The sequence below is a fragment of the Chenopodium album genome, chromosome 21, assembly GCF_948465745.1.
Source record: "Chenopodium album chromosome 21, dcCheAlbu1.1, whole genome shotgun sequence".
Classification (NCBI taxonomy): Eukaryota; Viridiplantae; Streptophyta; class Magnoliopsida; order Caryophyllales; family Amaranthaceae; genus Chenopodium; species Chenopodium album.
In genome coordinates this window covers 30,910,284-30,982,372 of record NC_137854.1, presented here as the reverse complement: position 1 = coordinate 30,982,372, position 72,089 = coordinate 30,910,284, and the positions used below count along the sequence as shown (strand labels likewise).

The window sequence follows — 72,089 nt, the reverse complement described above, 5'->3', positions numbered from 1 at the left end:
AATATTTAATGTCATTTGTATTATATTTTATTTTAAGGTAAAATATAATAGGCATCGTATAATATTCAATTTACTAAATGTGTATTAGTACTTAGCATTAATTAGTTTGTTAATTTGGGAATTATTACTTATCATGCAGATTATTCCATCTATATTCAGAGGCTTAATGTCTGACATCAGAGGCAATGCTCGTCTTTATCGGGGCCTGGACACTTCGCAACAATGGGATGTGTTTCTAACTGAAGTGGAAGAAAATGACAATATGGTAACCTACATTGAGAATGGATGGAGGGCATTTGTAACGGACAACGATATCCACGTTGATGATGATATAATAATTTACTATGGTTTTTTTGGTAAGTTTTATTGCCGTGTTATTAGGGATGGGGTTGATATCACAATCGTTGATGAGAACATGAACAATCAGAATGCAAACGAAGATGAGGTTGCCATTATTGATGACCTTTATTTAATTGAATTGGAGAATCGTAAACAACGAACCAAGCAAAGACTTGCAAGGATGATATTTCAATCTAGGAAGGTTGCCTTTGGTGTAACATTAACACCAGCCTACATACAACATGGCAATTTGGTAAATAATTTAAGTAATGAACTTGTTACATTTAACTAATATTTTATAATTTGGTATAACATGCTTCCTTGATTGTATTTGTAGAACGTGCCCTTAAAATTTGCTCGAGAAAATTTCGTAGGGCTTGCCGAAACCAACCGCGTTACTTTGATTTATAAAACTAAGCGTTGGGACGCCGACCTACATATTTTGAATGGAGATACAAGAGGAGAACTGAAGATCGTGCTAGCCACTCTTAAAAGGATTCTCCCTATGATGAGGCAAATGAGATTGAAACCATATCATGGAATTATTTTGGCTTATGATCTAAACACCCCTGACTTGTTCGAAGTTCAATTTGTTAAGGATGGTTGAATTTTACGTCATTATGCCAAATTATTATGTCATTTATTAAATATATTATGTCAGTTGTTGTTGTTTATGTTCTTCTCGAAGCAATATCGTAGGTGGTAAAGTTTGTGTCTACTAGTTATTTAATGCTGTCATTTTGGAATGTAATCTATGTCATAGGTGTACTTGTACTCCTTATTTATTGTGTGTACGGCTTTACTTTAATTGTGTGGTATTTATTGTGTGTATTACTAGTAACTTTGATCTGTAATGTCTATTTTTGTTCTATTAGGGGATTAACAATTATTTAAGTACAAGTTCAGTAATTGTTCAACATACTGATTGATATCTAAGTAATTGTTCAGTAATTTTTTTGATTATCTAAGTAAATGTTGCATAATTTCAGAAATTGTTAAATAATTTACATAATCACTTACTTAAAATTGATAGGTTATCAAATTTAATCTGGTCTTAATCTTTAATTCAATACAATAATTTCCTCTTCTAAGAAGAAAATATTCCCTCTTATTGTCCAGTTAATTTTAGGTTGATCGTCATTTACCAAAAAATGACTGTCACCCTATACACTTAATATGTCATTATATTAATTCAACTAGACTACCTTTACACCAAATTACTACTATACCAAATTCTTCCTTCCATACAATTGAAATAATATTCCCGCCTTTGACCCAAATATTCCCGCCTAACCAAATATTTTCGGGATCTTTATTGATGATTAAAATTTAGTAGTTTCCCGCCACTTTTCACCTATAAGACACGACTCTCCCCTCCTCTCCTCTCCTTAATTGAAGAACAACCAAATACTACATCCCATTTCACACAACTATGGCCAACCCACTCCATGAATGCACCTACCATTTTGTCTCACCACCATCGAGAAGGCCGAAACCCGCAAATGAAGTCTCTGAAATTTGTGATTGCATAAAAGATCTAGCACCGGTGCATCTTCAAGCTGATTTGGGAGTTCGCACACTGAGGGCTAGGAGCAGAATGAAGATGTTCAGCTATCAACTAGCAACGATCGGAAGGAGTGGGAACAACGTTGCAGAAATCCGATTCCATCCAGAGTATCCATTTCTTAGACCCTTCAAAATTAGAAATTCACTCAAATTTAGGAAGGAGGCATATTGCATGTTACATTATATGTTTGATCTTTATAATGTTTGCTTCTCTGTTCAATTATCTACGCTTCAATACTATGTTTATAAATGCACATATTATGAGCACACTTATAGGCATATATCGGCATTCATGCATATGTTTATGAATTTAGAGGAGTGGGAGGTGGTGTTGAAGTCGCTGCAGGAGAAACATGGTGATGATGCTTGGGCTTTGAAGTCACTAAGAAGGGAGTTCTCTACTCTTCACCTAGATGATTTGAAAGAAAGAGAAGAGGTTCAGGAGAATGCAAACGAAGAGGAGAAAAGAAATCCTAAGGGAATAGTTAATTGGCTTGAATTTGGTGATGAAGATTTTTGTGATGTGTTCAATGTTAATGAAACCAAATATAAAGAATTTGTTACCATCATGTGCGAATTGAATGGGATTGAAGCGTCATTGGCAAATAGAATAGTGAGCAACCTTCCTTATGATAATAACCATGACCCCCTCAGCATACATTGAGAACATCCAAGATGCCTACGAGAATTATGGACTAAATCTTGAATGTCGTGTTAGGGGTAGTTCCGATTCTGGTCGTGATTCGGACGAGTACAACAATTCTGATGAAGATGACGAGTGGTAGAATTTCTATATTTTAATCGGCTTAATTTAGACTTGAATGTAAACTTTTAATATAATTGTTGTTATTTAAATATGTAATGTTATGGTTCCTTAAAATATGGAATGTTATTATTAGTATATATGCATTATGGTTATTATTACGGTTATTATTAGTATTATTAATTTACATGTGTGACACTTGACATTTAAAAAATTAAAACTACATCAAAATATCTATCTATCATGTACGTAGCGTACTTGACGGCTTGTGATTGATAAGACTCATAACCATTAAAATTAAAAAAATGTACTTTGTTTTGCAATTAATACTATAAACTAATTTTATAATATAAACTACAACAAAAGATCTCTCCATACCTATGGCAGTATGACTATAATCACTCCCTATGTATAAGAGTCACTATGCAATGTCCAGGTAATACCGATCAACAAAATCACTGGATCTCATATACGATTAAGGAGATTATTTGCAACCTTTGATCAAAGTTTTTGTTGATGAGATCAAGAAAATGAATGACATGTGACGGTGTTAAGTTGAAAAATGCTATTATTGCACTAAACTTATTTTTTTGAAAAATACGATTATTTGCAACCATACACATAGTAGTAATTAAAAAATTGTACATAAAAAAACAAGAGTCAACTCCAATTCAGCACTAAGTAGTATAAATAGGAAGACATGAGCCCACAAAACCCACCAATCCATGCTCAAACAACGTAGTACCAAACTTCAACAAAATCACCTACTGTAATAAAATATTTATTAACCACCCTCCTTCAACCCCAAATAGTCACTATCTCCTTCATCCCCAAGTACTCACTTACTCTTACATCACGTATTGTTCACTCCATGGATGATCCATCTGACGACGAGTTGGAGGAGTCACTTGATCTCACAGACGAGGTAGACGATTGCGTGGTTATACCTGGGAAGCCACTTAGCACCAAAGTTAAATTGTTAGTAAAAGGAGGGGATGTTGATGACAATGGGCAACCAGTCGAGATGAGCGTTGATAGCCGTTTACATACGGTTTTCTATGAGTACGCAGCTAGGGTAGGCCTTCGACCTAAGGACCTACGATTGTGGTGGAGGGGTAACCTTCTTACACCAGAAGACACTCCATTTGAACTTGGTATGTACATGTCCGAGGTGATTCTTGCGTATGATAAGGTACGAAATTACTTCTTTCAACAAAATCTCTTCTTTCAACTAATCAGTTATAACCTATGATGTTCCTATTTTTTTTCCCTTTTGTACTACCATTGAACATGACACCTCAATCTTAACATTTATCATACGGCCTGATTCAGCTACATTGATATTACCAAATGTAAGTGTTGAAGTTAATGAACATAATTATGAGTTATGTGCCAGAAAATTACTCATGTATTAAATCTGCATTTTGTATGTGCAGGATGGCAGAGGAGTTCTTATTGATCCACCAACACAAGATCCAACAAACAATAAAATAGTCATCACAGTATGCACTGTAGCATCAGGCCCTGAGTCTCATCGATTTAGAATTAAAAAAACAACCCGTGTGCATGACCTTTACATGAAATGGGGCTTAAGTAACAACGTTGACGCTCAGCGTGTCAGTTTATGGTTCCATGGGGAGGATTTAAACGATGAGAAGACATTGGAAGAGGAGAATGTTCGAGATGGGGCTGTGGTGTGGGCTCACATTGAGCCTCGTGGTTTTAGAAGGATAGACAACATTAGGTTCAATTAGTCTTACTACATATAAGCCTAAGCTTTGAGAAAGCCGTAGTTGTACTTATATTAAAGTAAAAACTAGTATTCTGTGCTACTAATGTAGATGCTTTAGAAAAGCATTGAGTAAGTTAATCTAGTACCTAGTAATGTATTATGAAAGTACTAATGTAATGAAAAGTTCCGGTTACATTTAAGCATAATATATTAGCAACTATGAACATGTTAATTAATTCTTTACAAAAATCAAAATTTACCAAAAAGTGACTAAATGGATCTCCATATCCCTACTTTTTACTAGACCCAACTGACCCAACAATTAGTAGCCAAAACCAAGATAGTTCAAAACAAAACATACCCCAACTTCTTCAGAGTTGAAAAAATGATGGCCCATTTAGAATGGCCCTATACAACTGAAATCCATTAAGTTATTTTAACTAAACCCAAAAAAAGTCATTTTACCTGAATCAATAAAATGAGCACCACATCAGTTTACAGTTTACAGAACCCGGGGTGAAATTAGTTCCAGGACATCCTGTCTGGCTTCGTTAAATTCTGACAGGAGGTCTTCACCAAGTAGCCAGGACCTCTCTAACATCATATCCTCAACCTAGCAAATAAGAAGCTCTTTTTTAATACTTAATGAAGCACTTAAAAAATAAGCTTGTGGATATAGTGAAGGCACTTACAGGAGGCATTTCTTTCAGTATTTTAGAGGCATTTCGCTTGATTGCAATAATCATGTGAACTCCGCAGCTGTGTCTGTTAAACGTGCAACAAAGGTGGAAAATAGTGTTTAAAACTAAAGAAGTTCAACAGAATAAAAACAAATGTGTGAAAAGGCAGAAGTTCAGCAAATGGACTGCAACTCACATATCGCCTTGCTGAGCCATTTGAAGGGAGGTCCGAGGCCAATTAGAAATGGTTCCTGTTGGCCAAGAAGGATCCATGCTTTGGAATGCAACATCCATGGCAATGGCCTGCAAGGCAATCAAAATAATTTGCAATTACATGGACATATGGTTGAGGAGTTGGTTGAGGCTAATATTGAATAATTGTTGTACACCTTAACGACATACCAGCTAAGAGACTTCCACACTACTACTTTCAGCTGCCTTTTTGGTTTCAATAGAGTCAATCACAACAATCTCCTCCCTGTTCATTGAAAATGCCACGCACCACCAATGGCCATCGAGTACGAGCGGGACAAAAACCTGTCATTCAGAATAAAAAATCCTCTTACTAGAAAATTTTGTATAATTATCAGCCTAACCTTTCCAGCTTAAACTCAAAAGCAAAAAGTAATTAGATAAATAATCTTAAATATATGCCTTTGTTTGCTTTAATTTACAGACCAAATGGAATTGTTTGCTTCACCTTATATCTCCTAATGGATATATCCTTATGAATCCTAAGCAAGTAGAATGCAGCAAACAGGGTCCTTAATGATTCCTAAACCAGTACTATGCAGCAAACAAGGAATCCATGGTAAGCATGTAAGTAAACACAAACAGGTTGGGAATGAGTATCATGCATTTAGATGCAAAAACAACCCCTATTACATACTACTCTCATCTACAAACCAGCCCTACACATGAAATTCATACAAATATGCTAAAATATGCTAGCAAACAGCCCAAAGGTTGTTGTTGATAATAAGGATAATAAGAATGAATGAATTTACCACATTAACTCTGTTAGGGACCGTCTCCCGTAGTTGTTTGCAGTATGATTGCACTAACTTCTGGATTGCAAGCAAGCGTCCATTAGAATGCAATACCATCATCTACAACAAAAACATAAAATAAGTGAGGAATAACAGTTCAAAAATTAATATACATTTCATTACAAATGCTGTCACTTACTCCGAAGGCAGGATCAAACATGAAACACCTACTCTTTCCATCAAATTGCTTCTCCCAGACCTTCTCATATACTTTAGATGCAACCCTTACATACTGCATTGAATATTGATTCGTATATTATTAATTTCCTTAGAAAATTACGTAACATATCATAGACTGAGACTGACTTGAGACTGAGTTCATGAGAATTGAATACACAAATACCTACCTGACTGGAAATCTGGCCCATACAACTAGCAACCAAACCACATACACTGACGAGCGCACATTCCCCATCGTATTTCAGTAAGGCAATGTCAGTCCTAAAAATAAAATAAAAACTCAATGTGATCAACAAAATAAAAAATATTATTAGACAACAAGTTTAAGATGAGGACTCACTCCAAATTCCTAACTCGTCCATGACTAGACGAATGATCCATCACGTACTGGACCAATGGTTCTCGAAACCGACGAATATGCTTCGGTCGCCAGTGATTAACATAATCGACCGGCAATGTTGGAGGGCCACCAGCCTTCCTCAGCATCCTGCTGCGCTCGACTTTTCTCCTTAACATCTCCATCTGGATCATACTCCTCTGATTTATCGGGGTAGTCGGTTCTTCTTCCGATTCATAAGTCACCTCAATATTATTCTCTTCATCTTCATTTGACTCACCCATTGGACTTGCATTTCCAATAGTTCCATTTCTAGCATTAAGTGCAAGTGAATCAACAATGGACCCACCATTCTGTGCCCCATTCTGCTGTGCACCAGAAGCACCTTTTATCCCCTCACCAACCCCACCAGTATTTTTCCCCTGATCACCATCCACACCTCCATCATCAATGTTCCCATGATTGTCACCAAATCCTGCATTCCCATGACCATTATCCAACACTGATCTACCCTCACTAACATTATTATCAACAAAAATGTCATTTGCATCTGCAAACACATTCAAGCTTGCATCAGCATCGGTGAAGGTGTACTTGCAACCCCTGATCCGACAGCCTGAAGTGCCAACGTCCAATGGATGCTCAAGTTCCAGGATTGGTACACATGAAGTGACATTCCAAATCAAATTCTCAACTTGTTCATGAATACCCCTACTTGAGTTAACCTCCTCACTACGGGTGTCGTTCTGACTCGCATTATCCGGACCAGCTTCCTCAAAACCTCCCAATTCCTTTACATAGACCCTAACCACACTTCCCTCATCATCAACTGGTTGGTTATCAACTGGTACATCCTGATCTGCCTGATCATCAACAGGTATTTGCCTGATCAGATCTGCTTCATTAGCATGAAGAGGAGCAGCATCTGCTTCATTAGCAGGAACAGGAGCACCATCATCTGCTTCATTAGCAGGAACAGGAGCACCATTATCTGCTTCATTAGCAGGAGCACCAAATGCTTCATTTGCAATAAATTGATAACCACCTGAATCATTACCAGCTGATTGATGACCACCTCCTTCATCATTATCTTCACTCACATGCAGATCTTGCACATATAAACACACACAACATAAATATATGAAGAGAAACCTAATATTAAAACCTATTAATCAATGTGGACAAATAAATAGTTACCTTCCGGTACTTGATTCCGATCCTGTTGATCAAGTTCCTTTTGCCCTCCATTTTTCTTCCGACCAAACGGACGGTCAGTTGTTGCCTTTCTTCTCTTCTTCACATTTTTTTTCAACATCTCCAAATCAATATCATCTACATCCACAGGACCTTGTTGCACTTCATAACACTACTAAAATTCGGCCAATTTGCGACCGTTTTTCTACGACCGTCATGAAAACGGTCGCAAAATATGAAATTTGTGACCGTTTTTGAGGCAGTCGCAGATTTGCGACCGTTTTTTAAGCGGTCGCAGATTTGCGACTGTTTTTGGGTTATAAAACGGTCGTAAAGGTATTTAAATAATTTTTTAAAATAAAATACATGTCAAAAATAATTCAAAATAAAAATAATGATATTGCGACCGTTAGTAGCGGTCGCAAATTTATACAATTGCGACCGTTTGAGAGTCGGTCGCAAATTTCTACAATTGCGACCGTTTTAGAGTCGGTCGCAAATCACAAAAATTGCGACCGTTTATTGCCTGTCGCAAAAGATTTATTTTTTTTTCAAAAAAAAGGTAATATAAAAGAGGAACACACCCTAACCCTAATAAGTGTACAGCCGCTCCACTTCCCCTCTCTCATTTTTTTCATTTCTCTTTCTTCTTCTCACGCCTCTCTCCTCTTTCCTTTCTCTCTTTCTGTTTCATCCCCGTTTTTTTCCTCTTCTCTTTCCCCTCTCTCTTCTCTATCCTTCTCACGCCCCTCCTCTTTCACTCTCATCTCCTAATTCTCTGAATTTCACTGCCGAATTGAAAATGAAGCAAAGCACTTGAGAATTGAAGAATAAGAAGCCGAAAATCGCTGCTCATTCAAGCTTTGGCTCAAATCGGAAGCTTCGCTTGTGGTGTTGATGCCGGCGATTTCTCTCTCCTCCATGCTGCTTGCCACCGTCACGACCACACACTGTAATAACAAGACCTCACCGTCACAAGAACTAGCCTAAGAGAAGTCAAGGTTTTTTAGATCTGATTTTTTTTTTTATTTTTTTATTTTTGAAAACTTCTAGATCTGATATTTAATTTAGGTTATATTGTTGATCTCAATTTATTGTTTCGAATTTTTGATTATGTATAATTATTTAATTGTAATTTTAATTTTTAATTTTGAAAGATCTATATTATTGTTTTATTTCTGATTTGTGTTTTTTTTTTTTGTAATTTTAGTTTATAATTTTTGAAAGATCTATGTTATTGCATTATTTTTGATTTGTGGGTAATTTTCTGTAATTTGTATAATTATTGTATAACTTTATTTCTGATTTTGTGGGTAATTTTCTTAATTTTTTTAAATTTTGTGGGCGGCGGCGGTGGTGGTGGTGGGTTAGGTGGTTTCAGATGAGCGGCGATGGTGGTGGTGGGTTAGGTGGTTTCAGATGAGCGGCGGCGGGTTTTCGTGGTTAGGGTGGGCAGAAGTGGTGGGTAAAGGTGGTTTGGGTTGGCAGTGGTAGTGGGCAAAGGTGGTTTCGGTGGTGTGAAGCTGGATGTGAAGTACAGTAGTGCGATTTTTATTTTTTTTTTGTTTTTTTTTTAAATTTTAGCGACGGCTTATGGCGTTCGCTAATTCCAAAAATTGCGACCGCTGATATTACCTGTCGCAATTTTTAATTTTTGCGACCGTTTTCTAAACAGTCGTTGAAAATAACAAAAACGGTCGTAGAAAAATCTGCGACCGTCAAACGGTCGCAAAAATGATTTTTTGCGACCACGTGAATAACGACCACCACCTTACGACCGTTGACGATCGCAATTACTAATTGCGACCGTTTTTACTATAATCTGCGACCGTCAGAGACGGTCGCAATTTTGCCGAATTTTAGTAGTTATAATCCTTAGAATTCAAAACACTCCTCAGGACATTAAGCACCTAAATCAAATCATAACCAAAAATTTTTAGCAGAAGAAGATTAATACATATGCTTTCCAAAAGTATAAGTACTGAAATAAAACAAAAAACCCTTACATCTTCACAATCCTTTGAATTATTTCCAACACATGGAAGTAAATCGTCTGCTTTGAAGGGATGTGGGCGCCCGTAGCTCACTAACAGACACTAAGCACAATATTGCAATAATTAGCTTCCCAAAAATCAAATAAGTGAACTGAATATAGTGAGTAATCTCAGTCTTTAAAGCACTTTACCCCACGACGTCCGAAATCACCGGTGTCAAACTCATCATCTGATATTGCCTTGTTCATCTCCTGTCTGGACCACACTTTCATCCTTGGGAATACCTCCCAATTCAAGGGACTCCGATTAAGGCGATCAAGATAAAAAATCTACAAATTTAGGATAAAATATTATTAAATTATGATAAAGATAAATCATAAGCACGCAATACTACTTATTTCTTAATCTTAAATAAAAAACTGAAATGATTAAGAATCTTACGACAAGGAAAAGAGTACATCCCCCACTGCTTGTTGCTGAAGCATTGCCATAGAATCTTTTACTAAACTGACCTAGTGCTTTCATAAGCTGATCTAGGACAAACTCACACAAATTATATTCAGATGCATTGTCCGCAACACTAGCTCCATGTAGAAATGACTTCTTTAAACGGTAGCAAGTGGATGAGCATAACACATTCACAAGATACATTAGGAACACCTTCCTAAACTCACTTTCGTCAACCAAAGGACCCTCTAAATATTCAATCAAAGTCTTCCTGGTAATACCTCTTGTACCGCATTGATGTAAGGTGCTATATGTTTTGTTCAATCTATCCTCGACTTCTTTGTCCACTACCTTGTCCGGAACAGCCCGTGGACCATATGGAATTCCCAAAACCCAACGAACTTGCACTGGGTCCAGAGGCAAAATTTTACCATCCACAGTCAACAAACACTTTCGGCTAACATCGACTCTAGTACACAACCAGAAAGCTAGTGTCCGTGGAAGTCCCTTACCAACACAATAAAACAGGCCACCAAACCCCATTTCCTTGATTAAACGAACCTTCGTTTCTTCCAAGTTACCAAGCACCCTTCCCATCGTCTCCACCGGACAGTTCACATTCATTGCCTACAAAGTACAAGTACCCCAACTATTAATAAGCCTGTTAACTACGCCACACAAAATGCTATACTAATATCAAATCATAGGGATGAAGTGTCAATAATATTAAACCTTCTTATGAGACTTGAATGAAGCAATAACAGTTCCTGAATCCTTCACCCTCCCTCCTGCGGTTTTCGAATTATCCTGCAAAATAATATAAGGTAAAAACACGGAAATAACTTCTAATCATATAAGTGTCCAAAAAAATATTCATAAGCCATCATTATCAACATGAAATCAATCATAAATTAACAAAAAACAAGCAAATCAACTGCAAGAAAATATAACTGGAACTAAATATCAACTTCATCTCAGGCCATCGCAGAAAAATAAACATAATCAGCCGGGTCTGCCAATAGCTACACAACTTCTAATCCTAAATGTCCAATACAACCAAATAAGACATCAACAATCAATTATAAATTCACCAAAAACAACCAAATCATGTGCAACCCTAACAAATAAAAAAAAAATGAAGCAATCAACAACTCATAATTTTACATAAAGTATAAACAGCTATTATATAAACAAAAAGCAAAATACCACTCACCACATACACCTGCGGATCTATTTTACGTTTCCTAGCCTTTGCTTTGCGTTGACCCTTTTTTACCTACAATACTCAAAATTTACCAATATCATATCACAATCACACATTATCAGACAAACAACCTTAAATGAAAAACAAAACAAAGTATATTGCATTACCTCTTCATCACTATTGTAGCATTGACTAACATGTCCACTAGACACAGCACTATATGATTCTGTTGCAGTTTGAGAATCAGGAGAATAAGGATTATCCGATGGCGACAGTGATCCAGACGTTAAAGACTCAGAATCAGAATATGAACCGCCGGACTCATCATGAAATCTCTCAACTGGTATTTTGCCTTTGCATTTCCTTTTGCTTATGCTTCCTTTAACAGCCTTACCAGCAACTCCCTTTTTCACACTATTACCTACATTAGCATCAAATTGCTTGAGCATCAGCCACACATGCAAAAGCCACAATAAAAGTGCAACCAAAACATTCCATTCCAACTAATACCAAAATGTAACCGCAATCAGTGAACGCTATAGTGCAAGTTCAAAAATACAACTACCTCAAGGAATAAACTCAAGTTTTAGGAAAAAAACATGCATTTTAAGAGCCAAAAAATCCACAAATTAAAAAGTGCCAGAATTTAGAAGCACAACAAAAGAAGCAAATAAATATCACAAAAAAAAAATGTAACTATCAAAATCATGTAACTAACAAAGCACAACAAAAGAACCAAGTAAATATCATAACAGAGTGTAGAAGCTACATAATTCGGACCCTTAATTCACCTCAAGTATCCATGCCAAATCCTCAACACTCTGACATGGGTAGAACACTTAGATACTTCAACCAAAATTAAATACAATTTTCACAAAACAGTTGAGCCAACCACTTGGACACTTCCTATGCCGAACACAAGTACCCAAGCCCAAACAGCATAAGCATCATGCCATCACTAGTCACTAAGACAGGCACCTCGCTGTTTGTACATTATTCATCTAGTCATCTATTATGTCTAAACTATAAGTATGCCAGCCAAAAAGCAATAACAAATTCATTACTGAAACCAAAGTACAATAGCCAGGAACCATATACCCTACTTACATAATCTAATCCATATATATGGACCAAAAAGAGTTCCAAGGCTGACATTGAAACTTGAAAGGTAAAGCAAACCTGTGCTCAATCTTGGTGGATCTTGTTATGCAGTAAGATCTTGTGAGATTGAAGCTAAGATTTTTCAAAGTATATCTTTATTCTCTGTCAGTTATATCATAAACTTTGGTCTCTATACTAACATTTCTCAAATCTCACAATTATTCAAGGATTCCCTAAGAGTATCACCACATCCCTGTAACAGATCATAAACTTTGGTCTCCATACTAACATTTCTCAAATCTCACAATTATTCAAGGATTCCCTAGGAGTATCACCACATCCCTGTAACAGAAGACTCTTTAATTCAAATAAATACAGTTTATTATTTTAACTTGGTATAATGTACCTAGCAAATGTTCACCTGACCCAAAAACCCAATTAAAGCTAACTCTTGAGCACATTCTTCAACTCAAAATTAAAAAATAAAAACAAATTATATAAAAAAATTGATATATCTAAAAAATATTGAACCAAAATCAACCAAACAACTCAACATGTACAAACCAAAACTTGTTCAAACAAGTTTATTACCTTAACATCACCTTAGACTGGAAGACAGGCCTAGAGGACTCTAGACTATTGTGTCACAAACTTAGCAAGAAGAATGATAAAAGGCTGATTGGAGATTATAGAAGTAAGAACATTTAAAATGTTTGACTCCTATCATTAATCCACAAAATCCATTAACCCTTTTCAGTTGTACAACAAATGTTAATAGGTCATAACTATTTACATATAGCGCACACATATATTTGAATGAAAGAAAAAAATAAACAGTTGGTTTCTATTTACAAATATTTGAATCAAGGATATTTACATATAGCACACACATTTAACATAAAAATGAACCTGAATAGATGATAATAATCTCTACTATGCTAAACAATACAAAATACCATAGGCAACTATACAAAATACTATAGATAATAAAATTCATAATAAAACTCACAGCCAATCATCAGTATCCAAAAAAATCCAAAAACTCACATGCCCTTAGCTTAGGAAAGCTCCATTATTCATATCTCAAGTAATCTCAAATTCTATTATTTATTCTAAAGTAAGTAATCTCAACTAATAAGTAATCTCAAGTTCCATTATTCATATCTCAAGTTCTATATTCTAAAATAAGTAATCTCAAGTAATCTCACTGACAGGAAGGCTACCCATATTCAAGAATTTATCTAAAATAAAAATCCAAGACAGGTTAGAGTATCCATATTAAAAAATTACTCTAAATTAAGTACCTAGGCATCAACTTATAAACCAAAATTACATAAGACCACTTATAAATGATTTCCCCTACTTTCTCTGAAGCATTTTGCAGTTTGATGCTTTAAAATGAAGAAAATCACACCAATATTTGATTTACAGGATCGAGAATAAACATGCATTGGACAGACTACTCCAAATACTCCCAATTACTAAACATGCAATTGAAATATTACACTCAAAACATCCCCACTTCCCACAAATTCAAATCGAAAGTCATGAAAATATCAAACAAACCAATATTCAAGGCATATTTCAACAATAACCCAATAATCCATTTACCCAAACTAAAACCCTAAATTCAAGTAAATTGCTAAATTACATACAATAACAAATGATATTCTAATTAAAAACAAAATTGTAACAAATGATTTCACAATCCAAGCTTAATCAGCCACATTCATGTCGCAAAAGTCCTGACACATAAACCCTAATTCACGAATTCGATACTTCACTCACCTCTGTTCTTCATTGGAAAGGGTAAGACTTTCTCGTTAAACCACCACTCAAAAGTCGGCCAACAATCGACGAGTTCAAACACAATGAACTGCGGTGAAGTTTGAGTATGCTGAGGAGTACAGAGCGGGAAGAAGATTGAAGGGAAGCAAAGTTGAAACGGGTAAAGTATTTTGAGCAGGTATGACGCCTTTTATATGAGTATATACATACGTAGAATATACCAACATACAATCACTTAAATTTTTAAAACATGTGAAATACCGAGATTGCCCCCGTGCTTGGACAAAGCGGCCACAGCACCGTGCTGGGCTGAGACTTACTCTGTTTAAGGAGGATTGAATGAACGTGGAGTAAGAAAAATGGGAAAAGGGTTTGTGGGTCAATGAGTTGTCAGTAATTTTGGAAATTGAGTCCAACTAACCTCCCGTCAACTCTAGCTACATCCGGCACCGCACTTCCGCCGAAGTCAAGGCCCCGACCCCAGACCCACCTTCCCCGCGCCGGCCAACATCGCCGCCTTTCCCTTAGCCCTATTCGTCGTCCGCCACCCCAAAACTACCCCCATCTCCCCCGAAATCCCCGAGAAAAACCTCTCCCGCCGAAAAAAACCCCCGATTTCCACCTCGCCCATCCTCGGAACTCTAGCTATTAGGGGTTTTGAGGGTTGGCGGAGGGGCGTTGGGCAATTTAAGCGTTGGGGAAGGATAATGTTTTAAGGATTTTGGGGGGAAGGAAGGGGTTTCGTGGTGGGCTTATGGTGGTTTAGGGGGAAGGACAACGACGGGGGCGGGGCAGGGGAGTGGGTCTGGACGCGGCGAGGCCGTGGGGTCGTCTGGACTGGGCGGTGGATGGGGGCGGGGGAGGTGATTGTTGGCGCTGGGGGCTGGTGGTAGTGATTTTTTTTTTTTTTTTTTTTTTTTTTTTTTTACTACCTCCGTTTCTTGTTAGTTGGAACTTTGGGGTATTATTTGTGAGAGATAAAATATTCCAAAGTTGCAACTAATACGAAACGGAGGTAGTATTTTTTTTAATAGGTAGTTAAAATATTAGTTAAAATTTTATTAGCAATTAAATTAAAAATTAAATTTATTTTGACCAATCATGTAGTGATACATGTACATTAAACTTTTTGTTAAAAAAAAATTTACCTGTTCATCAGGTTAAAAGTCATTTGAGACCACTGAAAGCAATGTTGAAGTTCGGATTATTGAAAAATAATCGAAAATTGGGATTATTTTGAGCGAATGAGGCAAAGTTGGGATTATTCTCGTCAATTTTTCCTATTGATTATGGGCCAAAAGTGATTATTGAAGACATCCCATGCGTGCATAAACTTATAATTTCGATAATCAGTTCACTGTATGTTTACTTACCTCATTGATGAGAACTTATTCTTTTCTAATCTGATCTAGCCTAATTTGATTAAAACTTCAACCTTATATTCACGTTAATCCATAAGAATAAAAAGTATCAAATGAGGTTTTATTAAATTTTTACCTATATAAAATGTGTTTGATTCTAAAAATGTAATTTTCATTTTTTTTCGGTACAAATATTTTTTAAAAAATTTGCAACAAAAATTCTCAAAAAAAAAACAATTAAACAAATTAAAAATGTGGTCTTGTTGCAAACAACGTCACACGATCCAACGGATATATGGGCCAGAGGCCCAAAACCATCCCCTCCCCCTTTTCCCCACCCCAAATCGAAACTGGCCCCTCCCCTGTCCCCCAACCCCAAATCAATTATCACTACTAGAAAACAGTCTAATTCCGACGGAATGGTTCCGACGGACATGAAAATCCGTCGGAAAATGCTAAATTTCCGACGGATTTTATTTCCATCGAACGTCCGTCGGAATTTTAATCCGTTGGAAAATTCTTTATTTACGACGGAATTTCCGTCGGAAATGGTACATTTTCCAACGGAAAATAATTCCGTCGGAAATTTCCGACGGAAATTAATTCCGTCGGAAATTTCCGACGGAATTTTAACCTTTCCGACGGATTATGAATTAATAAAAAAAAAAAAAAAAAAAAAAAAAAAAAAAAAAAAACCCACAAAACCCTAATTAAATCAGATATCCCTTTTCATTTCTCATTTCTCTCTCCTCTCTCACCGCCTCCTCTTCCTCTCCTCTCTCCTCTTCCCTCTTCTCCTACGCCCTTCTCTTCTCTTCCCTCTTCTCCTCTCACGCCCTCTCTTCTCCTCTCACGGCCTTCTCTTCTCTTCCCTCTAATTCTCTTCTCATCTCACGCCTTCTCTTTCTCTCTCCTCTCCTTTCTCTCGATCTTCTCACACCCCCTAGTGTTCTTCTCCTCTCTGATTTTTCTATGGTGGGTAAAAGCTTAAAATGGTGAGTTTTTATATAACTTTAATGGTTTTAAGGTCAAATTCGACCATGAAAATGCTAGATCTAGAATTTTCATGGTCGAATTTGGCCTTTGTAAACCAAGTTCGAGGTTAAATTTGAAGCTAATTCGATTTTTAAGGTACGTTTTAATGTTTTGAATTTTTTATTAAATTTTTGTGTTGTGGTGTTTGGTTTAGTCGTTCATGATGATGGTTTTAGGTGGGTCGGATTGGGTGTGGGTTCGATTAGGGTGTGGGTTAGGATTTTGGTGGATTTTGGCGGTGGTGGTGGAATTTGGATGGGTGTTGGTAGTATTAGGGTTGTAGATCTGGGTTTGTAGAGGTTGATTTGGATGGGTTAGGGTGGTGAAAATGGTCGTGGGTGGGTCTGGTTCGGATTTGTGGGTGGGTCTGGTTCGGGTAAGGGTGGGTGGGTCTGGTTCGGGTTAGGGTGGGTGGGTCTGGTTGGGGATGGTTTAGATCTGGTCTAGAGTGGCGGTGGGTGAGGGGTAGAGGGTGGTTGTGGGTGATGTGGGGGTAGTGGCGGTGGTGGTTTGCTGTTGGGGCTAGGGTGGTGCGTGACACGTCGTGCCCTTGGGTGGTGCGGCGTGTTTTTTTTTTATTTTAATTGGATTACTTTCCGACGGAAATTCCGTCGCAACTTTCCGACGGACACGTTTCGTCGGAAAGTTGCGACGGACCTTGCTGGACCCAGAATTTCTGTTCCGACAACGGAATTCCGTCGGAAATTCCGTCGGAAAAAGGTTTCCGACAGAAATTCCGTCGGAATATGCCATTTTTCCTACGAAGGATTTTCCGACAACCAGTTCCGACGGAATTCCGTCGGAAAGTGCTTTTCCGACGGATTTAAGGGTGTTTCCAACGGAAAAATTCCGTCGGAAATGTCTTGTTTTCTAGTAGTGTTATGCCTCCCCTCCCCCAACCCGAAACGCCAACCCCGATACAACCCTAAACCCTTATCTCAAAACCCCCACCGGAAATCCTAAACTTGTTTAGGGTGGTTATGGGGCAGAGATTTAGGGTCAGGGGCGGTGTTTTGGGGTGGGGGAGGGGAGGCAGGGTTGATTCAGGAGGGGGGGGGACAAGGGAGGGGCCGATTTTGATTTGGGGTAGGGGATAGGGGGAGAGGATGGCCGTCGGTGGGGGAGGGTACGCGGTGAGGGGGTGTTGGGCTGGGGAAAGGTAATAAGGGTGGGGTGACTGGGGACGACCAGTAGGGGAGAAGGCTAGACGTCGGCACGGGGGAGGAGGTTGAGCGCCGATGCTGGCAGGGAGGGAGATGACTAGTGGGGAAGGTGTTTTTTTAAATTGTCTATAAGATGTTTAAATTACATTTATCTTATATTTTATTTATTATTAAAAAATAAAAATGTCTAATTATAATTAAAGATTCATTATAATATCATCGTTAGTGTAACTTAATATCAATCATACAATTTTACAAAAGATAATAGATTTTTTTACAATTTACCAAAGATCGAGAAAAGTGAAAAAGTACAATGTTATCAAAGAGAATTTCTCTTTAAATATTAATTTTGATTATATGTTTTTATTTTACTAGGGTAACAAAAACAAATTTTGTCATGAAATTTGTTAAATTGATATTAAGATGAAGTTTCATAACATCAATTTTATTTACTACTCCCTTTTTCCCTAAAAGAACGACCTTTTTGGGCATTTTTCACGGGAATTAAGAAACTTAAGTGGGAAGTACAAGTGTATGGGGAAGCTAATAAAAGTACATTGAAAAGATAAATTTACATGAGATTTGCAAGAAAATAGAGAGTGAAAGTAATTAAAGTACATGGAAAGCTAAGTTTACACATATATCATTGCAAATCGGAGGGTATTTTAATGAAAAGGAAAATTTGAATTTTGGTACCTATAATATGGGGCTAATTGCATTTTCGTACCCATTATTTTTTTTTTTTTTTTTTTTTTTTCTGGTACCCATCAAAGTGTAACTTTATAGGTTTTGGTACCTCCATCCATGTTCCGTTAAGTTTTTCGTTAGTGGGGTCCATTATCTAATTATTTAATAATTTAAATTATCTAAAAAATAAGAAAAAACTTTTTTAAATTAAAAAAAAACTGTCATAAAAAAAAGATTATGTCAAAAACAATTTTTAAAATATTAAAAAAAAACCACCAGCCACGCTTCCATCCTTAAACTGGCGAACGGCGACCACCAAGCCACAGCAACTGCCGCCGCGGCCAGGCGAGAAGCCCAGCCACAGCAGCTACCGCCGCGGCCAGGCACGAAGCCTATAAACCCGCCAGCCACGAACCTAGAAACCCACCAGGCACGAACTCGGAAACCCACCACCCACGAACCCGGAAACCCACCACACCCCGCCACCCACGAACCCCAAACCCACCACCCATGAACCCGGAAACCCACCACCCACAACCCACGAACCCGGAAACCCACCACACCACCACCCACGAACCCCGAAACCCCCAAATGAACCACCTTTCACCACAAAACGAACCACCTTTCACCATACGAGCCGTTGACCACCACAAACGAGCCACCAACTACAGATGAGCCGATGACCACCACTGCGAACGCCAAAGCTGCCACGACCACCAGCCAAGTTTGTATGATTTGAGGAGAGAGATAAGAAATTGAACCCTAAAACCCTAAAAATTGATTTAGGGGAAAGGGGAAACGGGTGATGTCGGGGGCAGCCAAGAGTGGGAAAGAGGAGGGAAATCGGCGGGGGGAAAGGGAGGGGGTGAAGTCGCCGGCACTGAGGAACGTTTGGACACTAGTAGTTGACACGGGGAGGGGGAAAGGTGGCTGACAGGGAGGGGGGAGGGGTGGCATTGGCTGGTGGTTTTTTTTGTTTTGTTTTTTTTTTTTTTTTTTTTTGGTTTTTGGTTTGAATAAATTATTAATTAATTAGATAATGGGCTTACTAACGGAAAATTTAACAGAATGAAGACGGAGGTACTAAAAGCCACATGTATGTGTTTTTGAAGGTACTAATTTAAAAATAAATTTTAAATGGGTATGAAAATTCAATTAGCCCCATATTTTGAGGTACCAAAATTCAAATTTTCCTATTGCAAATGAGATGAACATTTCAGTACAAAAATTTGCCCAAAGGGTCTTTTTATAGGGATGGAGAGAGTAATATTTAATTGGGTAATGATATATGTAGCCCTTAGGGATCAAAATAAAAATTTATCATCTTTCCTAATTAATTTGGTACTAATTTAGGAATGCATGACAAAATTACGCGCAAATAAGTGTAATTAATGTTATATTTTCATATGATTTTTCCATTTTTAGCTCCTTATATGTAGCCCTTAGAGCTACATATAATTATTTATTTATTTATTTTATTATACATTACTAAAGTCAAACTAGTGTATGTATTGGCATGTGTGTGGAATTTAATTGTATCATTTATTTTAGGACAAAAGGAGTATTTAATTTTGGATGAATTGAAACTAATAATCAAACTTTATACCGATCTGCTAAAAAATAATCCTACCTTTGAATAATCTAAAATTAATCTCATCTTTGACATTAAGTTTCTTAAAATAGGTCTTTTGACCTAACCTACTTAACAAGCTTCTTTTTTTTATTTTTTTATTTTTTTTATTTAGAGTGTGTTCAACTCATCTGATTTTCACTGATCTGAATTTATCTGAACTTATTAGACCTTATTACAACTTATTTTAGTTGTAATTTGTATTTGGATAACCCTTATCAGAACTTATGAAACCTGAACTGAACTTAACTAAACTTATCTGAACTTATCTGTGTTTATTACATCTGAAATAATTGAAAATAAGGTGAACAAAACATACCCTTAATCTCTTTCCTCCCCTCACAAGTCACAACCCTCTCTCTATTAATGTTAGCAGCTCCTCCCTCGCCATCTCACGTATCAACAACACCAGCAACAATGCCTGCATCCTACACCTCTGCCTTCACTCCACCCTTACAACACCCTTACAACACCCAAAAGAACCATATTTCTAGCTTTCCAAGCAACTACACAGTAGCAAAACAATAATTAACGCCCAAATTGCGGCATTCCTAGTTCACAGATTTCCCAGCCCACCTGGCAACAAAAGTGCATCTGCTCCTCCCTCTTGGCCTCGCCCAAAAACAATACGAAACCACAATACTAGACCTGGTTATTGGACTGGATAACTTAATGATAATTGGGTCAGGGCCAAGCTTATGTGGTCCTTAATGGACAAGGTCTTTAATAGACATAACACTTATTGGATAGACTTTTAACTTATTGAATACCATTAGAGGTTTGACCATTTTAAAAAGCTAAGTTTGGTGCTTGATAAATAGCTTAATAATAGAACTTTTTGGGTTAAAAAACACTTTTAGAAAAAGGTCTTATAACTGTTTAAAAATAGCTTATTGAACAATAAGCTTTTTTAGTAAGTATTAAATACACTAAAATAGCTAACAATAAATAACTATTTACCAAACACTTTTACATAACCAGCTATTTACAACCAGCTAGTCAAATCATCAATATAATCAGCTAGTCATACTAGTTAATACAGTCATATACATCAACAAACTAACAACTAATTACCAAGTAGGGCGATCGTGCGGGCTAAGATTAAACAATTGACCAATTTGGTGGCTATATATGATTTGTTAATGACGATGATGCTCGTGATTTATGTTGATGAATGAAGCTCCATAAGATTTAGACCAAACTGGAGATGAGAAGTGGAGAGGGAGTGTGTGGTGTTGTGCGTGTCTACTAAAGTGCTAAGCGGGGTGATGATTATGGTGGTCGTGGCGGGGGAGGAGAAACAAGAGGGAAGGAATCAATTTTGATTATATATATTTTATAACCCAATTGCAAAGTAACACGTGTCAAATTTACCTTTTAAATGGGTTACCAGCAAGTCTCAACAGATCATCATCTATTTTGAGAAATTGATGTGAAAGGTAGAATTATTTTTAGATTATTCAAAGATTGAATTGTTTTGAGCAAATCTGTAAAGGTGAGATTTTTAGTTTCGATTTTTTTTTTTAATTATGAAAAAAGAAGAATTTTAAACATATCTTAATTTCTCATGCATGATTCTTTGTTACACTCCGGATTTCGAATGTATGGGGATTGTAAAGGCAAAGGGGATCCCCAACCCAATAGCTCTTACAAAGTAAGTTGGATCCTTTTTTTTCAACTATCACGAAACTCTTTATATTTTTATTAAAAACACAATAAAATAAAAAATTGAAATTTGAAAATGCATATGTGAATATGTGATGGAGAGTAACTACCAAATAACATGTGCATATAGTATTTAGAATTGTATATTATATTAAGTCGAATGAGATACTAATTTTTTCAAGAAGATTGAAGATAGACACTATATAAATGGTAGCATCCGGACCTTTTTTTTAGCATCAAACACACACAATTCATTAAGTGTAATTTTGCAACTTATATCTTATAAGTTATAAACATTATTACACCATAAGAGTGTTAGATAAACCTTCTTTTTTTCCAAAAAAAAAAAAAAAAAAAAAAAATATGGAATACTTGAATGGAAATGGTGCCATCATTAGTTTGCAATGGCCTCGAACTCCAACCGAAACCACTGATGTTTGCGATGCAAACTCCCCTCTCCTAGCCACGGTTGATCTACGAGTCCTTAACCAAATCTTCCAACAATATGGTCTCCGTCGAGCCTTCAGTGGCCGTGTGGTGACCGTGAAGTCATTCGAGGACAATGCAGTGGTGGTGGAAGCAATATTTGCAAACAAATTGCACGAGCCGAATGTCCTAGTCATTGATGCGGGGGGTAGCCTAAGGCGGTCGATGGTAGGAAGTGTTCTTGCCCAAATGGCTCATAACATGGGTTGGGCTGGGATAGTTGTCAATGGATGCATAAGAGACATTGATGAAATCAATTCGATTGATATCGGGATTCGAGCCCTAGGGTGTGTCCCGGTGAGGTCCTCCAAGAAAGGAGGTGGTGAGAAAAATGTTACGGTTCATTTTGGTGGAACTTTGATAAGGGATGGAGATTGGTTATGTGCTGATAGTAGTGGAATTTTGGTGTCTAATTGTGAGTTATCTGTACTTGGACCAACCTATGCTCCTATTCTCCATAAATATGGGAATAATATGAAGTCTAAGGGTAGTTACTACTACACTCATACCATTGCTGACTACACTAGCCCAGCTGAGCGACACCGGTTGTTCGCGGCTCATTTTCTCGACGATCTCAACTTCCTCCCAAAGTTCCTCCCTAAGTCATTCGAGAGTATTGAATATGTTGTTGGTGATTCTACTACAGTTGGGAGTGTCAAGTTGATCAAGTTTCCAAAAGGTATGGTCTGTTTTTGTTGTTTCGTTTGAGCATTAGACCAATAGAAATAGTCAAATAGATCACTTTTTCCATTGATTGCCATTCAAAAAAGAGAAAAACAAAAAAAAAAAAACAAAAAACAAAAAACAAAACAAAAACACGATTAAGTATATGTAAAAAATGGGGTCGTTTTATTTTGGTACGTGGAGACTGAGTCATGATAAATGTCACATTAAAATATTAGCCTTTAGCTACGTATGTAACTAGCTATACCATTTGAGATAAATGACATACCATTTGAGATAAATGACATCCATTACATGTAGCAAGAAACGTACAAAAGTAAACTATTACTAGTGTCTATCATTTGACATGATTTTTAATTTGTAGGGCATCCATTCATTTATATGAAGAACAAAGTGGATGAAATCGATAGTGATAACCTCTACATCAAGTACTCAACAATTGAAGGTGACATTCTTGGGGACAAATGGGATCATATTGAGTATGAAGTCAAGATCGAACCTTCGAGTACTGGAAGTCACTTTAAGATGATAGGATACTTCCATCCCAAGAAAGATGCCATGCCTACAGAAGAGGATGTTAAATTTGGCCAGGAAGGGCTCAAGAACATACATAAGGTTGCTCAAGAATTCCTTTTCCTCTACCCTCACCTCTATGCCTAGGTCAAGAGTAATTGTATCAACACTATTACTGTAGACTTGAATAAATACATCCTCCGTTTCGTAAAAAGTGCAACACTTTATCCAAGAAGCTTTCACATTTTTAGTCAAAATTTTGTAGTTTTTTTGAAACGGAAAGTATGTAGTACTTTTAATAATCCGAAGTATTAGCTATTACAAAATAACATATTTCAATTGATATAAGGTGTGTTGTACCCCTTGTGTGGAATTAATTTTGATCTCTTGAATAAGGTAACATTGTTTTGAGTTATATTCACATTTTCATAATTGTGATCAATAATCATACCTAATTTGAGTTATAAATTTTCACGAATTTTGACCATGGCCTAACAATTACTCCCTGTTACCAAAATCCACTTGATTTTAGCCCCAGATTTTGACCATGGCCAAACAATTACTCCTTATATTTGTCCTTATTAAGAGGGTATCCATTCTAACGCCAAATAAGGATTAATACACTCATTCTAACCTCAAACATATATCTTTTATTAACCCAACTTCAGCGTCCTATTTATAACCAAAACTCTAAGGGCACGTTTGGTAATTTTAGATGTAGGAAACGGATTTAATTAAGTGTAATCATTTCTAGTTGTTTGATTAAGGGAGTCCCAGTTTCTTTTCTTGAGAAACATTTAGTGTTTCTCAAAATGGCAAGAATTGTAAATAAAAGCAACTTTAATAATATTTTATTATTTTTTTGGTTGCTGATTCACTCATGTCCCTCATTCCCTTCTCTCTTCTGCTTCCTTCTTTTGAACTAATCAACGTAACAATGGTGGGATTGTTACCTAGATTAGACAGCAACCCACCACCACAGCATAGACCAACCCCAACCCACCATCTCGACAACCATTTCCGGCAGTTTCTTCCGTGGGCTTCGCCGCCGAGTTCTACGAAAACCCTAAGAAAAGTGGAGAAAGAAAGGACATTTTTAACCCTAGAGGGTAAGTGTTTTTTTAAACTCAAAAGCTGCTTCAATGGTGGAGAGAAAGGTGCTTCAGTGGAGGAGAGAAGTTGCTTCAATGGTACAATCTAAAATGTCAGTAATTGTGGAAAAGGAGAAATTTTTTTAGAGAATTACATTTTTATCCCTGATTTACTAGCTAAAAAGACAAGTTTATACATGTGAGAAACACTCCTTGTTTCTCAAGAAGAGAAACTTGAAATTACCATGTTTGATATGGGTTAATGGTAACAAATATCGTTTCCGGAAGATAACAAAATCCCCCAATTTGTTACGACCCTTGACAAACTAGTGGAAACAAATTACGTTTACTTACTCAAGCACAATCTACTCAAATTGTTTTCACTCCTCTAGGATACCAAACATATAATAGAGGTAATATTTGTTATTGCCCTTTCTGAATCCTTTCCATATCATTTACGATGTTTAAACCAAACACCCCCTAAAACTTTCCTGTTCCTTTCACAATCTCTTCAAGCTTGATGAGCTCTTTAATAATTAGTAATAACCCCTCTAAACATTAAGTAAAAAATCCCAATATTATTATTTGTATAGTATAAGTAGAGACCAAAAAAAAAAAAGAAAAAAATGGAACGTCACTGGTTTACTTATACAAAAATGGTGGACAACATGCAACTAATAATAACAACAACAACAACAACATAAACTTTGAAGAATAAATATAGATAACAAGATAAGAGTTAGCAGAAAACTAAGATGGCATGATAAACTAGTAGACTTTACTAAACATACTTCATTGTATGGGTGAGTTGGGAGTAATCTTGGGACACACAATTAAAGAGTAGGGATCACACGGATAAAGAAAATCAAAATATAATATCAAATTCATTTTACAACATTGCATGCCCTTGTGATTCTCTTTACTAAATAAATAAATAAATAAAAATCACAAATTTGTTTGTACACTTTTTAAGTGCCATTTGAAGGGATGATGATACCAAATTACCAAATGAAAGTAAAATGATATTAATTGTGCATATTTGACCAATGATAATAATTTTCAATTTGGACTCATCAAGCTATCTAGGTTGATCGTCTAACCTGATTAGGGGATCTATATTGACTATATATATTCGGTACCTTCAACTTCATAATTGGAAAATGGTGGAGCTTAATTTCTTTATCATTATTATTAGTCTAAATGGTTTGATATTTTCTATAAGTTGAGTTCTCTTTATCTTACGCCTCCTAGCAAGAGTTGTCCAACTGTATAGACAAGATAGGGAGGAACATGATTCCGTACTTTGATCATGAGAAATGGTATGCATGTGTGCCCATAATACCCTATTTTTTTTATTCTATTCTTTATCATAATGTTAACCATATTGCTTTATTTATTTATTTTTTTTTATTTCTTTTTTTTTTTTTTTGTATTCTCTTTGTTTTTTTTTTAATGTTACACTTTAAAAAAAAAAAAAATTCCCACTATATTTACGTGGTTTTGACTTGACTGGGCTTATTTAGTAATTCATAAAACACAAAATGTTGTATGATTTAAGGATTTTTTTGTAAAAAACTACCTTTTATAAACCATTTTTTGCGAGAAACTACCATGAAAACGAAATGTTGTAATTAACTACCTTATAAAACCCAAAATGTTGTAATTGACTACCACCCATCGGAAAGTCAGGTTTGACTTTATTTTTTCGGCGTTGACTTAGTCACGTGAGGGTCACGTGACCCTTAATGACGTGATTTTTCCACTTTTTTCCCCAAATTCTCGAAATGGGAAACGGGAAAATTATGTCATTAAGGGTCACGTGACCAAGTCAACGCCGGAAAATTAAAGTCAAACTTAACTTTCCGGAGGGAGGTAGTCAATTACAACATTTTGTGTTTTATAAGGTAGTTAATTACAACATTTCGTTTTTAGGGTAGTTTCTCGCAAAAAATGGATTATAAAGGTAGTTTTTTACAAAAAATCCATGATTTAATAATGGTTTTGATTTTTTTTTTTTTTCACTATTGTTGGATTCGTCATTATGTACATTCATACTACTCCCTCCATTTTAATTTAAGTACCCCGATTCGACTTTAACAATACTCATACAAATTGCTTTGTTTGACCAATGTTGTGCTTTATATACGTAGGATAAAATATAATCAATAAGTAGTTGTTAGAATTGTCTTATAACATAATTTCCATATATCAACTTTAAAGTTTTTATACTTATTGATAATTAAAGATATCATTAGTGTTAGATTTCGGGAAAACTCCTTGGGTTGGAGTGTGTACCATTGAATAATATATATAGTGTTACAATACTAGTCCTAATCTTGTTAGGAAACCTAGTACGATAAGAATACAAACTATATCACAAATGTATACAAATATATCCTACTCTACGACAAATATTATAATAATCCTATAATATCTATCACACCCCCGCAGTCGTAGCGGGAGGAGGGCGAACGCTAAGACTGGACCTAAATTCCAGAAATAAATCTCGTGGTAGGCCTTTGGTGAAAATCTCTGCAAACTGACATCTATTAGGAACATGCAAAACCCGAACTTGTCCCAAAGCAACCTTTTCTCGAACAAAATGAATATCCATCCCCACATGTTTGGTGCGTTGGTGTTGTACCAGGTTGCCAGAAAGGTAGATATCACTGACATTATCACAATAAACAATAGTACCCTGCCGTAGAGGACAATGTAACTCAAGTAAAAGATTACGAAGCCAACATGCCTCTGAGACAACATTCGCGACGCCTCGATATTCCGCTTCTGCACTCGACTTAGACAAAGTATGCTGACGCTTAGATGACCAAGACACGAGGTTGTCCCCAAGGAAACAACAATAGCCCGATGTGGAACGTCGGGTATCGGGACAACCTCCCCAGTCAGCGTCAGTGTAAGTAATAAGTCGATGAGAAACAGTCGGATATAAATGTAAGCCGTGATCAATGGTACCCTGAACATAACGCAGAATGCGTTTCAATGCCTCAAAGTGAGGTTCCCGAGGATCATGCATAAAAAGACACACCTGTTGTACCGCATAGGCAATATCTAGCCTAGTGAAAGTGAGAAACTGAAGAGCACCTGCTAAACTACGATACAAATTCGGATCCCGAAACGGTAGTCCTGCATCTGCACTAAGTTTTGACTTAGTGTCAACTGGAGTAGCTGCAGGTTTACATGAGCCCATACCTGCACGCTCTAAAATCTCCTGTGCATACTTTCCCTGTGAAAGTAGCAAATGAAAGGTAGTACGGGTTACCGCTATCCCTAAAAAATAACTCAACGGACCCAAATCAGTCATAGGGAACTCAGTTTGTAACTGAGATATGATCCCTGCATGCAACTTGTCAGAAGAGCTAGTTAATATAATATCATCAACATATAGAAGCAAATATGCCATATCATCACCCTGTCGAAATCTGAGAGATGACAAAATCCAATTTGATGAGAAAATTTGCAAAGCGTTGGTACCAAGCTCTGGGAGCTTGTTTCAAACCATAGAGAGCCCTGCGGAGTCGACAAACATGAGTGGGTGCTTTCTGATCAATAAAACCCGGAGGTTGGCGCATGTAAACAGTTTCCTGCAAGACACCATGTAAAAAAGCATTTTTGACATCTAGTTGATGTATCGACCACTTTTTAGCCATAGCTAAACTGAGAACAGTACGAATAGTGGCTGATTTAACTATCGGACTGAAATTCTCATCACAATCCACACCAATTTCCTGCGACCTGCCATCACATACAAGACGAGCTTTGTGCCTCTCAAGGTCACCATTAGACTTGTATTTATGTTTAAATAGCCACATGCAATTAACAATATTCACCTCCGCAGGCCTAGGCACCAATTCCCATGTCCCTGTCTTAATTAAAGCACCATATTCATCATTCATCGCCGCATTCCAATTATGGTCATTTAAAGCTTGTTTATAGGACTTTGGAAGGGTGATTTATGAAGAGTGGGACCCGAAGGTTGAACTGTGAGGTTACAATATTTCGGGTTGGGTTTAAAAATACCCCGTTGACTACGGGTGACCCGGGGCGAGGGAGGTGGTGGCCGAGTTGGTTGTATGGGACACTACTAGAAAAAGGTCGATTTCCGACGGAATTGTTCCAACGGACACAAAATTCTGTCGTAAACTGTGGAATTTCCGACGGATTTTTTTTCCGTCGTTTGTTTCCGACGGATTTTATCATTCCGTCGGAAATCCGTCGGAAATTTACGACGGAAAATAAATCTGTCGGTATAAATACACTTTCCGACGGATTTTAATTCCGTTGGAAATTTCCCACAAAAAAATCCGTCGGAAAATTAATTTTCCGACGGAATTAAAATCCGTCGGAAATTTCCGACGAAATATTCCGTCGGAACATATAATTGTATACAATTAAAAAACCCGGTCTTTTTAAACCCCTTAGAGTTTTCTCCTCCCCCTTTCATTTCACCAGCCTCTCTCTCTCTTCAGCTTCTCTTTCTCTCTCTTCCGTTTTTCACCAGCCTCTTTCATTTCTCTCTCTCCGCGTCTTCTCTTCCTCCTCCGCGTCCTTCTCTTCCTCTCTCCTCCTCCGTGTCTTCTCTTCCTCCATATTCTACTTCTTCTTTCTTCACTCTTCTCATTTTTTTTCTATATCTTGTTGTTTTTATGGTCAAAAAACGTAATTATTGGTTTCTTTGGTGAAATTCGACCATGAAAAGTGTAGATCTATACTTTTCATGGTCGAATTTGGCCTATTTAAACCAAATTTCAAGGATTCGAAGCCATTTGCAGTAAATAAGGTATGTTTTTCGAGTATTTAACTTTTTTTTTTGTTTTGTGGTGGCTTGTGTGGTGGCTTGGTGCCGTCGTGGTTTCCTGTTATGGGTTAGGTGGGTTGGTCGGATTTATGGGTTAGGTGGGTGGTCGGATCTGGTGGTTTGGTCGGATGTAGTGGGTTTTATGGGTTAGATGGGTGGTCGGATCTGGTGGTTTGGTCGGTTGTGGTGGGTTTTATGGGTTATAGTTAAATGGGTTAGGGTTAAATGGGTTAAGGTGGTGTAGATCTGGGTTATTGGGTTAGGGTCGTGGTGGTGGGTGGGTTAGTTCGGGTTAGGTGGGTTAGAGTTGGACGTGGTGGGTGGTGGTGTGGGGTGGGTTTTTTTTTTTAATTTTTGGCTTGTGGGGTGGCAGTGGGGGTTTGACGTGGTGTTGGGTGGTGGTGTGGGGTGGGTTTTTTTTTTTGGCTTGTGGGGTGGCAGTAGGGGTTGGACGTGGTGGTGGGTGGTGGTGTGGGGGTGGGGTGGGTTTTTTTTTTTTTTTTTTTTTCTAGTAGTGGGTGGCAGTGGGCGGCGGTGGTGGTGGCCGTCTAATGTTTAGGTTGGTTGGGGTTGACAGGGGCGCTTTGGGTGGTTGGTTGGAGGTGGTGATACGCCGTGCCGGTGGTGGCACGGCGTATTTTTTTAATTTCCCAAAAACATTTTCCGATAGAATTGACGGATTATCCAAGTGCCTAAAATTGTTTTCAAACGGAAAATTCCGTCGGAAATCCGTCGGAAAATTGTTTCCGACGGAATTTCCGACGGAAATTGTCATTTTTCCTACAAGGCCTTTTCCGACGACAGTTTCCGACGAAATTCCGTCGGAAACACCTTTTCCGACGGAAAACAGGTTGTTTCCAAGGAAAAATTTCCGTCGGAAAACGGTCTTTTTCTAGTAGTGGGAGGAACGCCACGCAAAGGTGGCAGTGTATATGGTGGACTATGCGTGGCTGGGCTGCTGTCCGGAGTTGGCGTGGGCAGCGAAGACCGCAGCCCACCCGCGGCTGGAGCTGGGCTGCCGCAGCCACGTTGCGGAGTGGGATGGAGTGAGGGTGAGAGATGCGGATTTGGAGTGTGGGGTGATGCAGGGTGTGGGCTGCTGAGGTGTGAGGTTTGTTGGCTGCTCATTTGTGGGCTTTGTGGGCTGCCAGGAGTGGAAATGTGGTGTGGGCTGTTTTGTGGTGAAGGAGGGTGCGTTGCATTTTGAGGAGTGTGGGCTGTGGGATGCAAAAAATGAGGTGGGGGATCATCATCACCTAAAAAATCATAATCATGGGAACGAAACTTAGCTAGATTTCGGAATGGGAAAGTCGCTTCATCAAAAGTGACATGACGCGATATGATTATTTTATTTGTGGTGAGATCAAGACACCTATACCCTCTATGATCAATAGGATAACCCAAGAAAACACATGGTGTTGATCGAGGAGCTAATTTATGTGGAGCTATTGCAGACAAATTAGAAAAACAGAGACACCCAAAGACACGGACATGACTATACGAAGGAGTTTTTCCAAACAAAGCAAAGGCAGGAGTATTGTTTTTAAGGGCTTTAGTTGGCAAAATACTTAGAATATAAGTATCCGTTTCAAGAGCATAAAACCAATACGAAGGGGGAAGAGACGCATGAAAGAGAATTGTACGCTTAATATTATTAAGTGTACGAATCATGCGCTCGGCTTTGCCATTTTGTGAGGAAGTGTGTGGACAAGAAAAGCGGAAAAACATTCCATGGTCAATACAATTTTGCTTAAAAGGGTCATTGTCAAATTCCCTACCATGATCACATTGAAAACATTTAATTTGACGTTCAAATTGGGTTTCAACATATTTTCGGAAATTGATAAATGATTGAAAAGCTTGTGACTTGTATCTTAGGGGAATTGTCCACACAAAATGAGTATGATCATCTAATAAAACTAGATAATATTTGTGACCTTGAGCACTACGAATAGGAGAAGTCCATAGATCGGCATGTATAATATCAAAAGCACAAATAGTAGTATTATTAGAATTGTCAAAGGGGAGACGAGTATGTTTTCCTATTTGACATGAATTGCAAAAAATGGAGTCTTGCTCCTTATTACAATAAATATGATTTAGACTTAAGATAGCTAAAAATATGAGCTCCAGGGTGTCCTAGACGACTATGCCAAGTAGATGGAGAAACAGCACTGAGAGAGGTAGCAAGATAGGTTGACGGAGTGGACTTGGTTGTTTTGATTAGATATAAGTCTCCCGAACTATCACATCTCGTCATTATGTTCCCCGTACGAAGATCCTTCACAGAAAAACTAAAAGGATCAAACTCAATAGACACAGAATTTTCAGAGGTAAATTTACGAACTGAAATAAGGTTCTTTATGAGTTTAGGTGCTAGGAGGACATCACGAAGGACAAGAGGTGATTTAGTATGGGGAAGGGTTCTATGACCATAAGCTGTTACTGGAATACGATGACCGTTACCAACTAAAATATGATTTTTAGTGCTTAAATTAAACAAGGGTAAGAGGTTACCAGCATTATTCGTCATGTGAGATGTGGCACCCGAATCCACGTACCACTGATTGTCGGGATTTGGAAGAGTCATTGTTGAGAACGAAGCTGCCAAGTCCGTAGGGGTCATGGGCTGATCGAATTGGGCTGCATAGGATTGCTGTGACTTGGGCTGGCCCAAGATCGATTGCTGATGCTGCTGAACAGGGAATGGAGCAGGAGGCCTAGCCCATGTGGCTTGCTGAGCCCACTGCTGGAAGCTGGCCCAGAGTTGCTGCTGCGTTGGGCCAGATTGGTTTGGAGTGGCGGATTGGCCAGGGCTTGCTGTTGGGTCTGCTGCTGACCACAGCCCCTGCCCTTTGGCTTGGACTTTCCGCCCCGGCCCTTGTTGCTGCGCCCACCGCCACCACCACCCCTGCCCTGTTGCTGCGACGGCTGCTGTTGTTGCTGAGCGGCTGCCGCGGTGGTGGTGGTGGTGTTGTTTGCCTGAGCGACAAACGCTTGGCCCGAATTGTCCTTGGCAGATTTGCGGGACTCCTCTAGCAAGATTCTTGATCGTGCTTCATCAAACCCGGGAAGAGGTCAAATTTGAGTGATGGATTGAGCCACCCCATCATAGTCGGAGTCTATTAAACCGGCACAGAGACGAAGAACTAAGGTTCTTTCGGACACAGGCTGACCGACATTAACTAGTTGGTCTTTTAATTCCTTCAATTTCTGACAGTAGGAGGATACATCCGGAAAATTTTCAACAAAGAGATTGTTAAATTGATTTTCAAGATAAATAGCACGAATTTCACCATTGTCTTGGAATATATTTGCGAGTCTATCCCAAGTTTCATGTTCCGTGGCGTTCTTGTATAACACCGTGCTTCGTAGGTCTGCAGAAGTTGTATTATCAATCCACTTTTTCACAATTGAGTCAAGGCGATTCCACTGGAGGTGAGGTCCGTAGGACGAGGTGATTTGGGATCTATATGATCGATAACATTGCAGGAATGACAATGTATTTCGAAGAGTTCAACCCAACTACCATAATTCCCTTTGTCACGGTCAAGAATTTCTGGAACTTCGTTCCGGATGTTGCTGATGGAGTTTGCGGGGTGGTAGTCGTTTGAGGGAGGAGGAGGAGGAGGCGTGGGTGGTTGATCATCATCCTTGGCCATTGCTTAGGAAACCGAAACACTATGCTACTGTAAGTCAAATGAAAATAATTTGAAGGCTTGATGTGGCAGCAAACAAGACAAAAAACAAGGTAGAAAATTTAGTGATGAATTAACCACGAGAGATTAGAGTATGCGGAAGAAAGAAAGGATCGAATTTTTTAGGAAAAAATTAATTTTGTGGAACCCTAAAAAATCTAGGCTGTGATACCATGTTAGATTTCGGGAAAACTCCTTGGGTTGGAGTGTGTATCATTGAATAATATATAATTATATATAGTGTTACAATACTAGTCCTAATCTTGTTAGGAAACCTAGTACGATAAGAATACAAACTATATCACAAATATATACAAATATATCCTACTATGCGACAAATATTATAATTATCCTATAATATCTATCAATTAGTCAAAGTTGTATCAAGTGTGCCAGTCAAATTAGGGCACTTAAATAGAAACGGAGGTAGTATCAATTTTCTTGTAATTTTTACTTATATACAATTGGATAAGACAATGGTCAAAGTCGTGTCTTACGGGGGGGGTGGTTTTGGTTTATAACAACTAACAAGGCATACTTAAAATGGAAAAAGAAATAGCACATACCATATTTTTATTTCTAGTTTCCCATCAAACTTAACTGCTTATTAGGTAGTATTAACCTTTAAAAGGAAATACAAAGTAGAATTCTTCCAATATGCAGTATCACACTCTAACCACAAATCAAAAACACAAACGCACTTATTCATAATAAAGCTTATCTATATATAAGCTATAGATCAGCTGATATTGCAACAAAAAGACAGAAAATAGAAAGAAAAGCAGGGGAAAAAAAAGAGATAGAGAAGTTAGAAGTTAATTGGTAGCATTTTTTGCTGAAATCTCTGATAGAAATTTCCCAACATAGCGTTCTGCTGTGCTATCTTTAGCAATTGCTGCCCAAAGCACCTTCTTAAATTCGTGAGTGTTCTTGTTCATCTCTTTAACATCGTCGCTTTCAAAATCCATAAACTTGATCACAAGCTCCTTAACTTTCTCTCTTTTAATCAAAACATCCTTTTCAATTTTGTCCCTTAACCTCATCCCAATCTTCCAATCCTCGACGACTAACTTGCTATACATAGGTTGATCAGTAGACAAAGGGAAAGTAAGCATTGGAACCCCGGCGAAAGCACTCTCTAGAACAGAATTCAACCCTGCATGATTAAGAAAACCTCCTATAGATTTATGATACAACACTTTCATTTGATCACACCAAGGGACTATGAAACCAGCTTTATGATCACCACATACACCCTTCAAAAATGATGTTTCTTCTCGGCCTACCAATAGATAGGGCACTCGGCTATCACACAAGCCGAGTGCCAGTTCTTCCAATTGTGCCATTGAAGGCGAGAGATGACTGCCTAATGAAACATATAACACTGACTTGTTGGGTTGGGAGTTTAGCCATTTTAAGTAATCAGGCTCATCGTCGAGGCAATGATCATCAGTTGTCTGGTTGTTTTCGTCTTTTGGGAGAATTATGGCGGGACCTATAGGGTAAATAGAAGTAGATGGTAATATGGTTTTCATAGCATCGATTGCTGGCCTTTCGAGCTCGTCGAGAGTTCTCAAGATGATGAATTGTGCTTTAGGCATGTAAGACATGGCATCCAACATGAGGTCTAACATCCTTTTCTTGTATGAGTGGAGAGCCAGAGGAAGGTCAGCTAAACGTGTGGATCCAATGCCGGGGATATAGTCTACTCGTTCATCTCCTCTTTCACCTGTTCATCACAATTAAGAAAATTAATACTTTTTCTGTTTTTTTATTTTTTATTGCACTGTCTAGGCCCGGTTCACTTCACTTTTAAAAAAAATATTTAGTAATAATAATTTTAGTTTAGCAAAAAAAGTTCAGTTCAAAAAAAAAAAAAATTCAGTTTAGTGAAAATCAATAATTGAAAAAAAAAAAAGGTAACATTAATTTCATTTCATTAAAATTAATTTCAATTCAACAAAAATAATTCAAGTTTAGCAAAAATAATTTTAGTTTAGTAAAATAATTTTATTTCAGCTAAGCAAAAATAAGGTGAAGTGAAAAGGGTCTTAGATTGGATTTCGAGATCTCTAAAGCATGATTTGATCCCAAATGCACCAAATAGTAGCGGTATTAAGTTAGTGTATGTGCAATTGTGAATTACCTATCAAGGAATCGAGTGGATAATGTTTGTTGCTAACAAAAAGATCATAGTAGTGAAGGGCCGGGAACAAGCATGCCAACAAAGGCCAAAATGAAGCAACTGGAATATTCCTCCTAGACCCAACACCAACCACCCATGGAAGGAAAGTGTCCGCAATTAAAACATTCGGAGGAGCTTCAAGGGTGTCAAGAATCCGCTCGACGTGCTCTTCCATCTTGGTGTACACGGCATGGAGGAAGCCTTCATTGTCGGCCCCACGAATGTGCTCCGAGGGGAGGACATTAGGAATGGTGGCAAAACAAGCATTTGCCGGCTTGTCATTTGGGTTAATCAAAGTAACCCATTCCTCAGTGAGTACGATGGTGAATGAAATATTTAGATTTTCACACGACGGAGAGGAGACAAGTTGGTTGCATAGGGTGAACATGGGATTTATGTGACCTCGACCGGGGTACGGGACTATCACAATGTGACAATTCTTACTAGTAATGGTTTGTAATGAAGCCATAGGAGGTACCAAAATGTTACTTTACTCTTAGGCGAATTTTTATTGTTGTATCACTTGTATGGATTCAAATGATGAATACTAATTGTATGAATGCCTGATGAATACACTCTTACAACCTCTCCATTTATAGTAAGGAAAACTTATACTTAAAATTTCAGAAAATTATTCTTGTGACATTATTACAACGTGTTATTTTACGAGTTATAATTTTGTTTTTATGGAATCGAATTCGTTTCGATATGGACGGTTGATGTTCAAGTACAAAAGCTACTAGTGTATAATATAGTATGATTTGATGGCGTTGCTTTTTAGTGCTCACATGTTCTTTGAAGCAAAGACGAACATTTATCTCGGTAATTGCCTCTCCTCTTGAGTCTTGAGTGCACTATAACTAGTAGTTAACATGTTGCAATTTAAAAAAAAATGTTGCAATTTAAAAAAAAAAATATAGGGAATAAATTTTTTTATTTATAAGTAAGAGTTTGGGATAAAATGAACTTTTATTTATTTTATTATTTTTTTTCCAGATTATTAAAACTTTATTATTTTTTTTTTTATGAAACCTATTTAATTTTTTAAATTAAAACTTTAATTTAGAAACAGGGAATCTATTATATTCTGATTGCATGCAAACTCTCTGAGTTGGTGGTCATTGCTGGCGTCGGTACTTGTACTTAAACACGGCAAACCTCAAGAAAGTATTACCCCCAACCTCAAGTTGGAGCACGATGCAGGTAAAAAAATGCCCAACTTGCACAATAAGTAATCAATTTGTCGTTTTCCAAGAGACTTTGTAAAAGGAAAATTTGTTTGGAAGGGACTTATATCTTCACTCTTTTGTCTGAAAGGACCTTTTATGTTCAAAGTGGTCTAAAAGGACCTTATAAGTATGTTTTGTTGTCTAGATGGACCTTGACGCCGGATTCCGATGTTTGACTTTTATACTCCAGCGTTGACCAGTCACATGACTATCACATGACTCTAAAAAATCACACTCCCTCTTATTTTTTTTTTTCACCTTTTCTCTCCAATTCACACTATATGCCCAAAATTTTCCCCAAATTGTTTCTCTCTCCTCACGAAATAAGGTGACTTAAATTAATCCATTGGATTTCCTTAATTTTCGAAGAAATTCAAGCAAGCAGCTTTCGATTAAGTCCTTTTCGCATCAGGTAAGAACAATTATTACGGTTTTTTCCCCAATCCCATTGTTTTAAGCCTAAGTTTAGTTGTTTGGAAAATTAGGGTTTATGACTCAATTGGTTCTGAAATCATGTTTTTTTGGTTGTTAAAGCATGTTTTCGACTAAAAGGAAGTTATCAAAGTGTAATTGTGGTCTTCCTCTTTCGCAAAGGACTTCATGGACTCATGAAAATCCAGCCAAAAGGTTTAAAGCTTGCAAATTGTATAATTTCGAGACAAGGGACAAGGGTTGTGACTACTGTGAATGGGTTAATGAAGATATTTTGTAGTGGCAGAAGGATAGATGTAACTAATGGTCTACTATCTGAAAAACAAAGATTGGCTACAGTTATGAATATTTTGAAGGCTAAGGTGGCTTGTATGAAAATGAGAAGAGAAGGTTGATTGATGAACTTGCGAACTTGAAGAACAAGATTATGAGCAGCAAGGAATGAAGGTGTTCATGGAACTCTAATCAGGACTGAAAATCGGGGAATGATGTTAAATTGGAGGAAAAAGGTGAAAAAAATAAGAGGGAGGGTGATTTTTTAAGTCACGTGATAGTCACGTGACTGGTCAACGCTGGAGTAAAAAAGTCAAACACCGAAATATGACGTCAAGGTCCCTCCAGGCAACAAAACATACTTATAAGGTCCTTTTAGACCACTTTAAACATATAAGGTCCTTCCAGACAAAAGAGTGATGATATAAGTCCCTTCCAGACAAATTTTCCTTTGTAAAAACATCCTCCTATTTAGAAGAAGTAGAAACAAAGTACGATGTGATCATGCCTTCCGTAATGGCATCTCGAACAAAGTAACAATCCATCCTAATATTTTGATACCTTCATTAAATACAAGATTCTTGGCCAAGTGTAGAGCCAATTTACTATCACAGAACAACAAAATAGATGTTGGATGATGAACATACACCCAAACTTAACAACAAACCTTTTAACCAGCCACCTCAATTCACATGATATTGCAGCTAGAGGAGTGAGAAATTGTGTTTGTTTAATTTCTTTATTTTCCTAAGATCATTGATTGAACATAAAACACAAGCCAGCCGGTCAAGAATTGATAAATATACTAATAGGACACGCATCCCAATCCATGTCACATCAATCTTGTAAAGATGTATTAAATCAGTGTTAGCACTTAACAAAATTCCTTATCCCTGAGTACCTTTCAAATATCAAACCATTTGTAAGGCCACATCCCAGTGTTCAACACAACAGACCGGAAGAAATTGAAATAATTTGAATTGTGCACTGACTGCGCAAGGTCAAGGTGTTTGATTCCCAAGTACACAAGCCTGCCAACAAGCCGACGATAAGCCTTAGGGTCTTGCATCAATTGACCATAATGACCCAGTATGTGGATTTGTACAATAGGAAAGCCATATGGCTTATCCCCTAAGTAACTCCCTTTAGAGATAACATCTGACGTATAGATATCCAAACAAATACTTCTGGCAAACTCAATACTAAGGGTGTACTTTCATTTTAAAACAATCACGAAGATAGGATTTGAATGTGGAAATTACAACAGAATTGTTCCCATAAATAATAAGTTTATCAACATAAACTAGGACATTTAACTGGATAGTCCTATTTGTTTAATTAGGTGAACAAGAATAATTAGAGTACAATCGTACCCTGTCAAAGTCATGACCAACTTTGTAAACCAACATCATGGAACTTTGCAAACCAACATCATGGAGCTTGCTTCAAATCATACAATGACTTCAAAAATTAACACACTAATTTCAGATTCGACATTAGACCACTCAAAGCCAGAAGGAACTTTCATGTGAAGAAAGGCATTGTGAACGTCCTTAATCTTCCATTTCATGTATACTTCTTCCTTGAGATAAACATATAGACCAATGATAACACAATAAATTACATAAGAACTTTTTAAACTTTAGTCCTTATTTATTATTTTTATGGCCTGTTGTACTGTCACATGCTGACAGTTTCCCTAGTGTCCTGGCACAGCAAGTCCCATGTGTATGAGGCAACCTCCATATGCTTGTGTGCCTTACTGATGCATGTATTTATGGTGCAGGTTAGTGTCATTGCGTGTTGTTGTTTCCTGTATTTATTAGCTTGTTGTGCATATGGGGAAGGTTGGCCTAGATCAAACCTCGGAGATTCAGGCGCCGCACGGGCTATCTGTGCTCATCCCGTTACATATGTTATCAGAGTTGTCTCTAACATCGTTCAAGAGGGGAGGTTCCATTCACCATCAGAAGGTCCAGTTCCACCAGTGCTATTGTGATGGAAGAAGCCGCCACGACTCGGTCTGGCGCAAGTATAAAGATTTGTTAGAGTTGGGAGTGCTTGGTGGGGCACTTAAAGCAGCGTGGGTGGTGCGCTAACCATGGGAGTAGGCGAGCAAGCTCGGTGGGGGAGCACCTCTCGATGGAGTTGAGGGGTATGTTCGTCGCTACTACATGGCCTGAGCCAATTCAGGGAGAACTTGTTGAGCGATTATGGGAAGGGACGACGTGTAGAAATATGAAGCAGAGGCAACAAGTAGAGCCTTGAGGAAGAATAACGCTTTGGTGCTAAGGAGATGGACACATTGTGCTAGCATCTAACTTCATTGTTGGGTGAGCATGTTGAAGGCATGTCACTTGTGTTGGACGGAAGCAACCAGGTGATGTGTTGTATGCTAGGAAGCGACGTGGATCTAACCTCGGAGCGCCACAACGAGGGCGTTTGTGGCTTAGGTGGGGGAGCTTGTCACGTGCTGATAGTATCCCCGATGCCTTGGCACATCAAATCCTATATGAGGCAACCTCCCTATCCCTGTGTGCCTTACTCATTCATGTATTTGTGATGCAGGTTAGTGTCATTGTGTGTTGTTTCCTCTATTTATTAGCTTGTTAAGCATATGGGGAAGGCTAGCCTAGATTAAGCTTTAGGGATTCAGGCATCGCACAGGCGATCAGCGCTCGTCCGTGACATGTTTTTCAAAAAAAAAAGCATAAAGACACTGAAGGACATGCACTAATTTATAAAAGGAAAATTTGTCACAAAAAACCTTTTAAAACAACTTTTTTGTGCAAAAAATCCTTTTTAAAAATTATTGGCAATATGAAACCTGTTTGTAAAATTTTTTTGTTAAAGACAACCAAACCTCACTTTCTGGCGTTGACTCCCATTTTCCGACGTTGACCCATCATGTGCTAACATGTGCCCTTTTCTTTTTTTTTTTTTTTTTTTTTAAAAAAAAAAAACTTTTCTCACCCCCTTTTTTTTCTAGTCCCTTCTAATCCCCTCCTTAACCTCTCTCTCTCTCTCTCTCTCTCTCTCTCTCTCTCTCTCTCTCTCTCTCTCTCTCTCTCTCTCTCTCTCTCTCTCTCTCTCTCTCTTCCCCTCTCTCTTTGCAAACTTGGCTAGCAACTATGTGTTGCTGTAAAATAATTAGTTAGGTTCCTTTTGGTGTATTTATTAAGAGAATGTTGTTGGTAATTGATTGAACTCAATTTCATTTTGCTGTAATTGTTAAGATATCGTTGTATCTGAATTAAAGTCCTTCTAAGGAAATGCACATTTAAATTTGTCATTATAATTAACTTATTATTTCCTTAAACCATAGTTGTCTTTGTAATTAGCACAAGTTTTAAAAAGGGGGCAACAAACCCAAATGTTTTTTCAAAACTTTTGTAAACATGAAAGAGTGATAATAAATTAAGTACAACTAAAGCAATTACCTTTGATCAAAATTTATTGGGAAAGCCTTCAATTGCAACATAAGCAGCTACCTTCTTCAAATTGAATGACCTTTGACAATGGCAAAGTTGAGAGAGAGAGAGAGAGAGAGAGAGAGAGAGAGGATTAAATTAGAAGTATTAAGGACGTAATTTGAGGGGAAATAGAAGAAAGGGGGTGGTAATAGTAAATAAAAGAGCACATAACATGCACACGAGGGGTTCACGCCAGAAAATTGTCAGTCAACGACGAAAAAACGAGGTTTTGCTGTCTCTACGACACTGCCAACAAGTACGTTTAAATTATTCATTCATATTATTGGGTCTGTGAAAGACCATTGATATTATTGGGCTTGTGGGCTGCACTTTTTCATTGGGCTTTTATTTAGGCGCAAATTTTAACATACACCTTGAGTGTGTGCACCACCAATAATAAGATGCCACGTATTTTACAATGTGTCATCACTCCAACATTATTATCTCTTGGTATTTTCTCTCTCCTCTCTTCTCCTCCCTCACACTTTCTTAATTTCTTATTTTTCTCTCCTCTATTTTTCTCTCTCTTAAATTCTTTCATTATTTTGTTTTTGATTTAGTTTCTTCAGCACTGTTTTTCATCACCATAGATCGAGATCCTTCATCTCTTCCTCTTACAATTCATAATTTCTAGCTAATTTCTCTCATCTCTATTTTTCTTTTTCTTAAATTCATTCATTGTTGTTGATTTAATTCCTTCATCACCATTGTTGATGATCACCATATGTTAATTTCAAAATTCGTTTTCTTTAACCTTCAATTTGATCTGAAGCTTTGTGTTAATGGAGTTTTTGCAAAGAAGTGAAGCTTAAAATGGCGGATTTGACGAGGAGAAGGTGTTTAAGACGACGGAGATGATTATTTTCCAATGAGATTCCATCTCTAAATCACTCTAGCTAGGTTTGAATTTCGAAATATGTAGATTTCATATTATTTTGATTTTTTTTAGTGATATTTGTATATTATATTCTATTATTAATAGATCTGTTTTTTTTGTTATATTTTGGCCTATTGAACATTTTAAGTTAAAAATATAAACGTAAGATATGTTTTCAATATATATATATTTTTACTGACATATATTTTTGGAATTATGAACATCTAAACTACAATTTTGAACATGTGATAACGAACTTTTTTTAGATCTATGTGTTTTGTAATCATTTTTTTAAAAACATTGGTTTTCTATATATACTTTATAATCTATATATCTGAACATTTGATTCTTTGCATATGAAAATGTATTTTGTTTTCGATTTATGATTTAAAACCTTTTTAGGTCTTGTAATTATGAACCTATTATGTTAGATATTTGAACATGTATATGTGTTTTTTAGGAACAATTGAGTTAGATTGATTATTTGAAAGATATTCATATATTTAATGTTAGGAAAATTTGGATTTTGGTACCTCGAATATGGGGTTAATTGAAATTTAGTACCCATCTAAAATTTTATTTTAAATTAGTACCTCCAAAAACACAAAACTGTAGATTTCAGTACCTCCGTCCATGTTCCGTTAAGTTTTCCGTTAGTGGGGCCCATTTCTAATTATTTAATAATTTAATTTATTAAAAAAAAAAGAAAAAACATTTTATAAAAAAAAAATTAAAAAAAATAAAAAAAAAGTAATAAAAATGAAAAATCCCTAACTCTTAACCAGCCACCACCGGCGCCAACCCCCACCGCCGTCACCCATCCCAATTGACACCCTCGACCCACGAAGTCAGCCGGCCGACCTTCCTACCACGAAACCAGCCGTCCGACCACCCTCAGCTCGATCGACCTTCGAAACGAGCCCAATTGTACCCTAACAACCACGACGCTTTGTGGGTTTTGGTATGGGTGTGGGTTGGGGTTTCGGCAGTTCGACGACGATTTTGGGTAAGGGAAAGGAAAACTGCGGCGGTGGTGGGTTGATTTGTTGCTGTCGGCTTCTCGCTGGGCTAGTTTAGGTTGTTCGACAGTGGTTTGGAGTCGGGAGATGACGATGGGGGCTTTCTCGCTGGGCTGGTTTGGGTTGGGGTCTGGGTAGTTCGGTGACGGCTTCGAGTCGAGGAGACAACGATGGGGCTGGGTTAGGGTGACGGCCATGGTACGGTAGTGGTGGCCACCGTTGCGCTAGGATTTCGGGGAAGGGGAAAACAGGGAGGGAAAGGGAAAGGAAGGATTGGGGTGTCGCAGCCAGGAACGAGAAAGCGAGGGAAGATGGTGGTGGTTGCGCCGGTGCCAGGGAAGGGGAAAACAGGAAGGGAAATGGAAGGGGTGGCTGGCGCCGGTGCCAAAGGAATTCGGCCACCAATAGCTGGAAGCCGGCGCCGGCGCTGGTGGCGGTGGCTGTTTTTTTTTAAGTTTTTTTTTTTATATATATAAAATGTTTTTTCCTTTTTTTTAATAAATTAAATTATTAAATAATTAGAAATGGGCCCCACTAACGGAAAACTTAACGGAGGTACTGAAACCTATAGTTTTGTCATTTTGGAGATACTAATTTAAAATAAAATTTTAGATGGGTACTAAAATTAAATTACCCCCATTTTTGAGGTACTAAAATTCAAATTTTCCTTAATGTTATGTAAGCTGTTGAAAGTGTGTTGAATTTGATTTTTGATTTACATTGCTAATTTTTTTTGATGATTTTTAGTATCATTTATAATTTAATTGTTGAATTGATTGATGCTTTAATTTGTATTTTGTGAATATAACTTGTTTATACCATGTTTTTCAACATTTTGTTCATATAATTTGAATAACGTAATTTCCATTGTATCTGGTATCAAACTTGTTATTAGCAGTATCATATTATGAACACTGTTTCTATTTTTATGAACATCTAGGTTACTTTAATGAATCTTTTCGTTTTACTTAATTCTCTGAGTATGTATATATGCTTTTTAAAAAATAATTGTAAACAATATTATGAACATTTTATTCCAATATTTGAACTTTGTTGTTTTAGGAAAAATTGAAATGAATAATCCCAACTTTGCTCGATTCACTCAAAATAATCCTAACTTTTGATTATTTTTTAATAATCTGAACTTTAATATGAATTTGCTTTCAATGGTCCTAAGACATTTGACTAATTTATTTAGGTATATCATCTAACTTCATCTTTTTTGGTGTTCTGATATTGAACATTTGACTAATTGAACTATTAAAAAAATTTAGGGTTTAATTTAGTATTCAATTCCAAAAATCAACAATTTAAGATAAATTTGGGATTTTGAGGAATAAATTAATTACACTTCTTCATCTTCATTAATTGGAGAACATAGTTTTGATTTTCTACAAAATTAAATTGAAAGAAAAAAAATTAAAAGACAATTATGTTCATAAATTTTGAATTTTGTTGAATTATATTAGCAAATTTAAAGAAATTTAAGTAATGTTCACCTTTTAGAAGGAGTAATCTTCTATTATTTGTTTATCCATGGCAGTAAAGCAGTTTTTTAGAGAGAGAAAAATGGACAGAGGAGAGAGAAGATTAAAATGAGTAAATGAGGAAAGATTTTGAAATTATGAGATGAAATATAATTTTTCAAACAAATTAAAAAAAAAAATTGATATGACGGTTACGAGAGGAGGAAACAATTTTTCTAAATAAAAATCTGAATAGGTATTGGGCTAGTATGTATTGGGCATGTTTTTTGGGTGAATATAGCTATTGGACTGTTATTTGAGCCTAGTGCACCTATTTTTAGGTGCACCATGGTGTATGTAATCCCAATTATTATGTAGGTACTCGAAATTCAAAGGAGCCACCATTCTTTGCTGTACTATACTTTAAGTCTGACAATCTGTAATTGTAAGCAAATTTGCTAGGCATTACTGAACTCACAACTCACAAATATTGTTTTGAACTAATACTGCGGCTTGTAGACGGTGTACTACAATAAAAAATAATATGAAGAAAAATTATTACTCCTTCCGTCCCCTTTTGATAGTCCCTTATGGGCATTATTCACGGGAATTAATAAACACAAATAAGAATAGTTAAAGTACATTGAAAAAGTAAATTGACATTAGGTATGCAAAAAAGTAGAGAGAGAAAGTAATAAAAGTACATGGGAAAACAAAATTTACATGGGAAATATAAATTTGCACAAGTATTGTTGCAAATTGGAGGGAATTTTGGTAAAAAAATTAATATTTATGACTGTTGAAAAAACCAAATGGAGTGAACATTTTGGGACTAAAATTTGCCCATAAGAGATTGTCAAAAGGAGACAGAGAAAGTAATTGCTAAATTTTTATCAAGTAAAATATGTAAGTGTCGTGTAAATAAGAAGTAATCAAGAAGATCAAAGATTAGAAACCATTCGGTAAAGTACTCTACTTCCACCATTGTCATTACATGTGGTCAAACATATTGAATTTTAACCCTATTTGTAATTACTATATAAGATACGGAGTAGTAAACTATCATGTTCTCCCTCCGTTATTTATTTATTTATTTTTTTTTTATATGCATCACTTTTCTTTTTGGGGTGTTTTTTTATTTAAATACATCACTTCTATATTTGGTAACTTTATATTATATTTTGTCATTTCTCTATCTTACTTTAAAGCCCACTCAACTTATTTTATCATTTCCTCTATTCTATGGTCCCCACTAAAATAATAAAAATATTTATCTTCTCTCACATACTTTCTCTTTCATGGTCCCATCTTTTTTACTATAATAATTATTCATCCACTCACAATATTACATTACTCTCCTAAAACTTTGTGTCATCTAAAGTGATGCATATAAAAAAAAACGGAGGGAGTAAAATATTGTTAGATTTATTGCAATTTTTTTATAAATTTTAATATTACAAATTAAATATATTAATGGTCAAAGTCAAATGGAGGAAGTGTATATTTATGTTAGGCATTTTATCCAACTTTTGAATATTATGCTGTGTCTAAACCAATAATCTAGAACTGCAATTAATTGAGAAAAATTGGAAATGTATTCATGTTCATAATTCTTTTTTTTAGAACTTACGGAGTATCAATTATAGTGCTAGTCTGATGATAATTTTAATTAACTTGTCTTCACTATAACATATCAATCAAATATTTGAAAGTTCACAATGGAGTTTGAATATGTATTACTCTTAACTTGTAATTTTGTAAAGCTAGAGTAATACATATTCAAACTCTTATTATGAACTTTCAAATACATAATCATGATCATTTTAATTAACTTGTACAGGTAGAGTAAGAGGCACACCAAAGAAACCTGAGCTCATACCCACAATACTTGAGTGAAATGTTGCGCAGCACAATTAGTAATTTTAGTACGAAAAAAGAAGGTAAAATAGGCGTTAAATTAGAAAGATTAATTAAGCAAAATTCTTTTCAAGATATATGGATCTAAATAGTGTAAATGTGAAACAGACAGCAATCCTTCTCACTCAATCAAGCTTCTGATCCAAAGCTCTGACTTATTCATCAATACTGCTTAACCAAGCATAAACCAAAAGAAGAACTTTCAGAACGCAAAAAACTAATATTACAACTAAGTATATAAAATATAATAAGTCAGGGGACGAGTTAACGACAAATCCTTATAAATTAACATTACCTATTAGATATATGTGTGACATAAATGCTATTTGAAGTACAATATAATGTACTAGACCTGGCAATCCTGACCCGACCCGAATAACCCGACCCGTAACCTGAAGTTGACCCAAAATCATTGACCCGAAAATGACCCGAACTCGAACTAACCCGACCCGACCTGAACCCGACCCGAAATGGAGTTGACCCGAAGTGACCTGACTCGAATGGTCTGACCCGAAACCTGACTTTACCCGACCCGAAATGACCCGAAACCCGAAGTGACCAGACCCAATTTTAACCCGAATTGATTGACCCGAATCAACCCTACCCGAATTGACCCGAATAATAAGAGAATAGGATGAAATGGTTAATTATTTGTTTTAAGGCTTCTTTATTTTCCAAGTAATAGGTACTCACGATTTTATTTTATTTTTATTATTTTTTTTTAACGATTTTACTTTATTTTCCAACTATTTTTTTTTAAGTGAATTTATTTTGGTGACCCAACACAAACTTGACCCGAATAGACCCGACTCGAGTTGACTCGACCAAAATTGACCCGAAAATTGATCCTAAATATTGACCCGACCCGAAAAGACTCGATCCGAATTGACCCGACTCGAACTGAACCCGACCCGAACTTGACCTGACCCGTAGTGGTTACCTTAATTTGACCCGAAACCCGAGTCGACCCGACTCGACCCGAACCCGACCCAAACATTTGCTGACCCAAACCTGACCCGACCCGAATGACCTATTTGCCAGGTCTACAATGCACTCCATCTCTTAAGAGAAACCTGCACAAATAAATAATACAAATAAATCGTCTATGTTTTTTATATTGCTTAGCTGAATTAAAAATTCATACGGTAACAAATATACAAGATATATGAAATAAGTACCTTCAATGTTTCCTCCAAAGCCTGGCTAATTTCAGAACCACAATGACATAAATCTTGTCTTTGATATCATCAAAGAAGCGGAAAAAGGCATGTCTCCATGCTCTTTTCACCACTAAAGACCCGCAAACTCCCCAAAATCCAACAATAAATCCTAGCACCACGCTGATGCACAGGCCTAGATAAAAATTATCATCATGTCCATGCTCCTCTTGATGGCTGATATTTCTTCCCGAGGGTGGTTCATCACTGGCACATTTTTGAAGTGGTTTTCCACAAAGCAATGGGTTTCCCATGTACGATGAAGGATCAAAGCCTTGCAGCTGAGTGCTGAGTGGAACCTTTCCTGACAAGTTGTTGTTCGACAAATCTAAGGTTCCAAGAAAACTCACATCGGCAAGGCTTGTGGGTATAACTCCAGACAAGTGATTGTGTGATAAATCTAGAAGCTCCAATGAAGCAAGCTGCCCAATATTTGATGGAATGCTTCCTGTCAACTCGTTTCTTGATAAATCTAAGGACACTAACTTAGTTAGATTTGAGATTCCATCTGGGATTTCTCCTTCTAGCTCATTATTTGACAAATCAATATAATTTACAAATCTTAATAAAGTTTCTCCAAATCTTTGCTCTTTTCTTTTCCACTCAATTATCGCATCTTCCTTAGACAAGGCAACCATGTAATCTTCACCAACGTCAACACTATACTCACTAAAATATAGGTCTCCTGACCCGTTCATCATCGCTGTAAAATTATATATGCAATTTGGAATAGTGCCTGATATGTGGTTCATGGCAACATCCAACATGCGAAGATTGGATAATTGACAAAGGCTTAAAGGCAATTTTCCAAAAAACTTGTTTCCACGTAAGTTAAGAAAAACGAGATATGCAAAAGTATTTCCGATGTTTGGTGGTATATAGCTAGTTCACAAACTTTTAAATAAATCGGATGTACAATAAATATTGTACCTCCGTTATAAAGTTACCCCTAAAATAAGCAAAAGTTACCCTAACATAAATAAATGTTACCCTAACATAAATAAATGTTACAAAGTATTTATACTTTATCGATAAAAGTTACCCAAAAAATTGTAAAAGTAACCCTAAATTTGATAAAAAGTGACCCCCGGTGTACAGTAAATTACTGTACACCGGATGTATATAAAAGTTATTGTAGCTAGTTAAAGAATTGTACCCAAGATCCAGAAAAAGTAAGTACGTACATTTCAACATTGACATTGGGAGCTCTCCTGAAAAGCTATTATTTTGCAAGTGCAAATATCGGATTCCTTTTAGGTCACCAATGGATGTTGGTATATTTCCAGAGAATTTATTGTTTTCCAAGTGCAAATATCCGAGTTGATCCATTTTCATCAAACAATTTGGAAGTTCTCCAGACAAGGAGTTATTTGAGAGATCTAGCTCTAGTAGCTTCGAATTAGCTATTCTTGGACACAATAATTGAGTGGCATTCGAAAACATGTTATCGTTCAGGCTTATTGACTCAACATTTTTATCTACAACAAAAGATGGAATTGATCCCTCAAAATAGTTTGAGCTCAAGTCAATAACTTTGAGGTTGTCAAAGGACGATGTTGACAACTTAGGGAGCATCCCATGAATCATATTGTGAGACATGTTCAGATATCTTAGATTGGACGACAACGATTTTGTCCAAAAGGCAAGAGGAAGTTCACCAGAAATTTGAGCATTGGATATATCAAGGTAGGAGAAATTAGTTTGAGTTAGAAGCCATTTTGGGAAGGAAGGGCCCAACTTGCAAGATCTCAAACCTATAATGTTCAAATGAAAGCAAGGAATCCAATTTTGATTGATGTCAATTACTAGTGCCGAGTTGTCTGATAAGCCTAATATTCTCAACCGTGAAAGATTTAAGAAATGATTGTGGTTGAGAATAGCTTTTAAGGAATTATTAGAAACATCCAACATCTCAAGCATAGAAAGTTGCCCGATACCTTGAGTGATTGTTCCATTCAGATGATTACCGGAAAGGTGTAATTCTTTGATTTTTGAAAAAGTATTAATCATGTTCGGAATAGAGCCCCAGAACTGATTCCTACTCAAATCCAAATGCTCTAAAAGTGACTTGTTCGCACACCCACATGATAGAGCTTGGAAGACATTTAAAAGGGGGCCATTAAGTTTATTGCCATAGAATGATAGTTTTCTCAAGGCCCTCAAGTTTGAAAAAGTATTAGGAATGGAACCTTCTAATTGATTAGAAGAGAGGTCAAGATATGAAAGGGAGTGCATGTACTTCCCAAATGTACTTGGAATAGGCCCTGAAAGTGAGTTATAAGAAAGGTCAAGATATTCAAGTTGGTTACCATTTCTACTCAAATTGAACAACCACTTGAATATCGAAGTGTCATTGAAATGATTATTTGAAAGGCTAATGACACGAAGAGAGGATGAGGAATTGATGTATGAAAATGATGATGATGATGATGAAGAAAATGTAGCAGGAAGCTGACAATAATCCAAGTAAAGTTTTCTAAGGGAAGGAAGATTGTTGATGGTTTGGACCCAATCGGTGGTTTCACTAAGAATACTTCCTTGAAGGTAGAGTTCTCTCAACAATGTGAGACCAGACAACCAGCGCAAACTTTTAGCTGAAAATTTATAATGAAAACTAAGATCAAGAGATGCTAATTTGGAAAGGTTTCCGAGTTGGGGAGGAATTTTACCAACAAAGCCAGCATTAGATAAATTGAGGTGCTCTAACTCAGTGAGAGAATCTATGGAACTGGGTATAGTATGGGAAAACCCGTTATTACTTAGGTCCAAATACTTCAAATGAGTTAGCTCATAGAGGGAAGGGTCCAACTTACCTTCTAGACAACCCATGCACTCATCGTCTTCAATCCAACCTTGAAGATGAAGCATGATGACATGGCCGGTACGATTGCTACAACGAATGCCGCGCCAATTGCAGCAGTCTTCTATGACTACCCAAGAAGAGAGAATGCCACCTTTATCAGATACAATTCCTTCCTTGAATCGAAGCAGGGCCTCTCTCTCATGATCGATGCACTTGATGCTACTGTGCTCTCCAAAGTCCGTCTCACCTCCTTGAATAGCATGACTCGGGTAACAAAACAGAACAAGCCTATAAAGTATGATAATGTATATTATAGTAAAATAATGTAGCCTTTTCATTGCTGAATTGCACATTTGCTTTTGTTAAATTTAAAGGATACGAGAAGGGATTAATGGATGAAAAATTTAAAGTTGAATTGTAAGTGTGAATATTATACATTACATGAGATCTTTTTTATAAGAGTAGAGTTCGTATGTCATCCCTTGAAAGGGAGCTAATTGTGTCAGTTACGTTCAAAGGTAATATGCAAATAGCCAAGGTACGGACCACAACATTTAATGATCCTTGAACAGTCTAGTAATACACAGTGCAAATATGAAATAGGCCCCCATATTCTATGGAATATTCAAGCATGATACAAACATTCAGAAGATTTTTCTTTCGTCTTTAGTGGCCCAAATTTTAGTGTCAAAGCTAAATTAATACTCCATTCGTTTCTTTATTACAAGATACAAAATCTAATTAATACTTCGAGTTGAAATTGATACAAAGTAATACATACGAGTACTTCGTATGTAAATGTGATTTGTTAGGGAATTAAAAATTATAATAGAGAAAGTAAGTAAATAATTTATACAAGTAGAAATAAATGATATGAGACGAATGAAATGATGTAAAACAGTAAAAGTAAGATTGTGAACCATGTATAGAATTAGAGAGAGAGAATTTTTAAAATGTGAAGAGAACCCATTTTAGAAGAGCTGCACTTACAAGAAGGCCTTATTTAACAAGTTTTGCATTTAATAACAAGGATGTACATAATACATTTAACCAATAACTGTTATATGGATGGAGCAGTATTAGTGTATTACACATCATGTCGTCCTTGCGATAAGATAAACTGCAACAAGAATTTCACGTAGGTAGTACATTTATAAATATATTTATTGTTAGGAATAATTTATAAATGTGAACTAACTTAATAAAAATTAAAAAAAAAAAATAGTCTTTGACCCTTTGGTGTTCATCCATTGTAAAATTTCCTAATTATGGCCCACTTAGAGTGCTATTTTAGTCTAGACTTAAGATTAGGGTAGAGTAGGGATGAAAATCCAATCTGGATCTGAACCTTCCTCCGCCCCAATATGAGGAAAAAATTTCACTTAAGTCTGAGAAAAAATTAATTCAAGTCCGACTTCGTTGAAATAATCCAACTCCAATTCAGAAGAGGTTCAGAGTCGGATCCAACAAAAAATCCGAGAAAAATTCCGACTCCGATAAATGTCGACTCTAACAGATTATTCCAATTAGTATTATGTGCATCGTGGTGCACCTACGTCTATAATTTGAACATTTTATTAAAAAAAAGAAAAAGAATATTTAGTACTACCTCCGGTGCACATTAGTTGCAACTTTCTGGGTGATTGCGGAGGCCGAGACAAAATTTTTAAGGGGTTGTTTAGAAAAAGAGGGTAAGTAATTAGGGGAGTAATATGGAGGGAATACATGTGGTCCCTTTATTTGACTTTTTAGGACCACTTGTACTTTATGTTTTTTAGTGGGAATTTCCCATCCAAATTTTCTGGCAGCATACAAACAGGTGGGAAATTTGTTTTCCACTTAGTTTCCCTCTCATTGCCATCCCTAAGGTAGAGCCTTTTTTTTGTGTGTATTTCCTAATTATGGCCTAGTAAGAGTTGCCCTTTGTCAGGAATTTTTTTTTATATAAAATAAAAATTATTATTTGATTGAATTTGATCATTTATCCACAATATTACATTCATTTATCTTTCTCATCTATCTATCTCATAAAATTCTCTCACATTCACACCAACCACCAATTGACGATCCACGCCAATTGTATCCGCTTAACCTACATCACTGTCATGCCACTCACTGCATAGCGTACACCAACTGCCACTGACTTTTATGCAATGGGTTTTTAGTTTGATGACGGTTTTGCCAGACCATTTGACTTTTCATAATCTCCAAAATGTATTTTAAAACAAATATATCACTAAATAATATGTATAATAATTATAAAAACTTGATATAAACAAATACAACGAGACGAATTCAAAAAAAATATCAAATGACTATACGGGAATTCATAGTCAAAGATATCAAACTATGATGCAAAATTTGACAATGAGGCAAATATTAAAGACAAGTGGCCAAGTGGGAGTAGAAGACATGTAATAGATAAAATAATGTTGGTGAAGACGTTTGATTACTACAATTGAAAATAAATACCAAGGAAGTCTGAAAAATCAAATATTTCTAAAAATTAGTCAAAAATAAAGGAAAATTTGACATTTACTACCAGTGAAATCTCCTTGAGTCACATATGCTACCCGTTTAAAATTTTATTTTATATTACTACCACCAGATCCCAAAAAAATATATATTACTACCACTTAACAGAATCCGTTAAGTATCCGTTAAGTGGAACCCAATATTTCATTAGATAATAATTTAATTCATTAAAATAGGACCCAACACCATTTTCTCTCTCCTGGTGCAACAATGGTGGCCGAGAATTTATTTGGTTTTATGAGTACCAAATTCAGAAATGACAGTCACCATTATCATCTAACAATTTAACAAAAACCCCAACTCACATTGAAAAATTGAAGACTCAAAACCACGAATTCAGAAAAAATTGCTTAAATTTCACGAAGATTTAAGATACCCAGATGAAAATTGAAGCAGATTTAACATTTTCAACCCATAAATCAGCTATTTTTTCCGCCAAAAAAATGTGGGAAATCATCCAAAACTCTGCTGCAATCTTAAATTCAGAGAATAACCCAGCTGCAATCTTAAATTCGATACTTGTTGAGTAAATTTTGGGTAGTACTAATTTAAAATTAAATCTAAACCATAATGAGCTAGGGCGAGGAGCGATTGAGAGGTTTAAGGATAGTAGAGGGGTTTTTCTGGGTTTTGTGTGAGAAGGTGGTGCGCCGGCCACGGGAAGAGATCTGTGGCGTCGACGGGGTTAGGGGTAGTCGGAAGGGGGGACATGAAGAAGGTAGGGTTCGCCGACATCGGGGAAATGTATGGGCGGCGGCAAGAGGAGTGGGGAGGGTGGCAGAAGGGATGGGGAGGTGTTTGGGAATTTATTTATTTTTTTAAGTTTATTTTTTAATAAATTAAATAATTATTTAATGAAATATTGAATTCACTTAACGGAACCTAAACGGATTCTGTTAAGTGGTAGTAATATATATTTTTTGGGGATTTGGGTTGTAGTAATGTAAAATAAAATTTTAAACGGGTAGCAAATGTGACACAAGCTGTTTTTGCTGGTAGCAAATGTCAATTTTTCAAAAATAAACTAAATAAAAAAAAATTGGTCTTAATCCGTTGGATTGATTCGATCCCGAAACTTTGAGTTAGTGTTCAACAATTTTCAACTCGTAACATGAAGTGACCCTACCTAAACTGACCCATGATCGAAAGTGACCAGACCCAACTCGACTGACCCGATTGATGGGTCTAATCTTGTGGTGTGTGTGACTACCGACTTTTCAAAGTTGTGTTACTGTTTGATTAATTTGGTTCATGACAACATCGATTTTCAAAGTCTTCTAAGTTCTAACCGTTTGTTTTGGTTCATGACATACTGACTTGTCAAATGTATTGTTCCAAACTTTGAATAAATATTTTTATTCAAGGGTAACAAGTCTTTACTTTGACATTGTATCTCCTAAAGGTGCATAACTGCATATCAACTACAGAATAAAGGGTGTATATCAGCTACTCCCTCCGTGTTTTTTTTTAAATGTTATAGTTTGACCGATACATAGTATTAAGCACTTTAATTGACTTAAATAAAATAAGAGGTAGGTGATGTAGTTGGAGTATTAAAAATTGTAAAAGAAAGACAGTGAGGTTAATAATTTATTGAAAAGTAATAAATGTAATAGGAAAAATATAATAATAAAAAAAAGGTAATAGTGGGTTTGGGTGGGGATCATGAGAGGAGAGAGATATAATATTTTAATGTAGTTTTTTTGCCAAAATAAGAAGTGTAACACTTATTAAAACATGGCCGGATTTGGTAAGTTTTTACACTTAATAAAACACGGAGGGAGTACATAATTCTTAAGAACAAAGATTAAGACCTTAGAATCAATTATCTCTTTCATACGATTAAGCTCCTAAAGGGCAATGTCCAAGTTGTGCATTAGAATCTCAGCTTATCTCTTTCATACGATTAAGCTCCTAAAGGGCAATGTCCAAGTTGTGCATTAGAATCTCAGCTGCAAGCTTTCCCCACAATGCGCTGAGACTACTATCACAGTCGGTGCACAGGGCTCTATATAGATAGAGAAAATCAGCTCCACCAGAATAGTTCCCAACTGGTCTTAGAAACATCATCAACTTCTATAGTCATCCTAGATCAACCATAGATTTCCTGATCGTATGTCGCTAGATAGGCTAAATTGCTTCCCAAAAGACAAAGTCACCAAAAAAAAAATATATATATACACACACCACAAATAATTATAAACATATACCAAAAGAAAAAGTGCCTGAACAGGGACTACAGATTGTTACATCACTGTATGCATATGGTCCTTTGAAGGACAATTTTTTTTTTAACCATATAAAGCATTTCGTAGCTTCTTCATTTTTTATCAGATCAAAAATCATAATAAAGAGTTCTAGCTGTAACCATTTGCAAAACCAGCTCAAACAAAGGAAATGAAAAAATATCAAAATCAAAAGTGATCAGAAAAACTCAAAACTATACAAAAATTAATGCCACTAGAGAAGAATTTAGGGCAATCTGAATTCAGCCATGATTGAGTACCATGAAAGCATGGCCATTCTCCAGGCTTCCCCAACAAATAACTCACTTGTAGGCCGGGTGAAATAGATTCCTTATTTTAGCATACTTCTATGGACCATTGGATCGGCCATCAACAAGAAGTCAACCAAAAAAATTGTAATGTTTTAAATTTTGAGAACATTTAAAAACTTAATGGTTCTGGGAAGAACTGAATTATTCCGCTTTACAAAGGCTTTTCTCTCTGCAACCATGCAATTAAATTGCTGATGTACAGAAGTGAAATCAAAGGTGCTTTGGCATTTATTCTCTACCTGCAACCGAACTCAAGCCCAATGAACAAAAGGCTCATCAAGTTCTCTAAAAGGCAAAAGGTGTCTGAGACAGAAGGGGACTGAAAGGCATGCATATTGCAAAGTAAACTATGACACAACAACCATAACTATAAGCCCCTCTGAAATCCCTTTAGAGTGACTTCATCAACTAGCACCGGTACTGACTGCTGAAAAGTGAAAACCCTCACTTAAGCAGATACAAAGACAGATAATCACAGCTAGACAACAGCAATACATCGATTAGTAATCGCAGAAGGAAGTAATGCAAAATACAACAAAGAACATACATGAGCACATAAAGCCTACAACTGAACCAACAACCAAACCCATAAGAGGCTTTTTTTTTTTTTTTTTTTTTTTATATTTAGCAACATGAAACAATGCTAGATACAGTAAGTTGGAAAATTTTCAGTGATAATGTCATCTCTTTCTATAAGAAACCACCTTGTTCCTAGTACTCTGTATGAAGAACCTAAATCTCCTCAACCACGAGAACACACAATGCAAACAGATCATCAAATCATCTACTTCACCACATAAACTATAACACCCCCCTGCCCCCCAACCCACACACAAACGCAAACACAAACGAGTGTTACAACCACCAAAAAAGTTAAAAATACTAGTACTAAGCCATCGCAATTCACGACAAACAACTGATTATTCTAAAAGAAGAGATTATGAAAACGGCATGAATCACATAATGAAACCACCAAAGCAACTAGAATCACTATTCAATTCAATGAAATTAGACAAAATATAACAATAGACGACAATAATATGTCATACATTAGCACGAATATAAATTTTCTTTATCAATAATTCACTACAGTACTCTAAATCCCTAACCCTTCAATTATATGCATATTTTTAGGGATTACCCTCCAAACATTTTCCACATCTTTGATCATCAAAAATAATAAAAAAAATGTACAACATGTGATTGTCCTCGGCAAATAACTACTTGCAACAGAATAAAAGTATGTAACTCCTAGAGCAAGACACTAACTCTAACCGAGTAACACAAGTAACCCCTATTACACTGAACGGATAACCTCTATAAATGTGAAAAAGTAAACCCCATAATAGCATTGCATGGCACCGACATAAAAGAGTTTGAGCCTGTTTTTTGAGCTTTTAAGCAAAGCATAGAATATCATATTTCAGCATAGCACAACAGGTGTCAATGCATTATTAATACGATTATTAATGCTCAATACAACAGAGCAAATTAGGGTTCTACAAAACCGACCAGTCCTGGTAACGATTCATCAAGCATATGAAGATTTGTTTATCAGACGCAACTTCTGAACTTTCCTCCAACGACATTAATCTGGCAACAAACTCAACTCTCCTTCCCAGTTTCCACCATCTCTTACTACACTGAAATCAGACAAAAGCAAAACCCTATTTCACAGACTAACACTTTCAATAAAAAATAAAAACCCTATGAAAGAGAAGATTACCTTGGGGAACTTGATCAACCATGTTAGTTTTGTTGAGGAGGTCGAATTTATTCTTGAAGCTAAGAGTTGAGCATGAGATTACAATTGGCGTTCTAAAGGAACTCCAGCAATGGAAACACGAGATGACATTCGAGGTGTTAAGTCGTATTCCTCCATTGTTGCAGTGGCATGATGCAATTACTGTTCCATTGGATACTGTTCCATTGGATACTATTCCATTGAGGAATGAAGTGCTAAAAGAGCTGAGTGGGAACAACAAGGAATCAAATGCTGAGTTAGATGTTGAGTCAAGCAAAGCAACAGAAGAGCAGGGGAATGGAAAGAGTGATGATCAAGGAATGACAGCTCACAGGGAGTAGGAGAATAATCAAGGGAATATGCCAGCTAGCCGTTAGAGGAGTACTATGATAGTCTGTCATTTTACTAACTATTTTGTCTTATTTCAATTTATTATGAGTCATCCTGTAATCAAGGCTATAAAGCCAAACAATGATGTAACAGCTGGTATTATGCTTAATCAATGAAAATTCTCTTTGATCTTATCTCTTATTCTCTCTCTATAATCTCATTCACCATTTTAATCATTCAATTAATTACTTCCTCAAACTGCCCTTCTTTCTAACTAGGCTAGTTATTTGGGGTGATTGAACCAGCTTCCATTCTGGTATTCTCATAATCAGGTCTGGATATTTAGTATATTGCATCACTGGTATCAGAGCAGCACCTTCCATGGCCTGTCTTCCACCATGCCTATCACTAGATCATCCTTGGATTTATCTCAGATGGGCAATACTGAGGTCAAGAAGCTGGAGCAAACTATGAAACTCTTACTCCAGAAGCAGGGTAAGAAACTTGAATCTGCTTATAAAAGTAACAGCAATAGTATTGATAAGAACTGTAAGTCCATATCTGAATTGAATGACCTGCTGCTAGGACTTTCTTTCCAAATAACTAAGTTGGTTGCTGATAATAATAATAAGTCAGGCCCTGAAAACAGATCTATACATGATCAAGAATCTGAACCCCCACCCAAACAATCTCATTATTCTGCTAGATTAACTAAGGTAGAATTTTCTAAGTTTAATGGAACAGACTTAAAATCCTGGGTATTTAAGTGTAATCAGTTCTTTGAACTTGATAATGTCAAGGATCCTGATAGGGTTAAGCTTGCTGCTATTCACCTGGAGGATAAGGCCCTTCTCTGGCATCAAACTTATTCCCAGAGAAAGCACCAAGTCTTACCTAACTGGGAAGAGTGTGTTAAGGATATCACAGCTCGATTTGGAGATCTATTTGATGATCCCATGGCTGATCTAAAATCTCTCAAACAGACTGGAAGTGTTCAAGAGTATCATGATGCTTTTGATGCCCTAGTTAGTAGGCTGAATTTGTCTGAGCCTTATTTGTTAAGCTCTTACTTGGCTGGACTTGAAGAAGATATACAGCTCTCAGTAAGGATGTTCAACCCCATCAACCTACAGCAAGCTTTATGCTTAGCTAAACTACAAGAGGATGCCAATAGAGCAAAGAAACCAAAACCACCCATCAAGCAAGCACCTCTTTTGCCCACCCCAAAGCCTATCACTCAGTTCCTACCATACAAACCCACCCTTACCCCACAAAACCCCACCCAACCTCCTAGAGCCCCAAATACTTTTAACCCTAACCGACCTGTTAGAACACCAAACACATACAATTAAACCTTGACCCCAGCTGAGTTCAATGAAAAGAGAGCTAAGAACCATTGTTTTTGGTGTGATGAGAAGTATGAGGTGGGGCATAATTGCAAGGGTAAAAGACCTCAGTTGTACCATATTGAGGTAGAAGACTCGGATGGAGAGGAAGAGGAGGTGACATAAGTGGTGGAACAGGACAGCTCCCAATGTGCTCATCTGTCTTTACAGGCTATAGATGGGATAGCATCTTTTCAAACCATGAGAATTGAGGGACACCATGGCAAGAAAAAGATGCAATTGTTGCTTGATAGTGGCAGCACACACAATTTTATTGATGCAAATAAAGCTCATAAGCTTGACTGCAAATTGAGAGCATGGCACCTCTATGGGTGAAGGTGGCTGATGCAAATGAGATCAATTGCCATCAAATCATTAAGGGGTTCACCTGGAAGATGCAAGGCACTGAATTCAAAGCTGGTGTGTTTTTATTGCCACTTAGTGGGAGTAATTTGGTTCTAGGAATACAGTGGTTTTCTCAGCTTGGTCCTGTTTTGTGGGATTTTTGTAATCTTACCATAGAGTTCAAGTATGGTGGGAAGAAAATTAAACTAACAGGAGCTAACCCAAAGAAATGGAGAGTGGTCCAACCAAAGAAACTTCAGAAAATTCTCACCTAGGAAGGTTCACTGTCCATGACGCAACTCATACCCAGTGAAGCTCATATTTCACCCCCAGCCAACTCCAGGTGATAATATTAACTCCCACCCTAGTCTGACTGCTCTATTAGAGCAATATGAGACTGTTTTTTCACCACCCCAAGAGCTGCCACTAGAGAGAGAAGGGGTTGACCATGTCATACCACTCAAGGAAGGCACTAGTGCCATCAATTTGAGAGCTTACAGATACCCTGCCTTACAGAAGAATGTAATTGAAGAAATGGTGCAGGAATTACTTGAGCAAGGAGTGATCAGGCCAAGCAACAGCCCTTTTGCAGCACCTGTTGTTTTGGTCAAAAAGAAAGATGGCAGCTGGAGAATGTGTGTAGATTATAGGGATTTGAACAAGGCAACAGTCAAAGACAGGTTTCCTATACCCCTTATTGAAGAACTCTTGGATGAACTGCAAGGCACTCAGTTTTTCTCTAAAATAGACCTCAAATCTGGCTATCATCAAATCAGAATGCGTACTTCATACATTCAGAAAACAGCTTTCAAAACTCATTTTGGGCACTTTGAATATCTAGTGATGCCATTTGGGCTCACTAATGCTCCCTCCACTTTCCAAGCCCTTATGAACTTCATTTTAAACCCCTCCTAAGAAGATGTGTACTTGTCTTTTTAAATGATATTCTGGTGTATAACCCCACTTGGGAAGCTCATTTAAGGGATATCAATGCTACCCTAGATATTATGCAAGAGCACCAACTCCATGCCAATTTCAAGAAGTGATAATTTGGCCTCAAAGAAATACACTACTTGGGGCATATCATTTCACAGCAGGGAGTAGCAACTGATCCTGAAAAGGTGAGAGTCATGCTAGAGTTGCCAAGACCAAAGAATCTCAAGCAATTAAGGGGATTCCTAGGTCTTATGGGTTATTATAGAAGGTTTATCAGAGATTATGGAAAGATATGCAAGCCTCTGACTTCATTGCTAGGTAAAGTTTGATTTTCTTGGAATGATGATGCTGAGAGTACATTCAACCAGCTAAAACAGGTCATTACATCACCACCTGTATTGGTTATGCCTAATTTTGCTGAACCTTTTATAATAGAAACAGATGCTTCTGGGAAGGGAATTGGAGCTGTGTTAATGCAAGGTGGACACCCAATTAGCTTTTTTAGCAAAGCTCTCAGTGAAAGACACAGCTTACTCTCTGCATATGAAAGAGAATTATTGGCAGTAGTATTTGCTGTGAGGAAGTGGCAGCATTATTTAATGGCTAGACCTTTCACAATTAAGACTGACCAGCAAAGTCTTAAGTACTTTCTGGAACACAAACTTGCCACCCCTTTTCAGCAAAAATGGTTGTCAAAGCTCACTGGTTTTGTGTATCAGGTTGAATACAAGCCAGGTGCAGAAAATAAAGTGGCATATGCTCTCTTAAGGTTACCTGAAGCTCAGCTGAATGCCTTAAGTAGATCCAGTCTCAATTCTGATCTCTTGGATCAGATCAAACATACCTGGAATTCTGATGACAATACTCAAAAAATAATCTTAGAGCTACAGGGCAACCCAGCATCTCACAAACATTACACCTGGGATCAGCAACAACCGAGAAGGAAAGGGAAGCTAGTGGTGGGACAAGATGAAGCTATTCAGAAGATGATTCTTGATTGGTTACATGACTCTTCCCAAGGTGGTCACTCTGGTGTTGAGGCCACTTACCAGAGAGTGAAAGCAATATTCTATTGGAAGGGCATGAAAAACAGCATCAAGCAGCACATTAAATAATGCACTGTATGCCAGCAATGCAAATATGATGTTGCAGCCTACCCTAGGCTTCTGCAACCTCTACCCTTACCAGAACAAGTGTGGGATGAAGTAACCATTTTATTGAAGGGCTACCTAATTCTCATGGGAAGCAAGTCATCATGGTAGTTGTAGACAGATTGAGCAAGTATGCCCATTTTATTGCTCTATCTCACCCATATTCTGCTCTAAAGGTGGCTCAAGCATATCTAGATCATGTGTTCAAGCTACATGGCTTCCCAAAATCTATTATCTCAGACAGGGATAAGGTGTTCATCAGTCAATTCTGGTCAGAATTCATAAAACTCCAAGGAGTACAGCACAAATTATCCACTTCATACCATCCCCAGACAGATGGTCAGACTGAGGTGCTAAATAGGTGTTTGGAGTCTTACTTGAGGTGCATGTGTCTAGAGAAACCTCAAGACTGGTCTAAATGGTTATCTCTTGCTGAGTTTGGTATAACACAAACTAGCATACTTCAGGAAGAATCACACCCTTTGAGATTCTTTATAATCAAGCCCTTCCCATTTACAGACCTTATTTGGCTGGAACATGTGTGATAGATGCTGTTGATAGATATGAGCTTACAGCAGAGAAATGCAGCTATTTCAATGTTGAAGGACAATTTGCTTAGAGTTCAAAACAGAATGGAGCAGGCTGACAAACATAGGTCTAAGAGACAATTTGCAGTTGGAGATTGGGTGTACTTAAAATTGCAACCATACAGACAGACCTCTGTGCAAAATCGAAGTAATGAAAAGCTTTCACCTAGATATTATGGCCCTTACCAGATTGCAAAGAAAGTTGGTGAAGTAGCTTATACTTTACTACTCCCTCCCTCCGCCAAAATCCATCCCACATTCCATGTATCTCTCCTAAAAAAACACCATGGCCCCACACCTGAACAACCTAACCCACCCAACTTACCCAATCTCTACCCTGATCAAACTGCAGTCAAAGTTCCCATAGCAGTGCTAGACAAGAGAAGTGTTGACGTGGGAAAATTAGGTCGTTGGACTAATCCTCCTAAGCCAAACAAAATTTATAAACACTCAACAAACCTAAATACAAGTATAGAGGTAAGTCAAGGGTCGAACCCAAAGGAACGGTAATGTCTAAGTGCTTCCAATTATGTGCCTAAGCTAGGTCGAAGACTAAGGGTAAAAGAAGACACTAACAACTACTAAGGCAAAGAAACCAAACAAGTAAAATGCTAGGGATTAGGATTCACTTATAATAGCAATGAACAATGCAAATTGGTTTATGAAGTTAACTAAGTCAAGCAATGTGAGAGAAGATCAATTATGCAACCAAAAGAGCATATCAAGCTATTCTCCTAGAGGTCTAACTAGCGTCAACTACGATAAACTCTAGCTAGGAAACATCACAAGACACCTCAATCGTGTAAATGCAAGCCACAAATCAATGGTCCGTATCAATGTGAACTTACAATGCAATCTAGTGTGAATAACAAGGGTGATCAAGCCTAAATCAAACACACACATGCACATAATCAATTAACCAATTTAATCACATCATCAACTCCATCAAAATCCCCAATCTACAACAATCCACTACATAATACAAGCTTCACCAAATCCCTAACCAAACAACTACTCTAGCAACATCATCAATTCAACCAACAACTAAAGAAATCAACAATCAACAATCAAAGAAGAACAATTACTCTAATCAAACATCAATCATCAAATCATCAAAATCCAATCAAAATCAAACAATCTAAACATGAATACTAAACAAAAAAATAAATGAGATAGAGTTTAGAAATGCTCATTGATAATAGAGTAGATCTCCAATACAATTGTCACCATTGGATCTTCAATCTCTCAATCACCATTGAAATTCTTCACTTTCTCTCTCTAAAATCTACTCCTAAAACTAACCCCTAGATCTAGAGAGAGAAGCTCTCAACTAAGCTAGAAAATGATCAAATTCTATTATGAAACTTCTTACTACAAAAATAGAAGGAAATAACTATATATACAAAGGAGAAGGTCGGTTTTGACGCCCAACAATAGACCCACGCAGGATCGGGCGCTCGGAGGAGAGAGAGAAGTGCGCACGGGACACACCCAGAAAGGTGCGCCCGCACACGACATATGTGCGGCCGCACACTCCTCGAGTGCACCCGCACATATCTGGCAACCTCTTCTTCTTCTCTTCGTCCTAGCTCATGGGGTGCACACATCCTAGATGATGATGATGGAGGACAAGGTGGGAAGCAACTTCCTTGGAATTCTTGAAGAATATAAGCCATGAAAAGAGCATATACAAGGCCTTGAAGCATGCTCCTCGGATCCCCCTTTAACTTGAAACTCTATGCACAAGCACTAGGCATGAAAAACAATGAAAGACCATGGAGAGGAAGCTTGGGATTCCTCGGACAATCAATCACAACCTACAAACAAAGGAGAAAAAGCAAATAAAAGGGAAAAATAACAAGTAAACTAGAAAATGCACAAAATAGAGAAACTAACCATGAAAAGCATAAAATGAAGAATTTAAGAATAAAACTAAGGAAAACTAAAGAAAAGAGTAATAAAATGAAATGAAATTCATCCAAAAAGAGATCAAATGAGTTCCATAAATGTCACTCATCAAGTGTGAAGAGACAGAACCATGCAGTGGTCCAGTGGTTAGTTCAATGGGATCAGTGGCCTATAGAAGAAGCTACATGGGTGGATGCTGAGAAAATAGAGAAGGAATTTCCTACATTTGATCCATGGGGTCAAGGATCCTTTAATGGAGGGAGTATTGATGCAATTACTGTTCCATTGGGAACAACAAGGAATCAAATGCTGAGTCAGATGCTGAGTCAAGCATAGAAACAAAAGAGTAGGGGAATGGAAAGAGTGATGATCAAGGAATGACAGCTCACAGGGAGCAGGAGAATAATCAAGGGAATATGCCAGCTAGCCTTTAGAGGAGTACTATGATAGTCTATCATTTTACTAACTATTTTGTCTTATTTCAATTTGTTATGAGTCATCCTGTAATCAAGTCTATAAAGCCAAACAATGATGTAACAGCTGGTATTATGCTTAATCAATGAAAATTCCCTTTGATCTTATCTCTTATTCTCTCTCTATAATCTCATTCACCATTTTAATTGTTCAATTACTTCCTCAAACTGCCCTTCTTTCTAACTAGGCTAGTTATTTGGGGTGATTGAACCAGCCTCCATTCTGGTATTCTCAGAATCAGGTCTGGATATTTAGTATATTGCATCACGGCATTAGAACTTAGAAGAGAGAGGAAGGGTAAGGTCGCAGGTAGAGTCCGGTGGTGGAAAATCGCAAAATCGCAAAATTCTCTCTCCCACCCATGAAAACCGCAAAATCGCCCTCCCCCCACCCCCTAAAAACCTAGTGACTAGGGTTTTCGAAGGTCTAAGGAGGGGCGGTTAGGATTTCAGGGGTGGATGAGGGGGTTTCTAAGGGGTTTTGTGGGAAGGGAAAGAGTTTTAGAAACGGTGTTTCGGAGGGAAAGGGAGGAGCGATAGCTAGCAGGGGTGTGGGTAAGGCGTCGGGCCGACGAAGGAGAAGTGAAGCTCCGTCGGGAAGTGGGATTGCGAGGGTGGGATGCTCCGGGAAAGTTGGTTGGCTGCCATGGTTGGTGAATAGTAGAGGTGTCAAAACCGAACCGACCCGAAAAAAACAAACCGTTTCGAACTGTAACCGATCCAATTTGATCCGAGAAAATTAAGATCCAAAGTCGATCTGTAACCAAACCGAACTCGATCCGAATCCGAACTTGACCCGATCTGAACTTAACCTGGCACCGATTTGATCTGAACTGAACACAACCCAAATCCGATTTGACCCGACCTAAACTCAAACCGAACCGATTTGACCCGATAAGAGCTCAACCCGATCCGAAATTGACCCGAAAAATAACCAATCTAATCCGATATGTTTTTAACCGAACTGATATCAACCTGACCTAATTTTAACTCGATTTCATTTTTACCCGACCACAATTAATTATTGAACTTTTTATTCCAGTCATTATACTACTATATTTACTAATTATTACTATAAGTTAACTTTTTTTTTACTACAAAGGAATAATCCGGAGTAACAAGTTTACTTCATGTACATATCAATTATATAAAATTACTTTCTAAGCTTTATATTCGCATGACATTGAAGATTGTACAATTGAAGAGCGGTAATGACCTTAAAAAGATGACATTCTTATTTGTATAAATCACCATACGTAACTATCATTTGTCAGTATATTACTAGCTCATTATTTATCGTTTCACGTATATAGGTATGATAAGTCATCGATAATTATTCAATCTCAATTTACCTCAAAGATAAAAATTATACATTACTTGATCAAATGAGAAAACTAAAACTTTGTACTTCATAATTAATAATCAAATGATAAAAATATATGATACGACTTGATATTAACCCAATAATAAGGTAAAAACTCAATAATAACTCTATTTAAAAAATAACCTTATTCGGATATGAATCTGGTCAACTCGCCAAATCCAGCAAAACACGGAAAGGAATTATTGAATCGAAATTGAGCAATTAATGAATCAACAGATCAACCTTTTCTTAATCAAACCGAACTTGACCGAATCGAAATCATCTGATCCGAAATCAACCCGACCCAAATTCATCCGACCCAAAATTAATCCGGTTAAACCCGTTTTGAACCCGATCCGAATTTATCCGAACCGAAAGTGAACCGATTCGGAGTTGATCCGACCCATATCCGACCCGGAATCAATATACCATGACCTGAATTTGATCCAACCCAAAAGTTACCCGACCCGACCCGATCCGAGTTAAAGAATAATTTTAACCCGAACATATCCGATCCGAACAGACCCGACATGAATAGATCTGACCCAAACTCCATCCGGTTATCCGGATTGACACCTCTAGTGAATAGTGACAGAAGTCGGGGAGGGCTGGGAATCATATTAAAAAAATTAATTAATTATTTTGTTAAGAGTTGTTTAATAAATTAATTAAGAGTTATTTAAGAAATTAATCATACTTACAATTCTAATTAGGAGTTAATTACATCATTAATTAATTTTATCAATATTAAAAAAAAAGTTACCCGGTTCTATAGGTTGAAGGTAAATTATCTTGATCAAAGCGAATACCTATCAAACTTTGTATTATTCATAAATAATCAAAAGTTTAACTTGTTTTTGACGGACAGCTTAAAGTTTGTCTTATTTTTAACAATTTTTCCTTTAATTTATAATTAAAAAAAACATAATTGCTTTTTTCCCCTTTCAGGGTTTTGGTGAACAGTACTCGTATCTAGGGCTGTACACCGGACTGGACTTGGACCGGACCTGTTAGGACCGGGACCTGAATCAGCCAATTTTGAGGACCGGGGACCGGACTTGATTCAGCAGATCCGGGTCAGGTCCAGACCTGAGAAATCAGGTCGGGGTCAGGTCTAGACCTGAACAGACCTGTTTTGTGTGTGTGTGTGTTTTTTTGTTTAAAGAAAATAAATAACCTGTTGGACCTGTTTATGGACCTGTTTATGGACCTGTTTACAGAAAATCCGAAAATATCAATAACAAAACTTACATAAAATCTATAAGTCTCAAATATAACAAATAATTCATTAAATTACATAAAGTCTCTAAGTCTCAAATACTAGAAATACATAAATTATCCAAAGACAACTTGAATTTTGGCGAGTTGCTTTCCCTTTGATTGCATGATTCACACTAATGAGTCCACGAAAACAACTTCATCGTCTCCATCGTTAGATACATCATGTTGCACCTCTAAATAAAAAAAACAATATAGAATATATTAATTAATGAATGATAACAATGAAATAATAAATTTGGTGTAACAAAATTACAATTACATAAAATTAATACTACCTTTCTCCATTTCTTCTAACTCTTTCAAATTTTCTTCCACATCAACAATTGACTCTCTCTTAGCTCTAAGCCAATCTTGTGTGCAAAGTATTGCTTGAACCATCTTCAATACAAAAGTATTACTTAAGTATGTATAAACAAAGTCATATTTAGATATAATTAACTTGATTTCATAAAATAAAAAAGATAAAGACGCATTACCTTAGGAGTTAAAGAACTCCGAAATGGATCAAGAGTACGACCTCCCGTACTAAAAGCGGATTCCGATGCAACAGTGGACAATGGAATGGCTAGTATGTCACGTGCCATGCGATTAAGAATCGGATAACGCTCACCATTCTTACCCCACCAAGTCAATGTATCTTGTTCTTCCTCCTCCGACCCTAATTGATCATTTAAGAACCTATCCAACTCACTTATCGCATATCCACTTGTCCCCTTCATTCTTTTTGCCTTTTCTTTTAGGTTTTTCATATAATCATCAAATCGCACTCTTCTACTATTATCAACATCCATTGCCATATTATCTCCAGATTGGATACTTTGAGGAATATTAGAAGCATACAGTTTTCTATATTCCTCAAATAAAGTGCTAGTGAACTCCTTCACATCATTAGCAAGTTTCATACCTTTTTCCTTTCCATGCATATCAATTAGTGTCAATTCAACAATAACCAACTTAGAGTGAGGGTCGAGAAGAAGAGCAACATAAATGAACTTGTTCATTTTATCCACATTCCCCCAATACTTATCAAACTTTTTTTTCATTGCAATAGCCATAGCTTGAAAATTCAAATCCTCACTTTGTTCCCAACTATTCAACATATCATACATAGAAGCAATATCACCTAAACCTTTATTAGCTGTCACATAATGGGAACCAGAAACACGTTTAGTCAACACATAAAACCCCTCTAAAAACAAAACCAACCTCTCCACTTTTTTCCAATCTTCGGGTTCAGGAGGCCTTTCATTGTCCTTCAAATCCTCTCCATCGGGAAGAGATAACCCACTAAAAACACGTTGAAACTTCAAAGCCGTTTCCAACATTATGTATGTAGAGTTCCAACGAGTGGGAACATCAAAGGATAAAGAAGACTTAGAATCTATGTTTGATTTTTGCACAAGATCTTTGAATCTAAATAATCTAGCAGGGGAATTCTTAACAAATTTCACAGCATTTCGAACTCTATCAATGCACACACCATGCTCTCTAATACCATCCCACACAATTAAATTAATAATATGAGCAATGCATCTAATATGAAGATTTTTTCCATCATTGATACATCCTGTTCTTCTAACCATTCTACTCAAGTGTGCACAAGCAACATCATTTAAAGAAGCATTATCAACAGTGACAGTAAAAAGTTTATCATCAATACCCCAATACTCTAAACATGCTTCAACTGCTTTTCCAATAGCCTCTCCTTCATGACTAGAAATTGGACAAAAATTTATAATTTTTTTTATGCAATTTCTAATCATGATCAATGAAATGAGCGGTAAGACACATATAATTGATTCTTTGTATCGAAGTCCAAGTATCACTGGTCACAGAAATTCTTTGACATGTCTTAAACATTTCCCTCAATTTATCTTTTTCACTATAATACAACTTTAAACAATCACGAGCAATGGTTACACGAGATGGAATGTGAAATTGTGGACATGCAACTTGCACAAAGTGCCTAAAACCAGGTTTTTCCACATGCTTAAATGGTAACTCATCAACAATAATCATGTGAATCAATGCCTCTCTAACATCATTCAAGTTAATATTCCTACTCCCACACTTCAATTCACCAGCACTCTCATGTTCTTAATCAAAATACAATTTAGTTTGCTTTTCTTTGCCCTTTTCTTTTTCCATATTGATAGGATTACCAAGACATGATTCAGCATGATTTTTAACATTTTTTGAACCATTAAGATTACCATCAGCAGCAAAAGTTTTAGTACAAAACTTACATTCAGCTCGTAGTTTTCCATTCTCAACATACTCTAAGTAATATTTCCAATACTCAGCTTTCCTCTTACTTTTTCTGTTCCATATGTATTCTCGCCCCGCTTTTAACTTCTTATCTGGAGGCAAAGTAGATTGCAATTCTTCCATATCCTTTTAAGAAAGTGGCTGTGACATTTATTGAGAAAAAGCAGCAGATCTTTTGGATTGAGAGCTCTCCATCTTCAATATAATTATACACAATATAAGTAATTTTTAAGTGACAATTATAAACACATAACATTTTATAAAAAAATGTGAGAACAACTTACATTGCAAGAGTAAGAATCCGTGGTTCTTGTTGATCCTAAACATATAAAACGATAGAATTCAATTACAATTCAAATTGAATTCACAAAATTAAAAAAAAATACATGCAAATATACAATACACCAGCAAGGCAGCAAGGCAGCAAATTCTACAATATGAACTAAAATCGAAAGAAACAGATTTTAAACAAATTTATCAATCTACTTTAAACAGATTTATCAATCTTTTTTGATTTATCAATCTTTTAGACAGATTTATCAATCTACCCCATGTCCCCCAGATTAGATAAGTATTTAAGGGTAACACAATACACAGATACAACAGAATAGCAGATTATGCATAAGTGTTAGGAAATACATAAATCTGTACAATCATGAATTCGAAAAAAATGAATCAAAAACAGAACAAAAAAACCTTATAAAAAATCTTGAATTCGAAAAAAATGAACTACAAAACATAACTTACAAACATGCAAACATCATACAATCTTTATAAGCAATACCAAATCAGAATTATAAACCCAGAAAATCAGAATACCAAATCAGAATTATAAACCCAGAATTATAAGCAATACAATCTTTATAAGCAATACCAAATATAATTAGATTTAATTTTAAAAAAAAAGAACTTACAATTCACACCGTTTTCGTGCAGATGCAGGGTGTAGTCGTTGCAGACTCGGAGCCTCGCAGGTGATGCAGCGTGTAGTCGCTGCTGGTCTGGTGGGCGGTGGCGACTGCCGACTGGTGTCTGGGCGGTGGTCTGGAGGGAGTGGGTGTTGGTGTGGTGTCGGCTGAGAGAGAGAGTGAGTGAGGAGTGAGTTAGGGTTAGTGTATTTACAAAAATGCAACTGACTTCATTTGAAATTTGGGATTTTTTTTTTACTAAAAAAACGCATTTTTTACGGGTTTCAGGTCCAGACCTGAAAACCCCGGGTTTGGACCTGATCCGGACCGGGACCGGAAACCTTGATTTTCATGGACCGGGACCGGACCTGAATCTACAGGTCCGGGTCAGGTCCGGTCCCAACAGGTCCGGGTCAGGTCGGTTTTCAGGTCCGGTCCTGTTCATGTACACCCCTACTCGAATCTGATATCTCCAACAATAAACCTCGTTCCCCATCTCTCTCCTCTCACTGCTTCACCCCTTTCTCTATCTCCTATCTCAAATTCCTTCCTTCGTTTCTCATTTGCAATTCTTTAATGGTGTTGGCCTAGTGTTAAATTCTAGGTTCCAATTTCCCCCTTTTATTTTTCTCCTAAAAGCTAAGTTACAAAAATGAAGAGAGATGGAGGAGGCAAGAAAGAAATCTGGTGGTGATACCAAAACCCTCCCCAATTGACACTTGCTCAAGTAAGAATTCCATCCATTTCTCTAAATTTCATAAATTTGATTGAAATTAAGATTTGGGTTGTATGCTTCAGAATGATTATTTTATCAATTAGAGAAGAGTTTCTATCATTTTTAGATTGTGATCGATCTATACATAATTGTTGTGCTATGTATTTAAACAAATTTATTTATTTTTGGATGTGAGTTGAAGTCGTAAAATTATATTTTTAACTTATTACGAAAATCATTAACTCAAATCTTTCATACGTAATATGTAAACAATTATTAAAATAAATATTCACCAAACCACGCATTCAAAACTTGTATCAAGGAGCTAGCTACCTATATGTACCTTAGTCACGAGAAAAATTAAGGTACAACTACTACACTTGACCATGATTGAGGGCTCTTCCTAAACAATTAAAATAACCTTAATTAATATAAGGTTAACAAAATAAACAAAAAACTATAAATGATACTCTACTTGTGCATGAACCACCTAAATATTAAATCTTATTTATGGAGTATTTTTAAACACAAATTATGTAATATAAAAATAGTGCTATTAGTATAAAAGTAGTGTTTTTTATTTTTATTTTTTTAACGCAGGAAGCACTTAAATGTTTTTATATTTTTAGCATAAGAAGCACTAACTTAAATTTTCTAATAGGTACTCTATATGTTTGCTTTTTTTTTTTCATTTTTTTGCTATAAAACCAATAATTGTAGTGAAAGTATTGTGTAGAATGGACTCACGTGAGTCCGGTCATATAACCAGAAAAAAAAAATAAAATTCTTAATTGTCAGAAATTAAATCAGATAATAATAGTCATAAATTAAGTTATAATTATTAGATATTAGATTAAAAGCGTCAGAAAATATCAGATATTAGATTATAAGTGTCAAATATTAGGTTTTAATTGTCAGAAATCTTATATATATATATATATATATATATATAATATATATATATATATATATATATATATATATATATATATATATATATATATATATATATATATATATATATATAAATTTCTTAGTATGTCATGTAGTATTATAAATTTTAGTAGTATCTAGTTAAATAAGAGATTATTAAAATATTTTATTTTTAAATAATTCAAATGCCACGTAAGCAAAATAGGCGAATGAGATTTTAAAATTTAAATTATAATTAAATAATTCAAATGCCACGTAAGCAAAATTGGCGAATGAAATTTTTAAATTTAAATTAATTAAATATAAATTATATTATCTTTTGATATTAGGAATTTTATCTAAACATATAACCAATTTTAGCACATTAATTAAAAAAAAAAACTGTTTTAAAAATATAAACAAACGTGCATTGCACGGGCTACATCTAGTTAGATTATAATAGTCAGTTATTAGATTATAATTATTTGATATTAGATTAAAAGTGTCAGAATTTAGATTATACTCCCTCCGGTTTTAAATACTTCCTCCATTTATCCATGCGCGGAGTTTTATAAGAAATTGGAGAAAGTAATAAAA

General features: G+C 36.6%; 2 protein-coding genes, 1 long non-coding RNA gene and 1 pseudogene across 3 annotated transcripts; 1 reads left to right on the top strand and 3 right to left on the bottom strand.

Annotated features, from left to right (window-relative positions):
• Window positions 1–10,537: 10,537 nt before the first annotated feature.
• Window positions 10,538–11,655, bottom strand: LOC145600166 (uncharacterized). The gene is made up of 3 exons (XR_014104253.1): window positions 11,495–11,655; window positions 11,014–11,088; window positions 10,538–10,908 (listed from the first exon to the last, which is right to left on the bottom strand). It is a non-coding gene; the product is annotated as an uncharacterized LOC145600166 (long non-coding RNA).
• Window positions 11,656–34,018: 22,363 nt separating this feature from the next.
• LOC145600634 (UDP-glycosyltransferase 87A2 pseudogene) lies at window positions 34,019–35,857 on the bottom strand (annotated as a pseudogene).
• An 11,397-nt stretch (window positions 35,858–47,254) lies between these two features.
• Window positions 47,255–56,775, bottom strand: LOC145600633 (receptor-like protein EIX2). The gene is made up of 3 exons (XM_081656517.1): window positions 56,699–56,775; window positions 48,476–50,382; window positions 47,255–47,994 (listed from the first exon to the last, which is right to left on the bottom strand). Exons 1-3 carry the CDS (start codon window positions 56,773–56,775, stop codon window positions 47,255–47,257), a joined length of 2,724 nt encoding a protein of 907 aa, XP_081512643.1.
• A 4,406-nt stretch (window positions 56,776–61,181) lies between these two features.
• LOC145600632 (uncharacterized) lies at window positions 61,182–63,908 on the top strand. The gene is made up of 3 exons (XM_081656515.1): window positions 61,182–61,518; window positions 61,639–61,874; window positions 63,693–63,908. The coding sequence occupies exons 1-3, from the start codon at window positions 61,182–61,184 to the stop codon at window positions 63,906–63,908; spliced, it is 789 nt and encodes a 262-aa protein (XP_081512641.1).
• The last annotated feature ends 8,181 nt before the right edge of the window (window positions 63,909–72,089 follow it).

Excerpts from the sequence above, each read along its gene's own strand:
- LOC145600633 (XM_081656517.1), bottom strand. The coding sequence starts at position 56,775 with ATGTCGTTGGAGGAAAGTTCAGAAGTTGCGTCTGATAAACAAATCTTC. Across the intron at positions 50,383-56,698 it reads ATGAATCGTTACCAGGACTG|GCTTGTTCTGTTTTGTTACC; the intron begins GTCGGTTTTGTA and ends CATACTTTATAG. Across the intron at positions 47,995-48,475 it reads CCCAATGTCAATGTTGAAAT|CGATGATGAACGGGTCAGGA; the intron begins GTACGTACTTAC and ends ATAATTTTACAG.
- LOC145600632 (XM_081656515.1), top strand. The coding sequence starts at position 61,182 with ATGGTAGTTGTAGACAGATTGAGCAAGTATGCCCATTTTATTGCTCTA. Across the intron at positions 61,519-61,638 it reads GTTATCTCTTGCTGAGTTTG|ATATGAGCTTACAGCAGAGA; the intron begins GTATAACACAAA and ends TGCTGTTGATAG. Across the intron at positions 61,875-63,692 it reads TTGCAAAGAAAGTTGGTGAA|AGACAGAACCATGCAGTGGT; the intron begins GTAGCTTATACT and ends TCAAGTGTGAAG.